General features: G+C 30.0%; 1 protein-coding gene across 1 annotated transcript; it reads right to left on the bottom strand.

The window, feature by feature from the left end:
* Positions 1-1,873: 1,873 nt before the first annotated feature.
* Positions 1,874-49,106, bottom strand: LOC129962800 (uncharacterized). Its single transcript, XM_056076796.1, has 13 exons — positions 49,085-49,106; positions 44,921-45,222; positions 41,828-41,939; positions 38,468-38,565; positions 31,951-32,093; positions 28,980-29,149; positions 27,425-27,523; positions 24,330-24,429; positions 20,522-20,591; positions 6,797-6,845; positions 5,369-5,397; positions 2,893-2,968; positions 1,874-2,008 (listed from the first exon to the last, which is right to left on the bottom strand). The coding sequence occupies exons 2-13, from the start codon at positions 45,217-45,219 to the stop codon at positions 1,874-1,876; spliced, it is 1,380 nt and encodes a 459-aa protein (XP_055932771.1). The 5' UTR covers positions 45,220-45,222; positions 49,085-49,106.
* Positions 49,107-54,240: the final 5,134 nt, after the last annotated feature.

Genomic DNA, 54,240 nt, shown 5'->3' with positions numbered 1-54,240 from the left:
AATATGGCGTTTCTATTTGGCGAGTTGAAATACACTGAGATTAATGAGACCAAAGCAAATATGTGCTTGGTATTTACTTTTATTGTTTACAGAGGCAGCAAGATAACATTAAATTTTATTGTTGTAAGTTGCAAAAATTTATCATTTATATATACAATAAAGGACAAAAATCAATTTGTAATGAAATTTCTGATAATTCCAGAATTTACATTAAAAAAAGGTTAATAAATAATAACAAAAGGCGATACAGATTTTAAATGTATTTATTCGAGATTTTAAATAGCGGTCTGTTGTAGCAAGCTATAGGAGCATCAGTAACGATGCACTATCAGGCAATGATCGCATCCTCCGGCATCTCGGATGGACATAAATATGGTTGGTGTATGATATTCAAATGCTGGAGAAATTTGAAAATGGGCTACAATTAAATCTTGTAGATTAACATTCATTTCTTTATATGAAAGTGCGCCTTTGAAATCTAGCAGATGCGTCTCTTTTTAATGGCGTAACGAAGGATGCAAAATAGCTTCTGATTTATTTATTTACTTTAAATATAACACATGCATCCCTTTTTAATAATGATGTAATGTAGGGTAAAAAACAGTTTTTGACTGCATTTATCTACTCGAAATCTAGCAGGTGCATCTCTTTCTGAAGGCGTAACATAGGATAAGAAACAGAGCTTCTGATTGAAGTCCAGCAGATGTGTCCCTTTTTAATAGCGAGACGTAAGATGCGAAATAACTTTTGACTGCATTTATCTACTTGAAATATAGCAGATGCGTCCTTTTCTAAAGGCGTTACGTAAGACAAGAAACAGAACTTATGGCTGAATCTAGTTGATGCGTCCTTTCGTAATGGCATATCGAAGAATACAAAATAGCTTTTGATTAATTAATTTACTTTAACAAATGCTTTCCTTTTTAATGATGTAACATAGAGGAAGAAACTGTTTTACTTGAAATCTAAAGTTTTGCAACTATTTTACTGTTATCTACTTGACATTTAGCAGATGTATCTCTTTTTTAAGGCGTAACATAGGATAAGAAACAGGGCTTCTGATTGAAGTCCAGCAGATGTGTCCCTTTTTAATAGCGAGACGTAAGATGCGAAATAACTTTTGACTGCATTTATCTACTTGAAATATAGCAGATGCGTCCTTTTCTAAAGGCGTTACGTAAGACAAGAAACAGAACTTATGGCTGAATCTAGTTGATGCGTCCTTTCGTAATGGCATATCGAAGAATACAAAATAGCTTTTGATTAATTAATTTTCTTTAAATGTAACAAATGCTTTCCTTTTTAATGATGTAACATAGAGGAAGAAACTGTTTTACTTGAAATCTAAAGTTTTGCAACTATTTTACTGTTATCTACTTGACATTTAGCAGATGTATCTCTTTTTTAAGGCGTAACATAGGATAAGAAACAGGGCTTCTGATTGAAGTCCAGCAGATGACTCCCTATTTAATGACGTAACATAAGATGCGAAATATCTTTTGACTTCATCTATCTACTTGAAATATAACGGATGCATATTTTAATGGTGTAATGAAGGGTAAGAAACAGCTTTTGTCTGCATTTATCTTCTTGAAATATAACAGATTCATTTTTTAATGTGTAACGAAGAGTAAGAAACAGCTTTTGCCTGCATTTATCTTCTTGAAATCCAGCAAATGTGTTCCCTTTTAAAGACATAACATAAGACAAGAAACAGAGCTTCTGACTAAAGTCTAGCGGATGCGTGTCTTTTTAATGGCGTAATGCAAGATGCGAAATATCTTTTGACTGCATTTATCTACTTTAAATCTAGTAGATACATCCCTTTCTAAAGACGTTACATAAGACAAGAAACCGCGCTCCTCAATGAAGTCTAGAAGATGCGTCCTTTTTTAATGGCGTAACGTAGGATGCGAAATAGTGATTCTACAAAATCTGTAACTTCTACGAGAGAAATTCCAAGCCAAACGCCGATGAATCCTCCTATGTAACTGAAGGCTTCCACGTCCTATAAAGAAATGTAGTTAATAAGAGAAATAGATAGTATAAACAACATTTGATTTAAAATATTTATATTTGGATCTATGAGAGCATTAAGATGAAGATAATAAAAGAAAAAACATTTAAATACGCTTTTATTAATTAACTAAAAAGTGAACTATATTTTTTTTCCCTCAAAAATCTGGTATGTCTTTTTATCAATCGTGAAGACATGGGGTGCTGATAGAAATGTTTTATGCAAATTAGAAATGTAATCACATTTGCTTTATAAAAGATTACAAAAAATGATATAGAATAAAAATATAACTTGTTACGCTCTTAACATGGAACTTTTTTCGGAATATCGGAAAGTTGATTTTTAAGGAATAGAGATTTATGAATTTGTTTTATATAATATTCATTGAAATTTAATTCATATCGTATAGTTAGTTTTCAATGCTTCATGCTTTTACAATTTTGTTTCGAACTTCCAAAATTTGTTATTTTTATCATTTTCTAATTTTCATTTTTTAATATATATTAAAATTTACATTTTATAGCAAAGAATCTCATTATAAATTCTCTATCAAACTTTTTATCAGATGGCGACCTTTATAGGAAATCAAAATAAATAAAAATTAATCTTTTAGTTGATAATTAATTTTTGACCTATCAAAGTATTGAAAGTATAGAAGGAATGGCAATTAAATACTTTAATATTTTCTAAAATTAAATATTAACTAATCAGTTCATTTTGATTTATTACTTAATTGTGGACAAAAGCATACAAATGTATAAATTTTAATAATTATCGTACATCAAGGAGCATGTGAGAGTTCGATTATAAAATTTCAGTTTACTAAAGAGATAAAAAAGGAAATTAAACAAATGTGTCAAGAAAACGAAATGTACCAGATACTGCGGTCGATGAAAAAATGTAATGACTTCTGAATGATCGATGATGATTTCCACCATTATCAGATCTTTTCTAAAAAAAGAACAGAAATACAAAACTTTAAAATAATATTATATAATTATTAATAATCGTCAGTAATATCGAAACTAGGATTGTCACAAAAGGTCATTATTATTTGGAAGATGAATAATGTTATTTAAATTGACCCAGACTTGAAAGCAACGCTGTACCCATGAAAGCCTAAATCCAGCCAGTTTCAATGGGTAATAGTAACATGTTTAACATGCACAAATCCTCTAAGTGACAAATGAAAAAGCCATTTTCAACATGACACATCTGTATGAAATAGAACCAGACACATTTCTATGACCACCGCCATTATGCAGATTTCAGATTTATGTCTGTTCTTATAACTATATATATATATATATATATATATATTATTCCCTTGATAATCTTAATTAGAAAGAATTGAAGGTGTAATATAACATAAATCTTGGTAAAGCTTGATCTCTTATCACGAATAACTAATTCAAATGAAAAATATACCTCGAATGTTTTACAGAAATCGGAGCATATGTGTCAAATTATGTCTAATACAAATAATATTATATCCATAATCCTATGATGAAAATATTTTTCATTCTAAAAAGTAAAAGGAGTAATCGTTTTTTTTTTATTTCTTGCTATTTTCTTACATTTTTGTATAAAGAAATAAATATAAAGTCAGTTAAGATAATTGGTAACGAATTTTATAGATTACCAAATTCTTTGATTTGAAGTAATCGTATAAGATGGAAAATAGTATACATATACGTATGTGTATACATTTAGTATGAAATACGTATTTCATACCATACATATAGTATGAAATACGTATTTAATATTCTGAATGATACATTAAATAATGCCTTTTTCTTCCAAATTAATTTAAAAATTAAACAGTATCAGTTACACCAATGTTCATAGTTACCCCATTATGATCCCAAACATCCCAAAAATTTTGGGAAATTGGAAGTGGGTGTTTTGATTCCCGATTACAATAAAGAACTGATTTGAAGAGAATATATTTGAGGTGATAAGAAAGTATTGCTTATGGGCCGATAATTTATTTTATTGCCTTTAAAATACAATTTCAAAATATTGTTTTTGAATAAAAATACATTTTATTTCATGGTATATAACCAAATTATAGCTATTCCATATCTCAACTTGAAATAATTTATAACATTCTATCTCCAGTTTTGTCGGAAAAAGTAAGGAAATGAATTTTTATAAAACATAAATCACTGAATTTTATAAGATTCAAAAAGGAAATATCTAAAATTTGGAAATGAACTTTAAAACGAGTAAGGAATAATATTTGTATTTAGTAGCAGCAAATTCAGTTCTTGTTTCAAGCAGAACGTTCAATCTCCAGTACAACTCACTTTTCCTTGAAGTTTAAGCTATCTGAAAAAAAATCTATTTAAGTGATTGAATCTGATAGCATTTTTCTATCCCACAAACGAGTAGTAACCCTCCAAATACGTTTTTATTAATCAAATTATTTCTCATCAAATCTATCCCATTCGTCAGGTTCTCATCAATCCTTCACCTACGAACAATGATCTTCAATCTTGCACAAGTTACTTCTTCTATCTCCACAACCTCTATTTTTTTTATTGAAAAGAGATCCAATATCTTCAGATTCCTCTCTCAGGATAGCTTTTCTTTTCTTCCTGGATATCTGTTTTCTTGTTTTCTTCCAGACATCTCGTCATTCAACATCAAATAAATAACCAACTTTCATTCGCCAAAGTTAATGTGTATACAGATCACATGATAAATTCTTTAAAATTCTAAGTTGTTAATTGATTCGAAATAAAGAACATTGTTGACTTAAAGAGATGTTGCCATGGTCCCTTAGGTTGAAGCTACATGCTTTTTGTAGCAAACCGTTCAATTACTGCAGTATACGACTGCATTCAGTGCTTTTATTACTGCTCAATTTTTGTGACATAATACAAGTGTTGACAACATATTTTTTGGATTACATCTGATAAATATAAAATTTTATTATGCTATACATGTGTTAAGATTTCCATTATTTGAAATCAATACATACAATTCATACAATTTCGAAATTTCCATCTCTGGTTGTTATTCATATGTACTTACTATAATTGCGATATATTAAAATATTTTTTAGAACAACAAAATTTATTCTTTCTTCTAAATTTCTTTTAGACAAAAATATTTTATTAAATTTTAACGGATATATAATTTAAAAATAAATGGCTTAAAGCAATCAAATGTATGCTATCTTTTATAATAGTAACAGATTAAAAAGTCTTTATTTATAAAAGCATTTAAAGAATTAAAACAAGAAATTGTCATTTTTTAATAAAATCTTTTAGGTGGGTAAATCGAGAATTTTTTATGGTTCTAAAATATTTGACTTATTATTAAAAATCGTTAATGCATACTTACTGACTCTCATCTGGCGTCTTATCCCAGAACTAAAACATAAATATAATTAAAAAACAGAATTAAATTTTTGCAGAAATTATTGAATTACATACAATTTTACAATATATTATTTAAAATTTTATTATATAAATGCCATTGCAACCAAAAATTTAATATAGTTAACAATATTAAAATTATTAGAAAAGAAATAAGATAAAAAATGTGGATTATTTATCATACATAAATTGAATGTTTGGCAATTTATTCTAATTAACTTATCTCAAACTTAACTTATTTTTGTTTGAATTTATCTCAATTTAAACAAAACTAATTATGGTTTTCGTGCTTAACCAAAAAAAAAAAAATAGAAATAAACGTATTGTTACGAAATTTCCGTGGTTCGTTTGGATAGTGGGAAATATATGGTGTGGAGAACTCTCAATGAGCAGGCGACAGTAGAAAATAAAACAACGACGTTTATTTACACGAAGACACACAGGACAGCACAAAGACGACAACTATATACAGCATAGAAGACGATTATCTTCAGCCGAGACGTGCAGCATACAACAAGACTCTACTGCAGACAGTAGCGCACAGCTTAGTTCAGCACTAGCTTGACTCCGTAGCTGTTCTGCTAATCCCTGGAAGACCAGTTCTTCACCGTCGATCCCGACTACTCTTCTCTGTCCCTTCCGACTACGACTACTCTGGCAGTTGCGGCTGCCTCCTTTTATAGGTCTCAGGAGGCGGGGCTTGAAGCCTCTTAACCAATCAGGACCGTCCGAGGCGTATCTCGGTTCCTAATGGACGGATCGGGAAAATTCTTGATGTTTCGGGTATAATCTATTTTGGCACCAAAGTCGCCAAATTCGTCGCCAAATGGTCGCCAAGTTTGTCGCCAAGCTCATGGACCTCCGACGCGACACCCGGATTCCGTCCAATACAGATGACTGTAAAACTGTCTTTCTGATGATGGAACCAACTATGCTGGGAAGCCGCATCATAGATTCATAACAATATAAAAATAAATAAAATGGAATAATAACAAATACAGTTTAATATTTCTTCCATAAATTTAAAACTACATTCACTTTCGCAATGCTTATGTTAAGCTAGAAACCTGACATCAGAGCAACGACAAATAAATGTAATTGCACAAATCTTGTTCTGTATTTAATCCTCAGGATAAAAATTTTTACTATGATACATATTTATTGAGCCATTCCATATTTCTAACTGAATATGGATTTTAAAAATTCATATTCAGTTAGGAATTTTAAAAACAAAGTACAAAATCTTAAGAATTTCTAACTAAAGACTGCAATTTATTCTTTCTCGATTGAATATAGCTCCAAGTTAAAAGATCTAATCTAAAAACACTGTCTGAATCATAGTTTATAAGATAGGAAGGATTATAAACCCTCGATTGGACTGAAAAGCACTTACCATATCGCTTGTATACCGTTCTTGAACAATCATTGTGTACTTGGTTTTTCTGAAAGAAAATCATATGTATCGATAAAATATCAATACATATGATTGTTAATGTTAATTGTTTTTATAATTTAAATAAAAAACAAATTAAAATTTTTTCAGATTTTAAAAAAATAATTACAATATTTTTTTATTGTCTTTCTTTTAAGAAGTTCCAGACAATTATTTCTCGATATAGTCAACGAATTGAATGATTCAATAGCATAAAAAGAACCAGATATTAATAATTAAATAAAAATCTTAAAACAAATTTAAAAAACTTACCAAAATATTTTATTTTCGAAAGCAAATTTTCTGTTTTAATATCCATTGAAAAAAATTTATTTATTTCATACAAATTTTTAAACATTTGGAAAACAGTTTTTACTAAGGAATTTCTGCAATCGGCAAAAACTCAAAGGGAAGAAATGGTCTTCTTTCATTAAGTTTATTATGCTTAAGTTTATTATTTACTAGCCGCCTTTGGCGACCAGTCGGTTCGCAAATCTTAATGTTCGTTTAAATTTTAATAATTAAATATTTTACGCAATTCCTACTTTAATAGATTCTTCATCAAAATATTTTAAAACTTCAAATTTTGATAGTCATATAATTCACTCATAATATTATAAAGGCCTTCAGTCATAATGTAATATGTATCTTTAATTTTCTGTTAGCTCTCTTAGAATTTATGCTTTAAATTAAAGTGGAAAGAATTAATCTGCAATTAATATAATAATATTTTTTACTGAAACAAAGCATTTTTTATAATATGATTACTGATAACAGAGTCATTGAGCGTTTAAACTTTATGGACACTAAAGAATATCTTTCTTAATTTATGTAATATCTCAAGAATTTGTCAACAAAATTTTCTCAGATTCATCATGAACAGATCGATTAATTAACAATGTTTAATTTTAAATGCATCAAACACTAAGAAAATAAAATGAATCGTTTAAAATAATCGGTAGAAAATATGTTTAAAAAACTACTTAAAAAACGATGTACTTAAAACTATAAGCATATACAAAAAATATATAACTAACATAATACAATTTAATTACAAAAGCATGCAACTAACCTAAAAATATTTTAAATCAAGAATCATCCGTTGATAATATTGTCAACCATCAGAACACAATGCGCATGCTTGAATTTTCAACGCCAGTTACGATAACGCAAATACGTGAATTTTTCTACGCCAGTTGGGGTAATTCTATGCAGAATAGAAATTTTTAATTTCCTTTATTCGGTGTTATTTTAATTCAAAAGTACTTCAGAATGAATCTGAAAGATCGATTAATTAACAATGTTTAATTTTAAATGCATAACATTAAATGCATAAAACATTAAAAAAATAAACAGAATCCTTTGAAATAATCGACCGAAAAATGTTAACCCTAGCTTCATTACTGTTGGGGGGAAAAAACTGAAGCCTTACTCATTTGGCGTTGGGGAAAATGAAAAGAGTTTTTGGCGGGAAAGTTAGTTTTTAATTAATAATTAAAATTCTAATTAAAAATTCAAAAAAAGGGACCCCAGGTGCACATTCCCGACCTCTAAGGTATACATGTACCAAATTTGGTAGCTGTAGGTCAAATGGTCTTTTCTGTAGAGCGCCAACACACACACACATTGAGCTTTATATATAAATATAGATTATTAAGATGATCCAGTCACAAATATTGCTTGTGCAAAAAATAAATCATCAAGCGACAACCGAGATTCAGTTTTTGAATCCGATGATTCTTTAAAAGTTTTTAAAAACAATTTGACAGAATTATCTCTCAAAAATTTTCCATACAAACCTGCTTGTACAATCCTAGAAATAATTCTATGTAATTTAGTTACGAAGCAAAAACTTTCACTATATCCGAATGCCAAATAAGATGAATATAACCTGTCATCTGAGAAATATATGTCATTTCTTGCTCCAAAATATGATTTAGCCACATATTTCGTTAAAGTCAGAAACGAATTAGGTTGGATATCCGTTTCAGGGCTTAAAGCTGAAGTATTAACAACCCAATTGTTAGTTTACCAAGCTTTACAAGATGTTCTATGTTAGATTGAAGAAGGCATGAAAGAGTAAAATTACTGAAATTGGCTTGACAATTTCTCCCCAACTCTTGCTAATTCGTGGAAATTTCGCAATAGAAATGACAATGTTAATTTTCTATTTTTCGGCACAAGTGAAATAAAAATATGTTCCGCAAATGCATAAGGCTTCCTGAAACCAATCACTTCACTGCTTTGTTCTTTTAAACAGAGATATGAGAAAGCTAAATCAGCCTGATTTTGTTTAATCATACCAACTATTCCTGGTCAATTTCCATTCGATTCTTTTTGGCCACACTACATATCTTTGGGAATCATGCAATCTCAGCGATTTTAATACTGTATTCAAAATTTCACCCTCGCCACTAACTATGAATTGGCCATGTACAGATGTATTGATGCGCATTAAATTGGCAAATAGCAAAACGGCCGCGTTCATTCTCTGGGGAAATTCCTCTTGCATATCTGCTGAATGTTTACCTTTTTTCAGTGCTTAATTACACTGTGGATATTGCATGTTACTAAGCAGTATTATAAACCACATTAATTCCAGTACATATCACTTTAATTTCTTTTTTTCTTTGTCCCACAAATTCTAGTAGATTTTTCCTTGTACTAAGCAGAATTAATAGACCATTAGTTCTCTAAAAGCCTGGTGGCGTAATGGTAGCGTTTCGTGCTCCCAACGCACAGGTCCGAAGTTTGATCCTCGTGCCGAGCAAGGTCGACTCAGCCTTTCATCCCTTCAGTCGATGAATTGAGGACCAAGCATGCTTGAGAACTAAACACTGGGGATTCCGCGTTAGGCTGACCATAACCGGGACATGCCTTGCACCCGAGGGCCCTCGGTCAAGAAAGCAGATATGGGCGCAGGAAACTTTGGTCTACATGGGCTGTCGGGCCACTGAGTTTAGTTCAGTTAATTAGTTTTCCGGAAACAGTTCATTTGCATTGCTGTTGTATATGCACTTTATTCAATGCTTTATTAATTCTGTGGATATTGCCTGGTACCAAGCAATAAGTAGCAACTACGCGAAATATATCAGAATAATTTACTTTCATTTATGATCACTTTTTTTCTATACTTAGTTAATTCTGGAGGATATTGTCTAACACTAAACAGGATAAACATCACATAATTAGTTCTCTGAGGAAATTCCATTTGCATTTCTGCTGAATCTACCACATGCTTAATTAAATCAATGACCATTGTCCAATGTTAAGAAGAGTTAACAGACAAAAAAAACTCTAAAGATATTGTTACGAAATTTCTGGGGTTCGTTTGGATAGTGGGGGTTATATGGTGTGAAGAACGCTCAATCACCAGGCGACAGTAGAAAATAAAACAACGACGTTTATTTACACGAAGACACACAGGAGAGCACAAAGACGACAACTATATACAGCACAGAAGACGATTATCTTCAGCCGAAATTGCAGCATACAACAGCATACACAGCAGCATACAAAACTCTACTACAGACAGAAGAACACAGCTTAGTTCAGCACTAGCTTCACTCCGTCGCTGCTCCGCTTTTCTCTGAAAGGCCAGTTCTTTATCTTCGGTTCTGACTACTCTGCCCTAGCAGCTGCAGCCGTCTCCTTTTATAGGTCCCAGGAGGCGGAGTTAGAAGCCTCTCAACTAATCAGGAACGTTCGAGACGTATCTCGGTTCCTACTGGACGGTCGGGAAAATTCTCGATGTTTCGGGTATAATCTATTTTGGCGCCAAATTCGTCGCCAAGTTTGTCGCCAAGCTTTAGAACCTCCGACGCGACCCCGGACTCCGTCCAGTACAGATGACTGTAAAACATTCTTTCCGAGGGTGGAACCAACTATGCTGGGAAGCAGTATTACAGATTCGTAACAATATTTAACTTTCATATCTCTGAACATTCATTTGTTTAATGATGGATATTAATTAATACTACACATTGAAATTTGATAGTCAGAAAAAATGTTTTTGCTCATCAGTTGAACATCTTATTCTTTCGACTCAATGAGAATTCAACAACTTTCTAATGTATGTTTACTTTTCGAATCGTAAATCGAAATTTAATAATTTTATAAAAGTTAGTAATTTACTTGATGGATTTTTGGAGAAACATCAGTCTATGTCTGTATTTTATTTAATTCTGTGAAGAATACGAGAAAAATAAGTTTTCATTATTTGAAAATTCATTTTAATCCAATAAAAATACAAAAGACTGTTCAAGAAAATTGCAAGCGAGTTTGCCTACATTCTAACTCGATATCAAAATTAATAACTATCCCATTTCTGTTGGTTTGGTTTGGTTTGGTTTTATGGCGCAAGAGCCATCTTTGGCCATACTGCGCCAACCCATTTCTGTTGGCTTTTTTGACCAACAATGCATCAGTGAAATGCATTTCTAGATGCGCGACACTTGCTGAAAGTACTGTCGTAAAAAGAAGATCTGCACATAGCCAGCATGGCTCAGTGTTAAAGTACGCGCTAGCCAATAAGTCCCAGCCAATTCGCATTGCATTAAAGGCTGAACTTTAATTAAAATTTCTTGTTATTCATTTATTAATGTTTTAGAAGTCTCTATAACCTTCTTCATAATTCTAGATTATTCTGTAAAGATATAAATTCTGAGTTCCACAAGCAGTGGAATCAGTTCTCCGCCCTATATGTTACAAATTGCTTTAGTTAATGAACTTGATATAGTATTACTTTGCGACGACCTATTATTCTTTGGATCTTCATAACAATATCAACTAAATGTCGATCCAATCGACAATCTAATTTAAAACAAACAAATATAATTATAGTATCTTTTAACATAGTGTTCAATATTTTGAGAGAGATAAGGAAAAAGCTAATACAGTGTATATCCATGCAAATAAGTTATTAATAATAATTCTTACGTCTTTTATAAAAACCTCTTACATTAGCACTATCCCAGACCTACAATAATATCCAGAATTCAAATTTTTGTATGATGTTTACAAATGCATAACATTAAAAATCTGCCTGTAGTTCGTGGGATGAAAGTTTAATGCATCTCTTAATCTATGCTCTTGTGGGCTGATGCGCCAAGTGTGTCTGGCGACTTTGGGTTGCTGCGTCACGTGAATCTGGCGACTTTAGTTGCGAGTAGATGGCGTCACAACAGCTGTACGAAAGTTGAAGGTTCAGCATCCGAGGTCACCAATTTAGAGGTGAGTGACGCGCTAGGATAGAACCTGGGACCTTTTGGTTAGTAGTCCAGTAACTAACCGATTTTACCAAAACAGCTGTTCGGACAAAAGCGCTGTTACTGGCTTATATGCAATTCACCACACTCTTAACGTTGAAAAAGATGAATAAGAAACGTTTGAAGATATTCAGAAAACATTTATGTAAACATCTTAATGACATTGGTCAATAAATACTTTTTGATGATCAAGTAACCTCGGTATATTACAGGCATATTTAAATAATGATGCTTGGGAAGTTTATTACTGTGTAAAAATGGTATCATTAATATCTGCATGGGAGGAATAACTCTGTGGCTCTAGAGAGCGCGCAATATGAGGCCTGTCTTTAATAACTAATCAATTTAGTTTCATATTTCAAAACATTTCTAACTTTAGTAATAAACTAATGATTGGTTTTAATTTAATTTATTTCTTATCTTAGAACATTATGGCAGAATAGAAGAAAGTTTTGGTAATGTGAAATTTCCGATTTATTCCATCTCGGGAGGCAGAGTTTATGTATAAGAAGCGATGATGAAACTGACGTCCGTTTGCTTCTCGATACAAAAGCAAAAGAGATCAAAATTTTTTCCCTTCAAAGGTTTTTACAATCAAATTTTAATAGGGATTTTTTTGACACGTATCGATTTAGGCAAGAGAATTTTAGGTAACTTTAAAAGAATGTTGTAAGCATTATTAATTTTTATCCATCGCTCAGCGTAAAAATCTGCTAAATTCAGCAGTTTTATAGAACGTGTGTAGAATTGATTAAATAAAAAAAATGGAAACTGATCAGGAAATAAGAGAACATTTTAGAATGAAAATAATATAGGCTAAATTAAGATAAAAATTAGGAAATTAATTAGAATTTAAGTTATATTAAGACATATCATGACATATGTATATATAATAAAATAATAAAATGTCTTGAAAAATTAATGAGCTCCTTGCATGCAAACAAAAGTAAGGAAAATAGAATATAATGAAATAATTAATTTCAAACAAAAATAACATTAAAAATTATTTTTCAAGACTTGTCGAAAAGAATACAACATAAGCAATTAAATTAAAAATTAATATTCCAATATATTATAAAAATAGTAATGAATTATACTTTCTTTTAATGATGATTTTAATAAATTAATCTAAACATATATTATTGTCCTAATGTTTCATAATTCAAGTAAAGTTATAGGAAAATAAAAACTTCAATATAATTTAAATGAAGTTAAATTCGCGTAATTTAAACAAATTTAAATTTATTTGCTGGCAACTAATCTAACAACTTTTCTTAATTGATCTGCCTAGAGACTTCCTTCAGCCCACGGTTCTAGGAAACTGCCTAGCTGGAAATCTGCCATTGATTATCTTATCCTCTTAAATGATTCATTTTTTGTACATTATTAATCATCTGTTTGATTCATAAAGAAATTTTAATAAGGTATAACCAATCTTCCTAGAAATGTTATAAAGTTTCAAAATTTTCCTCACTACAACTGACTTATTAATTATTTTATGGTACTTTTTATGAGGAAAGTATGAAAAAGCATATAAAATGTTGAAATATTTCTGTCAAACTCAAAAACAAACAAATAAAAAAAAGAACAGAATGCATAATTTTCGACAATAACAACATCTGATGCTGATACCGCACACAGCTACATAAACTCATTGGAGGGAGGGGGAATTCTGTCAAAGTAGCATTGCTATTGTTGTGTGTGTAATTTATCATAAATAAATAGCATTAAGTATTTTCATTAATGTTATTTCATTTAATCAAAATGGCAACATTTTTGTATAGTTTTAAAAAAAAGATGAACTCAATTTTTTTTTATATATATTTCCTTTGGTGAAATTAATCTAAAATACGATTACAGTATGTATAAATTTTTCTCTCTTGGCTTAAAATTTAAATAAGAATAGTGAATTAAAAATAAAAATTATAATTAATGACTGAAAAGAGAAATTTAAACATCTACATTAATTAGTGTGGTGGAACATATAGATATGTTTCAAAGATGGATTTTCAAATAATTTTTCTCCTGCCGTTTCCATTAAAGGATCTGTCTGATGATCATACTACCATAATTAAAATCGATATTCATAGTTTCAGACATTTTCTTAAAATTGATCCAAAAGAAAGAAGTTTAAACATTTCGGTTCAACTAGCACACTTTTTATTCATGCCCGATAACCTGACTAACTACTAAACACATCAGAAAACTTAAACAAGATTGCTTTTTTAAATTCAAAATAGATTATCAATATTAGAAAGGAAAGTATGATTTTTTTTCACTTTGCAGTTACTCAGGAATATAACCAGATCAAAAACTTCCCGTTTTCTTAAAACATATCATGCTCTTCCGGAGAACAGTTTTCTATGAACTTCCTGTACAATTTCGAAGATCATTTTGTTGTTCCTTATAAGTCATTTTATTGACTCACTAGATGATATAGCCAGCGTTGCTTGGTAGACGTAAAGCACTTTCACGTCTAATATTTTTACTACTCTCAATTACTTACCTCTCTGCAAGACAAGCCTTTGACCTATAACTATCAAATTTTACAAAGATATATTCTGATCAGTAAAAATGTATCCCTTGAAACGATTATTTTTAAAAATTTAATTAATTAAAAAATTGCCGAAATTTTATCTGAAATAATTAACAAAAAAATTAAAGCACAAAACTAATTTTTAGATTATTTTAAAGTTTAATTTTTTTCTTCTTATTTTTAACGACGCTAGTTGTCGTGAAATCTATAGCTGTTATTTGAAAAAAAAAATTACTTTTATTTTATTTTATAATTTTTAACTGGATATTTTATTTTTGCCATGAAATTGAAACTGTTTTAATTGTTTGATTAAATGTTTAATCGCATGATTTTCTTCTATTGTTGAAAACTAAAGTAGAAAGATTCTGTTTTTATTATCTATGCCTTTGTTTAAGTGATAAGAAAGTGTCGTAAGGGCATCGCGAAAGACAATGTGCAATTAGAATATAGATTACCAACACTGTTACACTCTCTATGACATTATGATGTCACGAGACATTAGGAAGATAAAAAAAAACGCTAGCAAAACAGATATAGCTCCACTTTATATCTATCTTAATTTAATATTTAAAAATATTTTGTTGAGGGAAACAAGTTATACTTTAAAAAATTAATTGAAATTAAATATTACTAATATTCTCGTCAAACAAACTGACCGGTAAAAGTGATTGATTTGATATACATTCCATGAAATACATAGTTATTTTTATTGAAAGCCATAATTAATATTTGTCTGAAAATTGACTATTTGTTCATTGAAAGCTTAGCTATAATAAAAGAATTATTCATACATAAAAAATGCGAGCTGTCCAACAATAAGCACATTAAACATTGAAGATTCATATGGAATTACGAAGAAACATTGATATGATGATTTGATTTTTATGAAATAACATTTAATATTTTTCGTTGAACATTATAAATAGTATCTATTTGTAATTTACAAAAATCATTACATTGCTGTCTTAAAAAAATGGCACGACATGATTTCAAAAAAAAAATATCTTAAAAATATTAATTGGCCTTAAAAATATTAATTCATATATATATAAAATATATTTACTATAAAAAATAAAAATTTCTCATCAATAAAAATATTTTAATTTATTCTTACGGTTTAGCATTTTCCGTTTGACTTCCAATTGCACATAAAAGATTTGCATCACTTCAATGCACAAATGCAAAAATAATAAAAAATTTATTTATGGTTCATTTTTTAAATTTTCATGAAATTATGGTTTGAAACACTGCAAATATATTTGTTATAAAAGGAAAATCAAGTAGCAAAAACAAAAACAAATTACGCATTTAAAAATTTTTTATGCAATCATAGATAAACCGTTAATAACGTTACAAATTACATAAAAAGCTCCTTAAAAATGATTTATCAAATTATAAGAAAAAATATTTCCTTAAAAATTACCACTAATATTCAACATTTCATTACTTCATTATTGTTAGATAAATTACAGTTGGCTAGTTGTTATGCCTATGTAACTGGTTCAAATGATATAAAAGACTAATTCATGGAAAACATAATACATCTTTGCTAAATATTTCTAATTCAAATTGGAAGGTTCGAAAGTTTAATAAACATCATAATGCATATCTTTTGTCTTGGACAAAAAAAAAAGTTGAACTTGATAACAAATAAAACTTTGCAGAAATTTCAGCTTTAGTCTTATTGATGAGCAAAACAATAATCGTAAAATTAATTTCAATCTCGCAAATCATTTTAACGTTTCATTCTGTAAATGGGCATCGCTGTAACTTTTAAAAAAATGGCTCTAAAATCAAAAGCATATATAACAGATAACATTCCAAAATAAAAGCTACAAATAATTCTTTAACTTGAGTTTTCTAATAAAATTTCAAAAGCACATTTATTTCAAATAACTTGAATAGAGAATTTCTGGATCGAAAAAAAAAATAATTTCTATAAATCTGGAATTTTTAGAATCATAGATGGATCTATTGAAATATTTGATTTTTTTTTTTTTTTTTTTTTTTGGAAAATGAAAAGTTATTTCAATACAAGAAATTTGTTTCCTTAAAGAAAAGAAAGAAAGAAAACATGAAAAAATCTTTTTTATGCTATTTAATCTGGAAATAAAGAAATTTCCTTGAAGAACAACGTTGGAAATAATCTATTACGACTATAACAAAGCGAAAGTATCCAAAATAGATGAAGACCGTAGCATTCTTCTGATCTACAATAAAACGTAATTTGCAATACAGTACGAGTAACGCCCAATAATTAACAAAAAATACATATTCTCATAATATGGCATTCGTCCAAGATTCCAATAGTGTGTTTATTTATCGGAAATATCATAAGTGCTCACCGAGACATACTTGTAAATAAAGAATTGTGATATCGTTTATACATGCATATCCTTAACAAAGTCAAATATCGTAGAATATTCAAATTCTGTAGATATAAATAATTAATATAAACAATTTTATCACTCGAAATGCATCCAGCATTCTACTTATTTTGCAGGCTGAATTTTGCAGTTTTTTGCGGCATATTCAACGCATTTCTTTTGGAGAACAGTGATACATTCATCGACGGCAACCTTTAGTATAGCGACAAAATTATCACATGCGAGATTTTTCATCAAATAATCGACACTAAGAGCTTTTAATTCATTTATATCATCATGTGCCTCTATAACATTCTTGTCGCTCATTTTTAGCAATTCGATAGCAAAAGGCACGGTAAAATTGGGAATTTGGCCACTGTACAAATATTTAGAAACTTCTTCTTTGAAACTTGGCGTTATCGAGAGTCTATTTGAAATACATTTAGGATCAGAAGCTACAAAGGTTTCATATTCATCAGCGTTTGGCGTCTTCTCCACTTCACGTACATCTGCGTAGACTGAAATCTTGCAATGAATTGTTACTTGGTCTACATTTCTCAGTATTTCTTTTAAAGTTCCCCTTGCACAGGAAAATGAACAATCTGTATTCTTTTCGAAATGAAAAACTCTTTTATTCTCAACAATGAAGACATATTCAATTTTTATAGACTCAGCAATCTTACCAATTGCGTAAAAACTACAAAAATTTGGGAGTCGATAAAGGTCATAACTCAACGCTAATTTTATCTTAAACTCTAAACCATGAAAATTTTTCAAATTATATGATTTATTCACTGTACTACTCTTTGCATCTTCCAATGCTACGAAGTCACTTTTGCTAAAGGTCCACTTCAATTTAAAACTGCTAAAAATTGCAGTAATATCACCGCTTTTCGGAGTTTCCATTGCTTCAAATAATGCAACAGATCCGCAATTAATGAAATAGCTGATTTTAACTTCTGTCAGAAAATGTTCAAATAAAAGAAAAATATGTATATTCAATAAGAGAAATATCCTAATAGAAGAGAATATTCACTGACCAACACTACAGACATCAGTTTATCTGTGAAAGAAACATCGAAGTAGTTCTATCTATTTTTCAAATGGAATGAATAAAATATCTGGGATAAGCAAACAAAACAATAACGTTGAAGATGGCAGCACGATTAAATAGTTACTTTCCGTCTGAACAGCCTTCATTTATGATAAGATATGGAACTTCTTGTCTGGAAAAAGGAGCAGGTAGGGTTTATACAAAAACCGACTTTTTGAAAAACCGGTTTTCGAATTCAATATTTCCAAAAAACCGGTTTTAGCCGGTTTTCGAATTTTTATAACAAAAAATATAATAGGTAAAAATATTTTATTTAATTTATATAAAATAACAAAAAACGAAATCAATATCGAAGCCGAAGTCAAAATATTAAAAAATTAAGGATTACATATACATATTACTTGCACAAAATAATGAAAACTCAAAACAAAAATTTCAAATAATATTTATATTGTTTTCACTAAATTTAATTTCTCCTTAAAAAATAGGATTTTAAAAAACATAAAATATTCACTGAGCGGTGGCTAAGTCTTTATTTTTTTATTTTTTTTTTTTCTTATTTTGAACACAATATTGCCTGAAATTAAAAATATTCGTTCATTAGCTACTAAACTTGGTTTTACTGTTTCCATGGCATCAAATAACAAATATAAGTTTTTTGTTCTTTCATTTGTTGCCTCAAATAATGAAAATTCAGCTTTCAGTGCCTTTGGATTTGTAAGTTTTTCTTCAGGGTCTTCAAGAAACTTATGAATTTATTTTTCCATGACTTCTTTTTAAAAAGCATTGCTCTAACGAGTAGTTTCTTTGATTTGCTCTTCATCAGAATCATTTTCAATATAAGAATTTGGAATTATTCTAGACAATATCTTTCCAAATAGTTTATTAATTTACTAACTGTTATAGGTATCCACGAAAACCTACTCTGCACAACCCTAAAGTATTAGGTTAAGTCTGAATGACCGGAGCACCGTGACACCATTGGTGGGAAGTATGTTGAATCCTAAAGACATCATCGGACACGATACAACCCCTCCCGTAGGAGGCACGTTCCATCATTTGTATGGGGACATTTGTAAGGCAATCCCACACCATTTATGTATTCATCAGGGTGGTGAGATCCAACAATCATACCAGAAGTTCCTCATCCTTATTTTGAGGGGCTTCACGGTTGAGACTGCTATAGGGAACTGTAAATAATTATTTATCAATCCATATTTGTTGTTGTCGTGACCATGGAAATGCAAAAAGTGAGAAAAGAAAGTCTCAGATTTTATCAAATTTCCGGAGGACCACTGCTGCCAGCTTTGGAGCTTTAGGACTGTAAAGGATCACCCGAAGTGGATCCATCAGCGGTAACCAGCTAAGTTTTAAGATATCTGCGGTAATAGATGGGCACTTGAAGACGTGTCTCGTTCTGAGATGAGTTTCCTGGTAGTTCTTGCAGTAAATATAGGTTCTTGTCCCTTCAGGAAGGATCTTCATTCCCTTATAGTGATTTGTTCTTAATCTAGCCAGTGTAGTTGTTACATTTCTAAGGAAATCAAAGTCAGGGATTAAAGGCTTCCTAGAGGGCCGATTTATGAGTCTACATCGTGCCATAGCGTTCGCATCTGCAAGTGTGATGGTGGAACTAGGTTGAACAAGATTTTGTGCTTCTTTGGTCAAAGCATCCGCACACGCAATACTCTCGATGTTTACACAATCCATACTTAATTTCTTGGACCATGCTCAATCGAAACTAACACACAGTTAAACCTGACAATGAACAAATTCTTATTTTACACAAAACGTAAAGGTTTTTTTCACTGAGCACAAAAAAAGGAAGCGGTATCAAAAAAACATTCCATTGGTTGTAGCCATTTAAGACACGTTTTCATGAAACACGTTATACTGGAGTATAACGCCTCAGGCTTATATCTGGAAGCAGATACAAACATGAAAACCTAAACCAACTGATATAAAATGATATATGACAATATATATTTTCGTATCCTTGCATGATTAATTAGCTTTTTCTTTAATTATGAATCCTAATTAGTTTCATTCTTTACAAAATTTACCCATCTTAGATGAGATGCTGTTCTACAGCGTTTCTAAATTGAATTGAGTTTAATGATGCAAGAGTCATGTTTAGCTAGTTATGCGCTAAAGTTTCAGAGCGTTTATTTTGAAATAACGCCTAACTCATAGTTATTAATCTCATTCCTTTCTCTTTATTACATAATTTTTATATCTGATTAAAATAGAAAGAATTTACAATCTAGCATTACAAATCTAGCTTACAAAGAAATCTAGCAGTTTCTGGAGATGTGGGTCACCACAAGCAGATATAAACTTGAGGATCTGAACCAATTGATATAAAATAAAATAATACAATATATATTTTCATATCCTTGTACGATTCATTAGCTTTTTCTCTTTTCAGCCATGTCATCAAAAAAATATAAACTCGATACTTACGAGCAGTCGTTTTTGCAGGTTTCAAAGCAACGAAAGAAATCTTTCAAAGTTTCATTGTGCATGAATTCATCTGCAAACAAAGAATATGAAAAAACGAAGTTAGCATTTTCTTTGTAAATTCCGATTACTTTACAAAAATATGAAAACAAAGAACAATGTTCTCCTTGTATAACAGTACAAGCCCGAAGAAAAATTTCTATAGAAGAAATTGCTTGTGAGTAAAACATTTTCCCTTTCTTTAATACTTGTATAACTTAATTTATCTAAATTTATTTGAATTATATATTTATTTACTAAAAATGTTTAATTTAGCTCGACGAAATCCTGGGCACTTGGGTATTAGATGGCGCGTGCTAAACAGGCCAGAGTTATACCCAATAACAGTTATGAATGTGACTCATGACGAATAGATTTGATCTGCATTTGTTTTCACTCGTGATATTTACATTTGATCAAAAATTATTGCCATGAGTTCAGATTCATCACAATGTGACAAGAAACTAAAGTTAGCGTACAGTGAAAATGTTTTATCGACTTTTTTTGTGAATATGTTATTTACAAATATTATTTCTGTGCTCAGTTGGCAATTATTATAAGACACTTTATCAAAAGAATTATTATTTTGTCCTTCTAGAATTTCGTTCATTATGTTTAAAAGATGGAAAAATGTCGAATGTAACATTGGTAAAGCATTTAATCGTCTAAAACAATTTCGCTATTTTCGCACCTCAAAATATAAAAATCTACAAAAAATAATTAAGTTGTTAAGTAAAAAAGTTGAAAATATGGCTTGTACCATATTGATTGGCAACTTATTATCAGGCAACTTATAAAAACTGCTTTTAGCTTTACACCTAGTTATTGATTGATGAGAATTATCGCAAATATCAAAAGTAACAGGTAATATTTTTTTCTCAACTTAATTCATTTATTTATCTATTTTTTTATTATTCTGCGTTAGTTTAATTATAAGAATAATTATTTTAACTAAGCTGCTGCATAAGAATGAAGCTTACTATCACTGGTTTTTGATGTTCAAAAGTTACCATTAGCACAAACGCGTGACTACGCTCCATACGTCTTCATTCTGTGTTTACTATTCACGATTAGGTGATATTGTATCAATCTAATACTTTGTTTCAGATATGTAAAAGTATCAGGCACACAAAACTGATACAAACTTACAGTATCAAGCATTCGATATCAGTTTCTAAACTCGATTAATACCGATTAAATGAATGAATCGCTACGAGCCCATGGTTTACCTAAATAAAAAGCAAAACCTATAGAAAGAGGAAAGGGGGGAATGCTTGATACCGATTGTAATATCCTTGACCTCATTCATTTTCAAATGGGTGATATCAGTTGCCATCTTGACATTATGAAGATAGTTGATGCTTTTCTTAACTATATGTATTTCATCCCCAGCTATCATTGCCCTTTACCCCATATAACATTTCTTATATCTCTCCTCTTCTATATTAACTACATCAACGAACAACCTTTTTCATACGTCGTCAATTACTATCAAAACCAAAATCGCTGGCACATCATCAGTATTTCTTCCGAAAAAGCAAAATCCCAATTTCGGGTCATATTCGTATCAGTATCAGCTTCCAGTGTCTGAGCAATTCGTGCACACGGTTTCATTTTTACAGCTATATGAGGTGCAAAAATATCAGATAAGAGAACCATTCATAATTGATGCCAGTATTAATCTAAAACCGATACAGCAAAACTCGGATCCTATTGCTAAAGCATCAAAATGAAATTTTATGTACACGCGATTTATGAACCAGCGATTCGCTTTGATTTCCGAGACTTTTTCTGACTCATGATTCTCATTCTAAATAATAATACATTCTTATATTTTTTATATAAATATCATTCTTAAGCTCCGATTACTCCATAGAAAAATCTTTTTAACTACTATATGTTATATGTAGCGGTCACTGTGTAATTATGATAAAGTGCTTTACAAAAAAACTGATGCTTTTATAATTTTCTAATCTGTGGATTCGTAAGTTTTTGAAGAATTAATTGGAGAACACCAGAAAGTAAATACAGATATTTAATATTGAATGGTAATAAAAAGGCGCATTTTATTCTTTTTATAAATTCACATTTCATCCATCTTTTTACCATACTTCTCTGCATCTCCAAGAAAATTATGAATTATAGCTTATACATATGTTTTGCAAGCAAAAGTCAATGAAAGTGGAAAATCCCAAACCTGCCTTTTTTTTTTTTCCCACCTCCGACATCGATTTGGATATTGCAATTGGTGTCGTAAAAGCGCAAAAAAATAAGCGCAAAATAATTGAGTGGTTCTTCTCATTAACCCAACATGTTTTCCTATTCATGAGATCAAACAGAATAAAGGTATGATATGAAAGTTCTTTAGTCGTTATCAAATTCTGTAAATCAAACAGAAAAACTATACGATGAAATCTCTTTAATGCGATATGCATATTGAACTGGGAATGAGAAATTAAACGTGCATTGGCAATTTTAAAGTGAGAAAGCAATGATCTGTAACCATGTTTCGAATGACCATGCTAATTATATTTTTGAATGCCCATGATAATTTTATGTCGAAGAGCTTCTTTCCGTTGATTCTTTTGCAGTTAGCATTTACTTTAATCATTCATAAGGCATCTGAACATTTATTAAAGGATATAATGTATTCGTAACTCAGTAAGATTTAATGTACTGTTTTTAGCAAAATGCGTCAAACTCGTGTTAATCATCCAAAAACTCTCCAAAATTCCGACATCTTCAATAGCTACCAGAGATGTTAACAAATGGCTGTAAGAGTTGCAACAAAAAATTATCATCTGACTCGAAACCGTCCAAAAGAAATTCAACTTTGGACATCAACATTAATCTTAAATCTAACCTGTAAATCCTTCTCTTGATTTAGGCAGATATAATTCTTGGCCCTTTCCCAAAAATGATGTTGCTGTATATAAAGGGCATCCCAAAATTAACGAAAGATCTGAATATGCCACCCATCGTGTAGTAAAGTGTTTGCAACCCTAATAAAAAATCATTTGACAGTTGATAGTTTAGGGTTAATAAAAATGGAGCGTTACACGATAGAACAACGTGCTAACGAAAGCTTTGAATTAAACAAAAAACATAGAATTTTTTTTCTTTAAATTGTTACATTTTTATTGAATCGTATAGGGTTATATATGGAATAACACATAGGGCAAACCGCTTCCACGGCTTTGCTAGCACATGAGACTCTTTTATGGAAATTTTCAACGACCATTTTACATAAATGTGGCTGAATTTCTTTGATGCAGCTGTGAATTTCCTCCTTAAATGCAGGCATGCTTGTGGGCTTGTTCGCATAGACCTTTGCCTTCAAATAACCCCGTAAAGAGAAATGTAATGGTGTTGAATTAAACAATCTAAAAGGCCAATTCTCAAATTTTTAAACTGTGGCCGCCAGACCTTTCATTATTTTTGAAATATTGTTCGTTAGTATTGTTCTATCAAGTAACACTCCATTTTTATTAACCGTAAACTATCAGCTGTCAAATGGTTTTGTAACAGAGTTAATAAGGTTTAATAGGTTTTTTTAATAGAGTTGCCATCACTTTACCGCACGAATACTGGCAAATTCAAATCTTACGTTAATTTTGGCACACCCAATATAATGTTCTGCTAAAATTCGAAGTAACAGATATTCAAACTATGTAACTGTGTTGGTTCTATATCGACATAACCAGCTCTGGGACTTTTTGATGAGTTTATTTATTAAATATTATGCACTTATTTCTATGAATAAATTACTTACTACTGTCACATATCCTTTGATTGTTCGGGTAAAGAGTGAACACAGTGGAGCAGTTCAGATGCTTGGAAGTGGCATCCAATAAACATTTGTGTTGGCACATCTGTTACGATATAAAATGAAAAAATATTTAAAAAAATAATGGCATTAATGGCATTTTTAACGATATAATTTATTTTGAAAAATACAAAAGTGCAATCAATAAAACTGACATTTATCTAAAATTATTATTATTTTCTTCTTATCTCGGATGGGAAACAATATACTTCATTTTCCCCTTTCTCTAGAAACTTAGCTTTAGAAACATCTTCTATTTAGTTACTTTCTTTTCTTTTTGAAAAACTGACATTAACGAAATATCTACTTTCAAGTAAAAGCACAACTTTCCGTAAAGTATTTTCTGAAAGCGAAACTCAGTAAAATTTATCTGACTTAACTTGAATTAGATGTGTGGAGACCCTTAGAACCTAGGCATTTCTACACATTTTCAGGTAGCTAGTAACAGAGGGGAAAACTAAAGTAATGTGCCATTAATGCGCGAGTTGTGTAGAAGAAAAATTGAAGGATTGTTTATATGCTCTTAAAGTATAAACTGAAGCAGTTCTTCGTATGCAATTTAAATGTCGGAAGAAACTATGGAGATTTAAGTGACAAAATCCATTTAGTAGTAGAGTAAAAAAAGGCGTATTTTCTATTGCAGTGGTCATAGTTAATTTGTCCTTTGATTGTGGGATTTTTATTAGTATTTTTCATTGAAAAATTCTTTTGAAAGCTCTTTGATGAAATCATCGAGCTTTGGAGTTTTAAGATCTCTGTGTAAGATCTCTCTCTCTCTCTCTCTCTCTCTGATCTTTAAGATCTCTATTAAGATCGATAAAATATCATTCCAGATAAACCAGGGAGCATTGGTAGTGATACGAAGCATTTTATTTTGCAAAACTTGAATTTTGTTTCGGTTGATTTTAGTAGCGAGTCCCCAAGTTTGTGCAGTACAAGTCAACTTTAATTTAAAGTGGAAAGGATTAAAGTGCAATCAATATAAAAAAATATATATATTACGGAAACCACAACCACGTATTTTTTTAATGAATATTGAAAACAGAATCTATCAGCATTTAAAGTCTTACGTGCACTATAGAATAATTTTCATAATCTATGTAGTATCTTAAGAAATATTCTACAAAAATTTCACAGATTCATCATAAAATTCAGTTTTTAATTTAACTTCCAAAAAGATTTAAATGACGTTAATTATAGAACTTTATTTTGCTTTGCTCTGTAAATATACTTCAAAAAATTATGAAATCTAAATTTTATACAGTCCTTTGGTCTTAAGGAATCATATTCTACAAAATATTCTTGACACTTCAACTTTTAAATAAGTAAATGAATGTTGCTTCTGCTATCGAATCTGATTGATTTATGAAATTTTGAATAGAGTAGTTTAGAACAACCAACATTTTCATAATTTTAGGCCAATCAGTCTTGAGAAAACCAGGGCGCTGATTGGAGTATCATCTTTGAGATGGTCGATGAAATGGTCTAATATCACCCATTTTCATTGAATAATGATATTCAAATATTAAAAATCAGTCAGTTTTAGAGACTGATTTAGTTGATTGGAATGGAATTCTTGTTATATAAAATATTAACATCTCAAGAATACTTTGTCAAATATGATTCACACAGCAGTGAATCTAGATAAAAGTTAAACATTCGTCATTTATTAGAGCCTTTTAGACTCAAGTTACATATAATATAATTATTTACTTCATTTAGACCATTTTAATACATGCATTTCTATTATTAAAGGTTTACAAATTAGCCGTTTAGGTTCTGAATTGAAAGCATATATATCAAACCCTTTTTACCTTAAATAAAGCTGTTTTATTAAATTAATAATATCGATATTTAAAAGATCACAGAAAGTATTTCTTTGCATTTACTTTTTATAAAAATATCCTATTTCATATTCATTTCATTTCATACAAACACGTGCTGCAAATTACATCTTTATATATTTAATTTGCTATAACAGTTTTTTTTTAAATTTGAGCTTTCATCAATATGATAGCAACACACTGATAAAAGCTAATTTTTCCCCAATGAAGCATCACGTGCTCGTGCAAGTTAAATTTTATTTTTTTTTGTACGATATAAGTTGTTGAAAAATATGATTTTTTTTAATTCATTAAAAATAGAAATTTAACTTTTAGAATTAATTAAAAATAGAAATTTAATTTTTAGAATTAATTAAAAATAGAAATTTAATTTTTAGAATTAATTAAAAATAAAAAATTTTATCAATATTTGAACGAAATTCATACATAAGAAGTCTGCCTGTCCGGTTGTTCAAATATAAGTTAACACGATAACGGGAGTTAGATGGATAAAATATGTAACACAGATTTATGCCTAAAGTATAGATATATATCAAATTTTCGAACCAATTTGATAACAACTGTCAAGGGATTGACCGTCTGTCGGTCAGAGTTTTTGCTTGCATATAAATGCGACAAATTAAAAGCGTCGCAACTTAGGCAAATGAAATTTGGTTTGCAATTTTACCGTGTAAAATGTAGATCTTTATCTAATTTTGAACCACATCTGTCACAGTGTGACCGTCTGTCAATTTACATTAATACATACGTAATCGCAGCCACATAAAGAATGCACTACGCAAGTTATTTAACATCTAACCACTACAAACGCTATATTGTGATACCTCGCCTTTTACTGTCTTTTTTCCTTTTTCAAGAGGCCCTATAGATTCGAATGTTGGCTTAGTCCATTTGAAATATTTCTCTTATCCATAAAACGGTTCCATTCCGGCAAAAATAAATGATTAAATAATAAGAAAACTATTACTTATAATTTGAATTATTACTTGCAAATTAATAATTTATGTTAGTTATATTGATTCAGATAAAAAAATTAAAAAATTATTTTTATATAATTTAGAAAATAAAGATTATTTATTGGCAGATAAAACGCTGCAGTATTAACGAATGATAAAATGATTAACTAATGATATAGTATTAACTAATGATCATCAATAAACATGGTTTATGCTACAATAGAAAAAAGAAAAGAATTACCTCTTGCACGCGAGGGCCTTTTCTGTTATTTTTCTCCCAGACTTCTGTGTAATCAATACAATCAGTTTCGTAAGGATACGGTAAGAGCAATTCTTTTTCCTATAACAAAGTAAAAATCACTGAAAGAACATGAAAAACGTAAAAAAAAAAAAAAAAAAAAAATTAAAGGCCTGTTTTTATCCTAAACAGAAATCCTATCAAAAATAATAGATTTTAAAATTCAAAAAGTACAAAAGATTAAAAATGAGTCTTGTATAAAATGCTCTGAAGAATTCTCCGTTATTGAATTTGATGTTACCACTCGATCAAAATGTATGCTCGTCCCTTAAAAAGGAACTATCTCAATTCTTCAAGAGCTAAAAGATACTGTTCTCTTCGCATCCAGTGCTATATATTTCAGAGAGGAGTTCCTATTCTAGCATAATCATCAAACTATATTTTCTTAGAAGATATTTAAAAAAAAGAATAATTCTTTAAATGCTACGAAAAATTTAATTTTTTTTTTGCTCTTGTAGAAGTTGAAAGATTGAGATAACTAGAATTGCTTGTTAAGCAACAATTTTCAGCTTGCTGTGAAAACGTTGTTACTTCTGTCGATAATCATTTTAGTTCATTTAATTTAATTAGAATACTGAACTAAAATATGACTGAATGTATAACAAAAAAAATCATTCTTATTATTAATTTTATGTTTTTTAGTAGAAATAATATTTATTTAATCTCATATCCAGCAGATTTTGCTTCTTAAATGTAAGGACACTCAAGATCCTCCTAAGTTCCCCCACCCTGTCAAAAAATACGCTTTCTTTCTTTTTAGGTTATAAACAACTTCAACTAAATTCTCATCCGGAGTAATATTTTAAAAACTATTGATCGAATTTAATACAGAGTAAAGTTTTTGTAAAACAGATACATGTGGATTCCTGCATCAATCAACTTTCTAATCAATAGCTTTCAGGGTTTATATTAGATGTGCCAATACATTCCAGTACCTTGAACCCGATTCGAACACGAATTTCGATGTGATATTCTGATGAAATCAAATTATTTTAGAACACATGAGGAATCATCATCTCATTTTTCATCATTTTCAGTATGGTTTCATTTCTCATAAATTTCAATATGGAACAGAACAATGTCTATAAAGTAAATTAATGTTATTTTCGTTACTATTCAGTGTTAATTTCATTTTTCTTTAATATTCAAAGCAGTTAAAGTAACAAATTTAAGTAAAAGGAAATCGTTGATCTTAAATTTAATGACAAGACATGATGAATTTGCCTGAATATACTTCCAGGCGATAATCTGTGCAAGAAGTGCATGAAGTTATTTGTTCTCTCTTAAATGTAACAAAAAAACTGCTAAAAAAGAAATTTTTAATTACTTCTTCTTTCATTCTTACGCTGAAATATTTCCTCGACTACTTTTAGTTTTTTTTTTTTTCTTCTTTCATTTATTTTTTTGTTTTTGTTTGTTTGTTTGTTTAATATGGCAAAAAATTTTGTTTGTTAGCAAAAATACTTTATATTAGCATTTTGTTTATTTTTTTACTTACTGTGCTGACGTATAGCTTGTACGTTTTTCCCGGTTTCATGAATATTCCTTTCTGGGTTGGGTTGTATCCTTCGTAGGGGGAATGAATGGCGAAATGCACACCTGTTCGATGCCCAGGAATGAATTGTTCTTTCGAACTTACGTTAAAAACCAAACGTAGGGCGGGCACCTCTAAAAATTTAAGGGGAGAAAGTATGTTTAAACCTTATAATTGAACATCAAAATGAAAAGTTACGCACAGAAAAAAAAGTATGATTAAAAGTGGTTTGAAATACCAAAAAATATCATAATTTTAATTCAATGTGATAAAGCATCAGTCTATCTGATATTCATAAATTGTTCCAAAACTCGAAACCTTATAGGAGAGTTGGTAAACAAGAGTGGTTTAAATTTTAAAGATTCCTGTTGGCATTTTTAGTAAGATAATTTGAGTATATAATGCATATGGCAATGGTGCTTCGAGCGCATGCAATACTTATTGCACTTTGCTTTCGGCTCTACTTCAGGATTGGGACAGCTGAAGCCAAAGTAAATTCATTGAGACTCAGTAATCTTTCTTGATAAGTATTGGGGCATCTGTAGTCAAAGCAAATTCATTAATACTCAGTTGACTGGCTCAAGATTGTGACATCTGTAGCTAAGGCAAATTCATTGAAAGCAAACCGGCTCAGAATTGGGACATCTGTAGCCAAAGATAATTCATTGAGACTCAGTACACTGGCTCAAGATTGGAAATCTTTAGTCAAAACAAATACATTGAAACTCAATAGACTGGCTCGGGATTTGGAAATCTGTAGCCAAGACAAATTCATTGAAACTCAATAGACTCTCTCAGGGCTGAAACATCTGCATCCAAGATAAATTCCTTGAAACTCGGCAGACTAGCTCAGGATTTGGACATCTATAGCCAAGACAAATTCAAATTCAATAGACTGGCACGAAACTGGTACATCTGTAGCCAAGGCAAATTCATTGGACAACTGTTCTGCACATCTAGTCCTATATCTTTAATTTAGCTTTATATTTAATCTGTTGGCAACTATATTAGAGCTGAGTTGTTACCTAAATACGTGGATTCCTTTGAAATGAATACAATTCAACCGAATATGCAATAATTTGGGGAGATATAGCTTTCAGTAGCCCCTCACATCCTAGAGATGATTTCTGACTTAAAATGTACAAATATTCCCTCGTACTTCTGATTTAAGATTGTAACATCCATAAAGCAGAAATAATAGTTGATATTTCATGATAAATTCCGCCACATAAATAAAATACCGCATTTCCTATCATTTTCAGATTTAATAGATATAATTTAATTTAGCTTTTAAACGAAATGAAGATGCTCAGACCTGCATTCTCCACTCCAGATTTCCTCACCATATCATTGGAAGGATACTTATCCATCAACGTCAGGTGTAACATACACCAAGATCACATAGCTTACTTTGCTTTGGGAAAGCAATTTTTGAATCTGAAATCCACTCCTTCATGAAAGCTGTACCTTATTAATAGACCATCACGTCCACAGATCTAATTGAATTTATCTGACAGTATATGATAACTATATTAAATCTTCCCCAATTTAATAATTTCCCATATAATAACATTAACACGCATAATAAACACATAACAAGCACTTAATAAATTTGTGTATATAACAAACGCATACTAAATTTATATATAATAATATAAGTTATAACATAAAGTTAAGATAAGTTATATTATACAAATATAAGTCAAGATTTTCAAAGAAAACTGTTTAATAACTTCCACGTAAAATCATATTTTTAACTTGTCGCCTATGGCGACCAACTGACTAGCCGGGATTACTAGTGACATAAAATATCAATTGAATTTTTTATATGTAATTTAATCTTATGACTCTCACAGCAAAATATTTTTAAATTTAGAATTTTCATAGTCATGTATCTCGTTATATTTTGAAAGAATTATACAGTTATTTCAATTGAGCCATATACCTCACTGACTTTTTGTCATTTCACCTAAAATTTGAAACTCACTTTTAAACAGGAAGTTACTAAAATTCAACTGAGTTTTTTAAATTGAACATGCTCATAAAGATATAAAGACAGAAATAAGAATCATTTAGCGTTGAAGTTTTGTATGTAATATGGAATATATTTTATCAATGATGCAATTTTTGAGAGGATTATTCAATAAAAAGTTCCCTGATTCAAAAGAAAAATCAGATTACTGCAGTAAAAAAGTAAAAATTGGAAGCTAAACTAGTGATAATAAAAAAAATGTTTTAAAATGTCAGAAATTTTAAAAAATGGTCATCGTCGTTTATTTTTAAAGTAAGACATTAGTTGAAATAGTTTCAAAAATTTTATTGATGGATTTATACTGTAATTAAAGTTTTATTAAAAATATGTTTTAAATTTCAATATGCAAAATAAACCGAATCTTTATATCTTGGTTATCAACAATGGTACAATATGACAAAACATTAGTCCAAAAAAAAAAGGGGGGGTTGATTTCATTTGCAATGAAAATGTTGTAAAATATACTCAAAGGCATCTTTGGAAGTTAATTAAATCTGAAAAAATCTATACCAACTAAATTAGCATCATAATTTTTTTTAAATTTTAAAGCAATATTTAAAAACTCATTATTGTGTGCTAATATATTATCGTGTGAAAACTACAAAATCTCGCTTAATACTTATTAAAACTTCAAACGAATTCCCATCCCCAAAAGTGAGCATGTGTGCCAAATTTGGCAGTTCTAGGTCAAAAGTTATGGCTTGTAGAATGCCAACATCCACAAAAATACGCAATCATACATACATATATTCTCCTTTATTATTAGTAGACATTAGATAGAAAATGTCGTTTCTGTTTTACAGACAGGTATTTTGTCATTATCCAAGTGTATGATATCTGATACCATTTGATACATGTACTATTTGATATTTATTATGATTTGCATCAAAACACAATACGTACCAATCATCTTTTGAATTTCTGTTGTTTTAGGGTTTTTTGGGCTGTTTATAACAGTGAACAAACTGTAACATCCCATTCTTCCTGCACCTCCCAGACTTTTCGCTCTTATAAATGGCCCTATGGGTCTCTCTCGTTTGAAAGCGCTGAAACAGCAAACGAATTTGTTATTTGCTGTTACTTGTTGTTGTACATAAATAAAATAATTTCCAATATTATATATGCATTTTTATAATGAATTCACGTAAATATTTCTTATTTTGAAAAAAAATTGTACTAGTGTTTCTTTCCTAGTTAATCGTAAGATACTCATGCTTTTTGTATTCCTTGGCATTATACTTGGATATCGGGAATTACATCCCAGAAAGTATACTTGGTCTAGACAAACTATACAGTCAAAAAGCGACTTAAATGCCGACGAAGCATTTGCTTTCCTTATAAGATACTTGAACTAATAAATTCTTCAAAACAAGATAAGATGTTGTTGTCCAGTAGTGCAATAGGATTAGATCTGTCCAAAAGTGTCTAAAACGGCTTTGGCCACATCAATAACCTCAGTAGAGTAGAGGAGTTGATGCGGTGAATCGAGATGGATCTTGAAGAGCTTCGCCAAAATGGCTGGGCAATCAAAGATATTCTCGGGGGAGAGTTCAGTATGAATGCAGTGAGGACAACCTCTGTAGCTTCGATGGCCATCGGAAGATATTTTCACTTCTCTGAAGTGTTTAGTCCTCAATCTAGCAATGGTTGTGGATATAGTACGATCACAATTTAGGGCACTACTCATGGAAAAGGGGGTTGCCAGAGCCTCCGGGGAGGTTGGACTTCTACCTGTTGGTCCGCGGAAGGTATTTTATTTCCCTTCTACCACCCAAAGGAAAAACCAATGGTGGCATTCCCCAATCCGCCACCTGGGGACGCGCCCTCTATGTGTTACAGGCCCTCCCGAGGGAGATAAGATGTTATAAGATTATAATATGTTCTGTCCAAAGATTTAATAAGTGATGCAATGTCATTTCATTTGAATTTTAAACCAGCTTAAGTGATCACCCCAAAACTTTCTCTCATGCACTCTAACGAACTTTTCATGCCAGAGAACGGCATTCATGCACAATAGTTGCGAAATACTAACTTTTGGCGGGAATTTAGCATTTTTACTGAATCTACAGCGGGATCCTTGGTAATTAATTCCTCGCATGAGGTTAATAACATCGAAAAGCATTTGTGATTTACACACGTTTTTTTAAGTCGATTGAAACAAAGATTTGACACAAAATTGCACTTGTACAAGTCCCATACATAATTAATAAGTCCCATACAACAAGCGAACAATAATTAATAAGTCCCATACAACAAGCGAAAAATCCCATACATAATTTGATATATTTAAATCATGCGTTTTTAAATTACCATGATTACATGTTTCTGACAATATAGGCCCACAGAGGGTCAACTTATTGTTTGTTTTGGGTCAAACTTTGACAGACGTCTATACTATAGATGTTAAATCTGTAAACCAAATCTTATCTATCTTGCTCTCTTCGTTTTGTAGTTACCGTGTTAACTTACATTCGAGCAGCTGAACATACGGACTTCCTCTGAACAGATTTTACACAAAAGATGATAAAATGTACAAATTTGGTGTAAAAATCGTACACTATATGTCATTCTTCTATCTCAAAGCGTTTTTGAGTTATCTTTGTCACAAACAGAGATATATACAGACATTATCCAATAAATGTGTTTTTCGAACTCGGGGAGATCTAAAATGTAGTGATTCTTCAAAATCTGGAGTTCTAATTAATAACTATACAACATATATGAGAAAATAAAAAAAATAATTAGATTTTGGGGAAAAGTATGATGTTGAAGCAGTCACTGTTGGTTTTTCACGATTATCAAATAGAAAACTGTTTGAATTAACAAGCCAAAACAATCATACCATGGTTGTTTTATGAGGAAGTTTTGAGTGTGAATGCTCCATTCTTCGCACTCAAAAGAAGAAATCATGGAAATTTCCGAAGTTTAGTTTCGTTTGGTGTAGTTATATTAACGTCCCATTGTAAAACATCACTAGGGCTATTTTGGGATGGACCTCGTAATTTTGAACCACGGTCATATGACGAGGACGACACCTGAGCTGGCACCCCCTTCTTCACACCACACCACACCAGCGGGAGGACGTTTGGCATGACGGATTTAACGTGCAACAGACCCCCTTACACGACGGTTCTTCGGTGGAATCGGGTCTCGAACCTAAAACCCTACGTCTCACAAGCCGAGACCTTACCACCAGGCCACACCGGCCTTTGGTAATTCCCTAAAGAGAAACCATTAATGATGGACGAAAAATTAGAAAAGGCGATTCACACAAAAACAAAGATCTTACGTTCTTTTGGCTAAACAGCAAGAGTTCCAGCTGGAGCAAGATAGTGAAGCAAGAATTGCAGTTATTTGACTTAATAAAAAAAAGTGATCATCAAGTACAGGGTGGGTACAACTGATGGACCCGATTTAAAAATATCACATTTTCGAAACTACTGCACATACTACAATAAGTGATACATGAATTTAAAGAGAAATATGCCAAGTTTTTTTTTAGTTACAAATGTCCGATGGATGTCAAAAAGATCACACATCGAACATTTGTAACTGAAAAAAACTTGGTATATTTCTCTTTAAATTCATGTATTACTTATTGTAGTATGTGCAGTAGTTTCGAAAATGTGATATTTTTAAATCGGGTCCATCAGTTGTACTTACCCCATATTATAAAATTGGATAAAACTTTGAAAATGTATCCTCTAACATCAACTATAACTAGAATGGCATTTTCTGTTGCCAATTGTTGTAACAAAGCTATGAACTAGGCTGAGTGATTAAAGCATTGTTTGCGTTTTTTTTTAATTATACTTTAAAATGAATTCTAATTGTATTTTTAGTTCAATATATCTTCTTATTCACTGACACAGCAGCCCTGAATGGTCCCTGGTCTTTCTCAGAATTCTATTCTATGCCGTTCTGTTCTAGGTTAAGGCTTTCCCATTTGTCATCTTAATAATTTTTGAGTCTGTCCAGGCAGTCAGTCCACTTGTTTTGGTTTCCCACTTTTTTGAATACCACATGGTTTAGTCAAAAAGATCTTTTTATTGGCTCGATTGTCATCCATTGTTATTAATTGATCTACCAATTTAACCCTCTGTATTAGAATGAATTTAACAATATTTTGCAACTGAATAAATAAAGGAATATAAATATTGCAATTTGTGAATAACCTTATTTGGTGTAATTTTTAAAAATCAATTAAACATAATTATTTTTTTAACTTTTTTTTTTTCAAATTTTGATCATTTTTGGAAATTTTGGAAATTATTTATTTTTTGAAGATTTTCTTGGAAGGAAAAAAAAGTCAATTGATAAGAAATCCTATACCACTTCATGGATTGTGATGACTCTGAAAAGGTATGGATTCTGATTAAAAGCAAGTCAGTTCTAGAACAATTGTTCATGCTCAGATAATAAAAAAATTCAAATAAATAAAATTAATTATCTACGGTGGCATAATATATTAAATTTAATAAATCATGAAAAAAGCATTAAAAGCTGTTTCTTTGAATTTTAAAGGATTTTAAAGGTGTTTTAATTAACACTTAATTATGAAGTTGACTATCTAACACTATTTCTTTAGAAACCTCAGCAGTCAAAGGTTATTACATAAATGGCGTTTTTTTCCCCTCTTCATTTCACGGTTTAGTTTCACGCAGTTTAGTTTGTGTAGCAATAGGAATTTTGGAATTTCAATAGATTTAAGAAATTTCAGCACGGATTTATAATTTTTAACATATTTCTACTATTTAAAAAAAGAATTTATCTTTCAAAGTCATCCAAATATTTTTTCAAAGGAAAGTTGGACAGATCATACGCAAGTTTTATCTTCTTTCTAATTTTGCCAAACAAGAGAATAGCTTTATATAAATGAATTTTAACTTTATTCTTTTTTTTACTTTCTAATGCACGAAGTACACAAAAACAAAATACTGTGATTGTCAAAAAATTCAAACTCGTGATTTTGGCAAATTTTAAATCTCTCGGAGCTTAAAAGAGAAGTTTTTGATACTTGGTTCTAAAGTTTTTAGAATTATATCTATCTCTGAAGAAGAAATCTCAAAAACGCTTTAAGCTAGACAGATGAAATTTTGTATATGATCTGCACATAAAATATTTAGATTTCTGTCGAATTTTGAATGGAATCCATTTGGAAGCAGTCTACCTGTCCTGATGTCCGATTGCAAAGAAGTACAATAACTATAAAACTTAAAGAGATAAAATTAAGTACACAGATTTAGCATCTAAAATGTAGATCCATATCAAATTTAGAACAAATCTGTCAAAAAGTCGATCTTTTCTACAAAAAAAAAAAAAAAAAAAAAAAAAAAAAATCCTTAAAAAATGACCCAAAAATTCAAATTAAATATATTCAATTTTGGTTTCAATTGGTTCGATTCTTTTAAAGTTTCGTTTCAAACTTTCCAACTGTTGGGAAAAAAGCTCCGAAATACATATTCGATTTTCTTATTCGTGTGTATTTAAGCGCATATTAATCGTTAAAGATCGCTCTCTAGATTCATTAAAAATGGTAAATTATGCCATAAATCAGCCGTAAAACCATGTAATTAATTCGATTTTATTTATTTTACAAGTTTAGTTTAGTTATATTAACGTCCCGTTTTAAAGCAACACTAGGGCTATTCTGTGACAGACCTCTTAGTTTTGAACCTCGGTCGGATGACTAGGACGACCCCGCCCCTCTCCACACCAGCTGGAGGATGTTTGGCATGACGTATTTAACGTGAAACAGACCTCCTTACACGACTGTTCTTCGGTGGAATCGGCTCTCGAACCTGAAACCCTACGGCTCATAAGCCGAGACCTTACCACCAGGCCACCGCGGGCCATTTATTTCACTAAAAAGCAAGGAACTCTAAGAGATCATGGAGGTCTAATAATGAAATTCCGTATATGTGACATTCAAGTCTTTTTTTAAGATCTTTTCTATCTTAGACAGGTGGTAGAAACTCATGTTAGAGGTTTAAGTAAGCGTTAAAGAAAGTAAGTGTGAATGAGTACTTCAGCCCATTCTCGCTGGCTTCTTTTAGAAAAGGGGAATTAGTTTAGTTAGATAAACGACTCGTTGTAAAGCAAAACTAGGGCTATTTTGAACGATGGACGAGGACGACACCTGAGCTGGCACCTTCCTCTCCACACTAAATCAGCGGGAGGACGTTTGGCCCTAACAGATTTAGCGTGCAATAGACCCTCTTACACGACGGCTTTACGGCGGAACCGAGTCTCGAAACTGAAACCCAACGGCTCACGAGCCGAGACCTTACCACCAGGCCACCGCGGCCTAAGAAGATGAGAAAAAGAAAAATGTTATCAAAATACAAGTACAAATGTCAAAAATAAGTCATGAAATTAAGTTTGGATGATTACATTTTTCAAGAATATTATATATTAGAGTCAACAAGAGTGCTCTCTTCTCATCTTTTTCGTATATTTAAACTATCTTTTTTTTTTTTTTTCTTTTGCTTCTATTGTCTTCTGCATCCCCTGAACCTATAACGGAGGTAGAGTAGAGTGGGAGATGGGAAGCTCTTGAGAATCAAGGCAAGAACAAATTATACTTTAAATGATAATAATAAGCTTAATTCTCAATCGTGGGTACCTTCCTCTGCTTTCCGATGAAGTGATATAGTATGCCTCGTAATATAATGAAGAAAACTGAATATGAATTTTAAACGTGTCATATTCCACCACCTGAATCCAGAATTCGAAACAGATCTAAAATTTTGGTAAAAATACGTATTTAATTTTGGTAATACAAATTTTGGTAAATCGTTGAGTTTTGGCGTTACCGCTTTCACATACAAGCGAATATGCAGACAAAAATTTAATAGACGATTCTGTGATAAATATGCAAAACAAATTTCATACATATAGCTATTTGCATTTTGTATTATCATGTACACACTCATACGGGAGGATAGACTTTCTTTTGACGGATTTCGTACATATTTTGAAGAAAATTCCCAGATTTGGTGTTAGAGCAAATTTCATCGTTCCAGCTCACTTCTTTTTTAAGCAATTGTGCGCGAAAATGAATGGATATAATTCAAAATCTACATTTTTTTTATTATTATTATTCATTGAGGTTAAAAATGTAAAAATTCATCAAAATCTTAAAAGTTCTTTTTTTATCATTATGATAATTTTTGTATTTCATAAGCTAGAAAATAAAATAGGAAGAAATATCTACTAAAAAGAGGAACATAAAAAGAATTCAGGTGCCAAACCAAGTAAAAGAATTTTTAAAAAAATTTTAACTTAATATTTCTCGTGCAAGTCTAAAATTTGAAAAAAATTGAAAAAAAGAAAAAAATATAAATAATTAAATTAAAATAATCTTATCCGAATAGAAAAATATCGATAGCAGTTAAATTTCTTTCATGAGTTGTCTCACCTTTGACTTACAAGCAATTCATATGGATTTTCTCTGAGCTGATAGAGGTCTTTAACAGTTAAATTATTCAACAAGGAAAAATATTCTTCATAAGGTACCTGTAACAGAAAGAAACGCACCAGTTGTAAAACAGCGAGGATGAAATGTGAGAAAAAAAGATCAAACCGAAGCAAAATAAATAGTAGATGAAATAAGTAATCAGTAATGCATAATTTTGTTCATAACTTACCGCTTAATCGGTACAAGCTTAATCGTTAGGAGTATTGATTATATTTAATTTAAATTAAATCTCTTATGGATAATTTGATATTTAATGATTCTTTTTTCCTTCAACAGAGAATTTTTAAGCATATTATGACAAACCTTAAAAAGTATTACTTCAATAGCTTTATATCTAAAATTTTTATTCTGTTTGTTGTTTACTTAAATTTTCTTGATGGAATCGAGTTCCATGACATCTCAGAGGCATAAAAATATGTCTGAGTAATAATTCGCAAACTACATGTCGTCTTTTAAAGTAATATACTTTTATTTACGGATTCGTAATATAAAAATGTGAGCGAAGATAATAATCAGAAACTTTCTTCCATAGCTTCCAAAAAAATTGGACAAAAATCATACGATTAAATATTTGTTGAAACAATTAAAATGGCTTGAGTTTCATTGTAATAATAAAATCTTTTGTTGGAAATGAAAAACAAAAAATATTTTTAATGAGTTACTGAAATTCAATAAAAAATTCCACAGAAATCAAACTGGAATCATTAAACAGATTTCAAATTTTTAGAAAACTTTGAATCATGCATAAGAATACATTTTATTCTTATGCATAAATTTTGTTCTTTTCGGGGATTTTTGCTGAAAAAAAATCTTGCTTAATTTTTAATGAATTATTTTTTTATTAAAATTACAAAATGTAGCAGTTGCATTACTCTATCTTCTCTTTTGGATAATAGATGGCGATACTTGATTAGGTACGCATCAGATAGTGCATTGCGATTGCAAATAATGAGATGGAGATGCTGTTCTGTTAAGGTGTGCGCATTCATGTCTTGTCTTGTCTTTCGCGCTTTGTGTTTGTTTTGTGTGAAATGTGATGATTAAAGAAATGTTCCCGAAAACATGGGTCCTCTTGCTTCACTGCACAGATCAAAATGATCTTCATTCCACCATAAAAAAAATTATATACATATCAAAGTATATATATTCTTCTACATATCAGCAACACATTTTGTAATTCTAAGTCCATTAAGTAACAGTTCATTTTATAGAATGCAAACACACACAAATATTTTCCTTTATTATTGGTAGAGATTATAATGAAATTTAGTAGCGAAAGTAGTCAACCACATAGAAAGTTAGCGTATAAACGCAAACCCTGCCTAAAAAGTGTGATATTTTTATTCGTTATGCAAAACATTAATTAATTTATTGTACAATGAGTCCTACAAAGCATTTTTACTGCTCTCGATAGTTTTAATGACGACATCAATGTTGGTATTAGTGTTGATTTGATCAGAATATTACTGTTTTATCCTCTTCTTAAAATACATGAGCATGAAATACATGAATACGTTTTATTAAATAATTAAATATTCAATTATAGAAAGAATCCCACAAAACTTTAAAGCATTTTTTCCTTTTGTGAAAAAAGAAGGAAAAAAAACAGCTTTTATATTTTGCAGCAAACTTGGTGATATGCGCGAATTGTCATATTGTTTTTGTATTGAATGGAAAAAGAGATTTACAGCTTCTTTGTTAAATGATGATCATAAAACTAACTGATCCCTCAATTCATAAACACTTAGTAAATATCAAGTTTAGTTATATAAACGTCCCGCTTTTAAAGCAACGCAAGGACTATCTTGAACCTGTTTTTGAACCTGAAACCCTCCGGTTCTGAGGTCGAAACCTAATCACCAGGCCACCGCGGCCTTAGTTAATGTCAGAGAATGAGTTATAAGAGATGTTTTTAATTTTTTAAAATTTTCTTTGATTCTCAGACTGTTGTTCTTGCACTAAGCAAGAATTTTTAATTTTTATATTCTTTTAAAGGAGAAACGTTCAATTCATTCTAAACAGCTGTGTAAAGGACATTTTCTTGGATTGGTTAATAATATCCAATCCATATTCGAGTTTGAAAAACAAATGAGAAATCTTGGAACAATATGCAGGTGTTGTGCTGAACTGCATAAAACGTTATCATATTGTATAAATTTCAAAATACGTTAAAGCAGTAATTAATTATATCAATTCAATTTGTTCAAAAGAATGCCGAATAAAATATGAAATTTTTTACATATTTTACCAAGAGGTGAATGAAACACTCAACTATTACACGTACTTGTTCGGCAATGTGCAAAAACAAACCCTTTTAACCTTACATTAAAACAGAAAACGCATTTGAAAATGTCAGAAATACTAAACAAAAAAAAGGAATTTTTGAAAGATAAGAGAAATTTTTTATATATTTGTAGCTAAAAACTAGACAAGAGTAACAATTTGAATCAAGTTTTTTAGTCTGTATAATCATTAGGTCTTGCAAACAATACTCACGAATCCCAACAATTCCTTTGAAAGTTATGTGAAATAATATAAAACGCATATCACTAAACATTTTGTCAAGGCATCAAATAGAATTCTCACACTTAATAAGTTGTTGAATTTCATGCAAATATAGATAAATGTATCAATTTATGTATTTATAAACTTCTTGTACATCACTTCCTTAAAAATTAATGAGTATAGTTAAAGCTTTTTATCCGTGGCACCACTTGATTTTATCACTCTGAATTTCAAAATATTCCATTTAAAAATCTACATCACCATCATTCTGACGTTTTTGAATTGATTTAGTAACATTAAATAGAATATCAGTATAATAAAAAAAAAGAGATTCATTCAGAATATACAACACAGATACAAGCGGAAAAAAGTACAATCTTGCTAAAAATAAAAGAATATTAACATTAAATCCATCATTTTTAAAACCTGAGATAGCAAAGCTTTCGTGCCTGTTTTTGTCCTATTACTTGGAAAGGATAAATTTCAGTCACACAACAGTTTCTGACCAAAATAGCCATGATAGTGAACATATAACTTAAAAATCCTCAAGTTAAGTTAAAGTTATCTTTCTTATTTCTTCATTCTGTGAAATAAACACACACACATATATATATATACATACAAAATTTTCAGATAAATTTAATCTTTCTAATTTCTTTCATGATATTTAAAAAACAGACAAATTTTTATATTATATTATAATACGAAATCCACATGATTTCCGAATTAGATCCATTTCCTGATTTTGCAACCAACTTAAGCAGCTAAACATCCATTTAAAAAAAAAGTACTTACCAAAGTGGTTCTATTTTTTCCTTCGCAATAATAAGGATACTTATTGCAAAATTCTTCATCAGCTTCGTAGCAGCGTGTGGGATATTTTTTACAAAACCGTTTTCTGTTGATTCTGAAACAAGTTATCATACAGTAAAAAATCAGAAATAAAGTTTTGATTTTTTTTTATCGTTTTCATATAATAGAAAAGAAATTGAACGCCATTAAATAAATCGAAAATATTTACAAATTTTCTTTCGCAATGTTTTTGGACGTCAGATCCATCCTCTAAATTAATATTATTGCATTTTTCTTACCTGATTACAAATAGATTTTTAATTTGACTGTTGAATCCGGCCCGTGAAAAGGGCTATGACGCATAAGTAGCTAAAACGTACTCTTGACCCTAGATGGCGCAACTGAAACATGAGACCCTAAATTTCGACTTACATTCGATGATTTTTCCAGCGGGCTTGTCTATGACAAGTGTCAAGCTACAAAAACAAACACATCAGTCTTCTGCTTTATGGAAAGAAAATAGTAATATTTGAAACATCATATAGTTGTGGTTCACTAATCTGAAAGATTTCTCTCTATGCCCTTGAAGTCATTCTGTTTGAAAGACCATAATTGTTTCCATCTGCATGTTTTAGGATCTTTTATACAAGTAAAAACTCGGCCTTAGTTTCTGTTGCTATTTGTATAGTTTTATTTAAAATTTAAAAAAAAAATCACTAGACATTCTCATATGAAAATTCGCCCAAAATATATTTTACTATAGTTTGAAATGATTTCGGAAATTTCAGAATACAAGTTTGAAATCATATTCCATTTTGCAATGAATAGTTCAAGCTGTAACTAAATGTTTACAAATTCTGTGTCGATCAAATATAAGAACTTGTTTGGAATTAGGGGTAGGAAGGTCCAAATTCTTGTTATATTTCGAAGCTATTTTTGTCTATCCGACAAACAAGATTCTTTTAAAGAACGACCGAAGCAAAAACCATATGCTGTACCGATTATATTTCATAAATTATATGCTCAAGTCGATGATTCAAAATTTAAAGTATAAATTTATGGGTAATGAAGGAACCATTGATGTAAGTTAAAATCACAAAAATAAATTTGTACAGCCGGAAACGTCAACCTTATTAGCTAAATGGAGCTGTTGTTGTATTTCAATGCAATCAATTTAAATTTTCGATTGCAGACTGACAACATGCAACAGTTCATGAAGGCTATGATGGTAGGCATTGCAATCTTCTCTGAAGCTGTCCCACCCAGCATCAGAAGCGGCGTTAGCAGGAGGGCAATTGCCCCCCTGTCGGCGAGAAATCTGGAGTTTCCTAGGCAAAAGTTTTCATCACTTCAGGACGCTTGTGATGAACTGAGCATTAATTTAGGGGCATTAAGAACTGGACAAGTTAATTTAAAAATCATCTTAAGGTTAATATACTATAAACAATCAAAATATCCATGTAAATTTAAGAGGTTTGACTACATTTGGCAATATAACCGACAATGAGATAGGGGAATAAAATGTTGCATTTTGCCGATCGACTTACTAAGAACTCAATCCGAGTGATGGCAACGACGTTAAGATTTCCGCAGAAAAAGTCAGCATGTGAATTTTAAAAAATAATAATAATATTTAATTATCTTCCATTAAATGTAAAATGAATAATTATTAGTTATTTTGAAGTCAGAGAAATTGTACTTACCCTCCCCTTCAACAAACTTTCGCCACCGCCTCTACAAAGCATAAGGATACCACAGTACCCCACCGATAAACAAAAAGAGCAATCAGAGAGCACCAACCACCTCTTTCATTTTAAGATATTTTGGATCATCATACAATAAGACATTTCCCTCAGAAAGATCTACTTTGGCCCATCCAAAATATCTAGTAGTTAAATAGACTTTTTTCGGATTGGATTAATGAAAAGTTACTAATCAAGTTTCAAGGAAATAACTGTAAAAACTGTTTCTTTAACCAAGAAAATGACAAAAACGTTTTCAGTAGTAATTAAATCTGTTGAGTTTCCCAATTCATTGGTCATTTACTTCTTTTGCCTCTCTAAAGTTCACTTTCTTTAATTAGCTGATCATCCGTTCCTAGTATCTTTCTAGGTTGACATTCGTCGTCTTTACCACAAAGTCTCTGTGGAGAGACCAAAAAAATACCATGACCTGTAACTATATGGAAAATAGTCACCAAATGGCGGACATGACGAAATCGCAGTAAAATTTTTTATCGCCAAATGTCTCCTAAATGCCAGGTATTTTCAAAAAACTCGTCAATAAAGGCGATAACTTTCTAAAGTGTGTATAGTTTTACATAGTAAGTATTCTAATCTGTCTTCACGAATTTTCCATGAAAGTAGTTATGTGCATTTATTATCTTTGTGTAAAGTACACGGTGATTTTAAATGAATATTCCAATTCTTTAGGTCTGTTAAAACAAAACAAAACATTGTACAGTTTTTCAGAAATCAGAAATTGAAAATAACAGTTGGAAATTAAATTCAACACAATTATAAGTGTTCGATTTAAATTCTTCCAAAAAAATGACGGAAATCGAAACATTACGATAGCTCAACTCATAATTTTTTCTGCATATCTGGTGTGAAACTTTGAAAGGATGCAGATATGCGTGTATGGCGATATTTAAACTTTTTTCTGGGGCTACATCAAACAGCAGATGTTTATTCTGCTACCAAATAACATAAATAAATTTTGGACAAGTGTATCTTCAAGCTTTCAAAGCATCACATCACAGATGCTGAAATATATGGGATGAATTATCGTATCGTCTTGATATTGATTGATTATTAGAAATGCTTATAATGAACACTTATATTCGCATTAGATTAACATTTTCAACTGCTGTTTGTAATTTCTGATGAACAGTCAGGTTACATTTTTGTTTATTAATAACCCTGCAAAATTCGTATATTCATTTATAATTACCCTTTATACCTAATAAAGAAGACCTACGTATAGGTTGTTGTCATATCTGCGTCTAGCTGATCCCGGTTCCAATCAAACATTTTTATGAGACTCCATAATGAATTTAAAGCTTTAGCTTCGATGAAGAAAAACAAAAATTGTTACCCATTGTTGTTGCAAAAAGTCATTCCTGGCATGTCGATCGTCTTTGGATTTTCGATGCGAATATCCACGATGGTAGGATACTGCAATATGTGGGCGAGTAGTGTGTAACTCTGGTAGAAGAATCCGGTAAAGCAGACGAGAAGGACAAAAATCTTGAAAGCTCTCCTGTACTTGTTTTCTGTCGAAACAATGTTTGACACGGCTGTCAGAGAGGACTCGCGGAGAACCATCGAGGTGTAGCTTTTCAGAGACCTCTTCCGAGGTTCCGGGCCGTCTGCTGTTTTCATGTCAGTTTCCATTGTCTGAAATAAATTTTTTTTTAAAAAAATTGTGATTTTTTTTCTTTTGTAATAATTTAGAATTATATATGTGTAATATAGAAGGCTTTTATTTGAACTCTTCAAATAATCTAGTAAAATTACTAGCGGTTAGTTTTATGGAAATGACTAATACTTCGCTATACGAAATTTTTAAGAGATAAAAAAACTTTGAAGAGATAAAGTTTAAAAAATATAGGAAGAACATAAAAATAACTAGAAATTAATATAAGAACTTCAACAAAAAATATTTTATTCGAAAATCATCTTGAATATGTTTCTTGAAGTATGTAATAAAAAGATTAGAATTTAGAATATTATTTTATAATAAGTCATACTAATAATCATTATAATGCATTACGTAATTCACAACACATATGGGCTAAGTTACAACATCAAGAATAAAATTGCAAAACCATCCATACCATATATAAAAAAAAAACATATTTTTAATTTTTTACAGTGATATTAATTTATTATGCTGTTGATATAATTGATGATGATAAGAATATAGAGGTAATTAATAGTCAGAAATTATCTGAGTATGAAATTATTACCAATGTGTTGCTGTTGTTACCAATCAATTATGCTGTTGATATAATTGATGATGACAAGAATATAGAGATAATTAATAGTCAGAAATTATATATCTATAAAATTATTAACAATCTGTTGCTGTTGTTACCAATCAATTATGCTGTTGATATAATTGATGATGACAAGAATATAGAAATAATTAATAGTCAGAAATTATATATCTATAAAATTATTAACAATCTGTTGCTGTTGTTACCAATCAATTATGCTGTTGATATAATTGATGATGACAAGAATATAGAGGTCAGAAATTATCTGCCTATGAAATCATTACCAATCTGTCTTCCAACTAATTATAATAAGAAAGTTATTCACATATTATTTATTTCCATTACAAGAACTTCGAAAAACATCATAGCTGTAAGTAAAATAGGATTAAAAACAAATTTAGAATTCGATTTGGAAAAATGGTGAAAATCTTTGGAAGACAAAATCAAAAATATTGTTTATACCAGTAAATTATAGTTTAGTTCATAAAATTCTAATTTTCTTTTCATTGGACTTCTCCGCTAACATAATATTAGGAGCTTATAATAACTTTTAAAACATGAATATAGATTTTTATTTTGTATTGCTATACCATTAGCTACATTGGTTATATGATGAAAAATTGCATTTAAATGAACTCTAAGAAAATAAGCATAATAGGCAACCACAATTTGGAGAATCATTCAGTTTGTTCATATTCTTTTCAACCACAAAATACGGCAAAACAGAAGCCTAAAAGGGGAAGTATTCTTTATTTTTTTATTATCCCATTAGCTCTCACGATTTCTATCTGGGAATTTTGGAATTTTACGTACAGCACTACGGCGCCAAAAGCATATTTGGTAAACCTGATAGATTCATTTCATTCTACATCCTTTATATATCAGTCAAAATAGTGTGTAGCAGAAATTGTGTATTCTGTTGTCGTTTCTTTACAACAAGCGAACAAATTTGAAATTCGTCTTAAAATTGAACGGAACAGAATTGCCATATTTGAAGCATTATATTTCTGGTTTGGTAATAATAATAATAATAATAATATAATTTAGATGTATAGTAAAGATCTATTCTTACTCAGTCTTTTATTTTTTTATTGAAATGATTTTATTGATCATTTTAACGACAGCCTTTTTCAAAAATATTAGTTATTTTAAAAACAAAACATAATTTGAATATAATTATACTGTTGCACAACTTTTTGTGCGTATCTATAACTTATCCGGCTAAGAATTTTAAAAAAATGTCAGTGAATGGGTTAATAATGAATTTCTACTTATCAACTGTCTCTCTGAAGAACAGCTTTTTTCATCTTACCAATTGCCATGTCTCATTTCAGCTAAATAAAAAAAATAACACTATTCCCCGAAATGAGTTCTTTGTTATCAAATTAGTCAGAATGACATTTTTTGACTTTGTTCCTGACTGTGTCAAGAGCTCTGGTTTTTTTTTATTTTATTTTAAAAAATTTCAAATGCAGGACCAAAAATTTACTGCTTGCCCTCTCTCAATTTGCTCAAATTACTCAAGTTTTATTTTTTATTCACATATGTTTTCGTAAAATTTAAATCGTTTGTAAATAAAATAAGACAGAACATAAGACTTATTTCTTTATAGTTGGCAACTCTTTAAATTACAAAAGTTTTAACATGTACTATTAGCATCTACTTTTTATTACTTTAATTAATTAATTAATTAAAGATATTCCAACTTCTTCCTCTACTTTATCCAGGCTCAATGCAATGATAATAACAGTTTCAATTTAATGTATCGTATGCGCAATGTAGCTTGAGAAGTTATTCACGAAAGTATATTAAAGAACCTTAAAACTTTGTTAGGTTTTTTTTCAACAGTAAAATTCTTTTCGAAATTGAAAAGATCTCAGTAGTATATATATTGCCAAATTCGAAAATATGTAGGTGCCAAATATGATAACTTTAAATCTGATCGTTAAGTAGCTAAACCGCTCAAAAACGACAAAGGTAGTTTTATTTTCATCAGAAATCATGAAATGCTCACATAATGAATGCCAATCAATGTGAATACTTTATTGCAATTAGTATGGGATAAAGAGAAAAAAGTGACTCATAGTGCAGTTTTATCTAATGATCATTTGTAAAATAATTTCATATAATAAATTTTGATATACTAGAAATGAAGAGGAATAACTGTAAACCGCAAAAGGAAATATAGTATGTCACGAGAAATAAAAATAAAAATTATCATCTACATACAGTATTTTTTAAATATATCAACGAAAAAATTATAATTGATGAACAAATAAGATTGTTTGATACGGTCTTAAGTACTTCTCTTTAGTGGTTTTAATCTTTGCTGTTTTGGAGTTGTTTTAAAAAGGTTATTTCTATGAAAACCATGAAAGATGTCTGATTTTCCTCAGGCATACTTACAAATGAACCAATTGTAGGGAATATATAAAGCTATATTTTATTTGTTGATGGGTGTAAGTAGATAAATAGAAAATATAATATAAATATAATTCTAGAAATCATTTCGAATCACTTTACATATTTTGAGATTCAACTTAATCGAATGTCTCTCAGTATTTTACTAACAGCAATTTCTTTAAAAGAATATTAACTTGATTCGCATTTATGAAATACATTTTAATGAATAAATATAAATAACAGAAAATTCAAGTCTTTGTGCAAATTATGGGAGTAGTAAATGAGTTATGTTCTTTTACTTTTAATTTTTAACGTTTAATTTGTAAGATAAAAACTCTTTGAAAAGTAAAGTAATTATTTTAAAATATTTCTTTTGTAATCATAAATATACTTTAAAATGAAGGATTGACTTTGTTACTTCAGTTAAAATTTTATTGCTTGAGGGATTAAATAAATCATATTTATTGACTATAAATGTTGGGAAATAATGCCGACTTAGTTTAATTATAAAATTAGAATTCCCTCATAAAATTACTTATTTTAATTTAAGACATAAAATTGGTAAGGTACGCAAACTAAACAAAGAGCAAACATATTAAAACTGATGTTGAAAGATTAAAAATTACATTCGAAAATTAAGATCAAAAAGATTCTTTTATTCAATGTTTTCAAGAGAATTAATTCAATGGAAGAACATTCTTTGGGTAAATAGAAGCTGACAGGTTTAAAATCTGTAACAAAGATATTTATTATCTATCATCGAACATGCTTTGTAAAAACAAAGTAAGAGATTTAACACACGGAATAAAATTTATCATCTTAATCATAAAATAAAAATTACTACAAAACTAACATACCTTCAAACTATCTGTGCTATCTGAAGACCGTATATGCAAAACTGCAGATGATGAAGTGTGAAAGAGCAGCTTGTTTTTACTCTTTTTTTTCACGCAAATTTCTCGTTACTTTGTGAACACTTTGCGAAAACCGTGCATTAAAACTCTCTTCTACTGCCTACACTATAGATTATTTATCACGGCTTCGTAATAAAACTCCCATTCATATACATTAAAACCCACAAACAAAATTAACCTTCATAATATATGAATGTATGATACAACGCAGAATTGCGTGCGTGTGCTCCAGTTTCTGAACTGTCATAGGTTCCTGTTAAGATATCAACATTTTTTTAAATATTCATTCCGGTAATTGCAGTGAATAATTTTCGAAGTATCTGTCATAAGCACATTTAGAAAAATAAACCGATGCTGTAGATTAATATCGAGGAATCCTATAGAGATACATTTCATTAAATACTAGATTACTAAAATTATATGGTTAATTCTCAATAAATATATATTATAATTCCATCAAAGTCAGTTTAAAAACTAGTCAAAAGAAAAGTTTAATTAATTTCAAAACAGAATGAATAAATATGTTTGAAAATTACCTTTCAATAATCATCCATGAATTAAAAATGAAGCGACTGGTAACAAATATTTACGAATGAATTCACTTTTATTCTAAAGGGTGTCCCAAAATTAACGTAAGATTTGAATTTCCCACCATTCGTGCAGTAAACCTATTTAAAAAAAAAAAACATTTCATAGCTGATAGTTTAGGATTAGAAAAAATGGAGCAAGCAATAAAACAAGTTCATGCAAGATTTGAATTAAATAAAAAACACAGTTTTTTTTCTTTAAATTGTCATTTTTTTATTGAGTTGTCAAGTACACAGGATAGGGTTATGTAATGAATAACATATAGGACAAATGCCTCCACGGCTTTGTTAGCACATACGCACTTTTTTGTCGAAATTTTCCGCTGTCATTTTGCATAAATATAGCTGAATTTCTTTGATGCAGCATTAAATTTTCTCCTTCAGTGCACGTGTGCTTGTGAGCTTGTTAGCATAGACCTTTGACTTCAAATAACTCCATAAAAAGAAATCTAGTGGTGTTAAATTCCACGATCTAGGGAGCCAATTTTTAAATTTTCGAACTATGACCGCCAGACTTACATTATTTTTGAAATATTGTTCAACAATGAAAACACATTGTTCTATCGTGTAACGCTCCATTTTTACAAAACCCTAAACTAATAGCTGTCAAATGGTGTTTTTTAATAGTGTTGCCAACACTTAATTGCACGAGTTCAAATCTTGCGTTCATTTTGGGACACCCTTTACATGGTATTTAAAGACTAGAATGCATGTCTGTTTAATAATTTAATAAAAGTGTATAAATTTTGGCTCAGTTAATGATATATGAAATTTCAAGTTATGGACATTTAAAAGCATGAGTTGAAGTTTCACATATTTTTAATCTCTGTTGAATAGAATCTTCAGTAGAATCTTAGTGTCGTGGCACTTGCATTCTTATTGAATGGACTATCTACCTAAGGACTAATCGTTATGTGGATGTATAAAACAGTTGATTCAATTGAGAAAGAAAAGAATTAAAATGCCGAAAGTGATTTAGACGTGAAGAATTCAATTTATATAATGAATTTTTTAGTTTTTGTAGTCAAATGTAGGATATGAAAACATTATAGAAGTAGAAACCATTTCGTAATTGCATACGAATAAATGTATACCTGGTTACACTGACAATTTGTTCACTGCTAATCGGGAGACAATTTTTTCTTCCAATAGCATGAATTTTCTTGGACCATTTTTTACAAAATATTACCTTTTGAGAACTTTTTTTTTTCAGAATTCTATGTATGATGTCATTCCGGAGAAACAACGTAGAAATTCCATTTAGACTGTTCTATTGGACTATGTAATATGAGTGAATACAGAAGAATTCATTTTCGCCAGAGTAAAAGTCATAATTACCCCCAGCATAAAGGAACCCAAGTGACGAAACAAAAAAGATTAAAATTGGGCAAATCAATATGAAAGGACGGGCATTGCTGTCTGTTATCCCGAAATTTCTAGTTGCGGCTCTGTATTTGCAGTAATGACTTGATGACAAATGAAGAAGAATGAATATTAATTATTAGCTGAAAAAAAATCATGTATCTTTTTTAAGTTAAAAGTGATAAACTGCTTCTTTAATTCTTTAGTTGTTTTATTTCATTGAATCTCATTACCATCCATTTTGATGTGAAATGATATTGAGATAAAAGACATGTACACAAAAGTTTCGATATTATTTTAGAATAAAATATAATAATAAATTATTGGAAGCAAATGAAAATTAATATTTTTTAGCCTTCAACGGATAGATTCGCAGAAAAAGAAAAGTGTGTTTTTTATTTGTTTCAAGAATGGAAATTTTTCTTTTCTTCACATTTTTTCTTTCTTATATGTCACCCAAAGTCAGTTACAGATTAATTATTAGAAGTTAGGCTGTGTGTCATAAAAAGAACATGTAATTATAAGGAATCCTGAATGACAATGAAGGAAGTATTTCGACATAATTTAAGTTTAAACATAAATAATTCATTTTTTATAATGAAATTCTTAATCTAAAACAAAAATTTATTCATTGCATGCTTCTTTCTTTAATAGCCATAAGATTCGTAGAAATATGTTTTATATTATTCACTAGTAATATGAACCTCATTGTTTTTTATATATCATCAGTTTGAGTAAGTTTTAAAAAAACTATTTGATATTATTCTTCCAATTGACGCTAGAAAGCAACGCATTCTTCATCAAACAGTCTTACCCTTTTTTGAATAATGTCAATTTTTAAAAGTGTCAAAAAATGAGATATTCATCATAAAATGGAAAGGAGGGAAATGTCTTATAGATAAAATAAATATGAAATTATAATTCCTATGCGTAAAAAAGAAAAAAGCAAACACCGAAATAATCAGATGACAGAAACAATAAACTATTTCTATGGATAACTTTATTTTCGAATTCCGTACGATTTTAAATTGAAAATTTTTTGGGTTCTTCGAAGTCAGGGATCAGAAGCTGGTTTCCTTATTTGTGGATATGGTATATTTCCTTGAGTATCGATTGCAGTTATCATTAAAATCTATTTCCAAAAATATAATTTAAGACTAAAAGTTTGTTTTGGTATTGAAAGTGCCATCCCATCAGAATCATTTCATTTCTAATTTGCTCTGACACTGGTTGTATTTAAAAAATATACCAACAATTTTATAATACAATTGCGAGTAACTTTTGTTATCATTGTAATCTCAGTCACTAGATTCCGTTTAGTTAGATTTTGGACTATAACTAATAAATATTCCTTTCGGGTTTCACACATCTACACAAACTTTGCCTTTTGGGAACGATCGTTATCAGAACGAAAAAATGGTGTAACAAAATTATTCTTTCATCCACACAACAAAGTTAGAATGATGCAAAAAAAAAAAAAAATCACTTGGACGACAGAGCTTATGAATAGTAGACACGCTCAATTGTTTTCTGTATTTTTTTTTTCCATATTGTTTTCCGCTATTATCTTTTTTGTTTATTTGTTGTTTTTTGTTACGTAATGTGAGTTTTTTAACCAGTTCATGGCTATTAGCAATTTTAAGCAGTTATGTTCTATGGTCTGAACCAACAATTGATAAATAAAAGTAATTTCAAATTATTGCTCTATTTGTCTTTCTGTTATATATCAGATGTTCGCAATTATCGTTTGGCACTCTTCGTGCTTTTTCTTGTGAACAGTTATTTTTCATAGAATCTTTAAATAAATTTATGAAAACAGTTTTATAAATACGCTTTTATTATTACACTAAAATATATATTTTTTATAATTTTAATTACTTTCAACTTTTAACCTTTAAATGATTTATAATAAATATTGCCACACAGAAAAAACTAAATACATTATAAAACATCTCGAAATAAATAATCGAATTTCTTATTTCAAATGTGATTAAACCTATGTAAGCTAAAATTTAACAGCTTGTAATAGCCAAAAAGTCAAATAAATAAAGATAAAGAAAATATTATTGGCAACATGACGTAAAAATTGATAAAAAAAATTCCTGAAGTGCACGTGCTTTACTTCTTTTGAGTTATAAATTTTATCTTAGAAGCGAAAATGTCAGTGCTTTTTTTTCTGTTTTTCGTTTATTTTTAAAAATAAGCAAAATAATTTCCTTAAGTTGCAATTTCTAGAAATTTATTCACGACATTATTATGGAATTTTGAAATAAATTTCAATGAAATTCACGGAAAATGGTGAGATTTGATTGAAATCAAAATTTCATTTAATTAATAGACTAACCGATACTTAGATTCCAAATACTGAAAAAATGAATAACCATCGAAAGTGCACACATTTAAAAGATTTCAAAATTCTATCTCTACAAGAAGTTTAAATATCGATTATCATATTCACTATTTTCAAGCATTAAAAGAAGTCAAGTGAAATACTAGTGAGTAAAAACCAGTAAATGTATTGAAAATTTTAATTAACTTACACTAACATCCCATTTTGTAATCACAAGAGAGATACAGGAAGTGGAGAGAAAAATTTAAAATGCGCAAATGAAATAAATTTATGAAAAAACAAAATAGTGTATTAATTTTGTAAGATTCTTTATTGAGAATTTCTAATAACAAAGCGTTCAACTTATATTTTTCACTTAAACATTTCATGAAAACCATACATTTTGCAATAATGTGAATTAAGACCTTGTAAGATAACAGAAAATGTGGAATTAAAGTGATTGTTTTTAGAGCTCATCACAATATAAATATCTGCATTTAGATTTCAGAATAACTTTAGCACTAGAACGTCCGTTGGTGTCAGTTGGACACCGGAGCTAGTTTAGTTTGTTCTCCTTTCTGAATTCTAGCATGGAATTTGAAAATTTTTTGTGACTTTTAGTTATTTTCCATGGGGATTACATAGGAAAAGTTTTGTGGTTCCAGGTTAATTAGGAGAGATTTTACAACTAAATATACGTCCGCTGGTGTCGTTTCGACACCACGGCAATTTATCATTATAAATAGCTGTCGTTCAACAAACGATTGTTAGCTAAGTAAAACAAACTTCCCAAAGTACTATCGCAAATTTTTTTGACCTTG

This window comes from Argiope bruennichi, chromosome 3 (assembly GCF_947563725.1).
Source record: "Argiope bruennichi chromosome 3, qqArgBrue1.1, whole genome shotgun sequence".
Lineage (NCBI taxonomy): Eukaryota > Metazoa > Arthropoda > Arachnida > Araneae > Araneidae > Argiope > Argiope bruennichi.
This window is presented reverse-complemented; position numbering and strand designations above follow the sequence as displayed.

Excerpts from the sequence above, each read along its gene's own strand:
- LOC129962800 (XM_056076796.1), bottom strand. The coding sequence starts at position 45,219 with ATGGAAACTGACATGAAAACAGCAGACGGCCCGGAACCTCGGAAGAGG. Across the intron at positions 38,566-41,827 it reads GAAAAAATAGAACCACTTTG|GTACCTTATGAAGAATATTT; the intron begins GTAAGTACTTTT and ends TTTCTGTTACAG. Across the intron at positions 24,430-27,424 it reads AAGGCCCTCGCGTGCAAGAG|ATGTGCCAACACAAATGTTT; the intron begins GTAATTCTTTTC and ends ATATCGTAACAG.